This window comes from Silene latifolia, chromosome Y, assembly GCF_048544455.1.
Source record: "Silene latifolia isolate original U9 population chromosome Y, ASM4854445v1, whole genome shotgun sequence".
Taxonomy (NCBI): domain Eukaryota; kingdom Viridiplantae; phylum Streptophyta; class Magnoliopsida; order Caryophyllales; family Caryophyllaceae; genus Silene; species Silene latifolia.
In genome coordinates, this window is record NC_133538.1 from 88,433,994 (window position 1) to 88,506,082 (window position 72,089).

Consider the following 72,089-nt stretch of genomic DNA (forward strand, 5'->3'; position numbering starts at 1 on the left):
ATAGGATACAATTGACTACACCTTGTTTTGATTGTAAGTATAGAATGTTTAAAATGTTAGACCATATTTCCTCGGGTAGTAGTAGGTCCGAAAATTCGGGACGAAGTTTATTTTTAGGAGGGTAGAATGTGACACCTCATGTTTTGAGTTTATTTTGAGATATATTTCCATGTTTTGACTTTATTTTGTGATGCATTCTAATAAGTTGATATAGCTTGATAATAATAGATGGTTAATGTAATACCCCGTATTTTATATAATCAATTAAACGGATATCATTATATATTAATTATTATACATTTTATATTACTAATTATATCGGGTTAATTGTTGAGTCGATAATTACGTTAAGCTATCGCAAGTTAATTGAGACGGGTTTATAAGAATTCGAAATGTGAGCTAACCCATTTGCCCTCGACCCATTTAAGTTGGCCCAATAACATGTTCAGCCCAATTAACCCTAAACCCTAACCCTAATTATAACCTAAACACTACCAAACCCTCCCTCAACCCGCCTCCCTCTTTCAGCAGCCCAAAACTTCAACCCTCACGCTTAGAGAGAGAGAGAGAGTGGCCGTGGGTGTTGGCGGCGCAGCAGGGATGAGCTAGGGACTATTGTCGACGACCGTGGGTGGCCCTGGTGGCTGTTGTGGTGGCGGAAAAAGGTTAGAGTTAACCCCTTTCCTCTGTTTTCGAATTTCTAGCAGTTTTGTTGGTGGTTGCGTGTCTGATAGAGGCGTTTCTGGTGGTTGTTGACGGGGTATATGGGCAGGGTGGTTAGTGACGAGTGTAGTGGTGGTGGTTATGGTGGTTTTGGGTGGTGATAGTGATGGTAAAAGGCGGCAGCGACAGGGGGTAGCAAACGGGTCAAGATATGGGTTTTCAGGCGAGTTTAGATGGGTAGGTTTGGGGTGGCGCCACCGTGGACTTGGGGGGAGGTCGAAACGGTGGTTCCACTGTGTCTGGGTGCGTGGTTTGGCGGCGAGCATGACGGTGGTGGTTTGGCAGGGGATAGGTGAGAGTTGCGGTGGTTGTAGGTTGACAAAATGGGGCGTTTGGTGAGGCACGGTGGTGAACCAGGCCAAATGACAGCCCTAGTTCGACTCTTCGGCAGCAGTCGACCATGCTGGTGGTGGTTGTTAGTGGTGGGGTCGAAGTGGGGAGCTGGCCTGGTGGTTGTCGGGGTGGTTCAGGCGGCGCGTGAGGGGTGTGGGCGAGAGTGAAGGCGTGGGTTGTAAGAGTCGGGTTATTCGAATTGTTTTAGTTTTGAAACGGGTTTTCATAGTTTAATCGTTATAATTCGTTAATTGGTCGTATTCTTAATTAATTAATTTAATCCCCGAGTTATTTAAATAATTAAAGACGGGTTTTGAGTCGGGTTGTTGAGTTGTTCAAATGTTTGATTCGGGTTTTCTTAAATCGTTTAATCTTTTATTTATCATATTAGTTATTCAGTTTAATTCCCGAGTCAGTTAAATAATTCAGGTCGGGTTTTGGAGTCCGGATGGTTAAATGGAAAACTGCTATATCGGGGAAGTTTCCATTTAAGGAAACTTTTCATTTAGGGAGTTCTATTTTTAGTAACTTTCTATTTTGGGAACGGGAATAGTTAAGTGATTGTTTATCATCTAATTATCTTTCAGAGGGCGAACTGTTGTGGAATATTACTGGACACCCGACCATTTGACTGCAGTACTGAGGTAGGGAAATACACTTGACTTATTATCGTTGTTATTGAATTGTGTTGACTTGATTCATGGTTGTTGATTACGTTATGATTCATATACGGGAAGGTGATTGTCTGAATTGATCGTATTGAGTATGATATCACAACATCGGGTAACCGGCATGATTTTATGATTTCTCAGTTCAATGATATATATATATATATATATATATATATATATATATATATATATTGTGTTGCATTAATTTCTTTTGAGCATTCATATGCATTGGAGATGGAGGATGTTGTGGTGATGTGGTGTGGTGATGATGATGATGATGTTGTGATAAGGCCCAGGCGGGTTCTGCAGGACTTGCCCTGGTGTCCTCAGCTGTGAGCTGGCAGATCGGCTACGGTCGATATATATAGTCTACCGGGGATCGGTATGGTCAAGCGTTCGGGTTATGAGTTATGAGACTGGTTATGAGATATGAGTTGAGATGGAGATGGAGGTGACGGAGGAGCATGCATATCATATTTCTTTGTTGTTTCAGTGTTTTCCCTACTCAACCTCGTGGTTGACCCTGTGTATTCGTGAACACCTGTGATGACCCACATATTGGCGAGCAGACTTGACAGGTTTAAGAGATAGAACGGGAGCTTGGTGGGCGTGAGACACTGGATCAGAAGACTGAGTAGCTAGATCATCATCTAGAAGACTTTCACTTTTATTTATGTTAGTTCTTTGTAATTTGACGTAAAAGAGGTTTTGTAATAATTAAGTTAAAGTAATTATATAATTTTGCCTTGGAGTTTAATTTGTTATTCACTACCTCGGGAAACCGAGATGGTAACAGTCCGGTTTATTAGGGAATGTCTTGCTAAAGGCTCCTTCATAAACCGGGGTGTTACAGTTAATCATGCTGCAATGATCAAAAGTTGGAAGGGGTAATTGTTTATAGAGAATTTTATAGTATTCCTGGGCAAACTTCGGGACGAAGTTCATTTTAAGGAGGGAAGACTGTAATACCCGGTAATTTGATAAGTATTTATAAGAATAATTTACGTAATTCGAATAACTAATTAATGACATTTATAATAGTAATTGCAAATAAGACGTAATAATATAATAAAATAATAGATGAGTCCGTAATATTGACCGAGGGGTTAACTTACATGGGATAAAGGAGTTTGACTCGGGAATTTTAATAATCATAATAATATAATTTATAATAGTAATAACGGTTTTTCTAACCTATGCCCACTAGGCATAGGATAAGAAAACAAAAATGGAAAGAATTAATTGATGTTTTTATGGGAAATTGGAATATCCTATTACTTTTACTTTTCTTTACAATAAATACATTTATTTATTTCCATTTTTGTTTTCTTATCCTATGCCTAGTGGGCATAGGTTAGAAAAACCGTAGTAATAATAATAATAATAGTATATAACCTAGTTTTCTAATATCGCTCTATAAGACCTACCTTATTACTATAAAAAGATGACATGACCTAATAAGAAAGCTTATTTTCAAATAAAGACATAATATCACATAAAAGAAAGAGAGGGAGAATAAGGAAGAGGAAAACAACGGAATTTCTCGTCTTCTATCGTCTCAAGGTAATATTTTAAGCCCGTCTCATGTATACACTTTGCTTTGTTATAATTTGTTTACTAGACCACCATATGACGAACTAAGACTCTCATCCTGACCGTGGACCACCGAGGATTGACCAGGACCTACCGTTGACCACCAAGGACCATGGGTAAAGGGAGTTTCAGGCGGGTTTTTATGGGTGGTTGTTATTGGGTTGTTTTACATGTTAAGCATGGTTATAAGCCCATATTCAGTCATGACTGACCTGGGATTGGTTGGGGTGGTAGCTAGGGTGGCGTCGACCACCGTGGATGGTCAGGGATGGTAAGGGGTGGTGGCTCGTGCGGTGGTTGGCCGGATTACACGTTAGGGCATGAGTATTTGTTAAACATGGTGGAACCGTTTTATACGCGTTTGCCTTGACTTGTTGGACACGAACTGGGTTTGGTTAGGTTCATGGTGATTAGTCGTTGCTATTGGTGGTGTTAGGGTGTTCGGAGTTGGTGGATGGTGCGGGTGTTGCCGGAATTTCGCAAAAACATAGGAGGGTATGTTTGTTGTTGCTGGGGTGTTGTTAATGGGTCGGGTTTGTGCTGGTGTTTCGTGGCGTGTCAGGGGCTTGATGGTTGACTGTCTTGGTGGCTACTAGTGACGTAGGGTGGCTGTAGCTGTGTGAGTGTCGTGTGTGTTGTGTTGTTGATTATGAGTGTTGTTGTAAGGTGGTTACTTGGGCGTGAGTTAATGGCTGTGTGAGGTGGTTGTTGCTGGTGCAAGGTGTGGGGGTGGTGTAGTAGGTGGCGGTGGTGCAAGGAGGAGCTGGTGGCAGGGATGGATAGGCCGGGTATATGTGTGTTTATGGGTGTTGAAGGTGGTGACGGGATAACAGCTTGGGCAGGCCGTTATTGTTGCTGTTGCTGCCGGCTGTTGATGTGGCGGTTGCAGGTTGGTGTTGGTGGTAGAGGTGGTGATGGTGGGGTGTCACGGTGGGGTCTGGTGTTGGAGGCGTCCATTGTCTGTGACACGGCTATCGCAACCCTATCAAAGATAAAACATAACGGTCTCAACTAAAATATAGCAGAGGCAGTCGAGTATCGAATCCACAGGGAGGTAACGTAATTATAGCTGTCTATTTCTAATCCTATGGTAACAATTGGGGGTTTGGTTGAAATTGGTTCTAAACTACGAAGTCTGAAGGGAAGAGAAATAAGGCAAAGAATAAATAAAGCAATAAAATATGATTAAACTATCAAGAAGAGAGGGACATGTCGGGATTTCGGTTCACTACGGTAGTCCAATAACTCAGTTGTAAATGATTCAGACGAACTAATGTGAGACGGATGTTAAAAGGTCCTTTCGGTCCACTTTCTATCCTAAAATACCACTAACTTAACTTTCGTCCTCATTAGGGTAGTCTACTGTTTATAGCAGGCCTATTTAGTCCAATCTTTCGATCCAGGATTAATTTTAGCCAGATTAATGGGTGACATAGAAGCGTGCACTCAACTAGGTCGGGAATTACAGTTAAATTGCTATAGTGACAGAGTGTCGTGATTAATTCGTCTAATTCATCTACTAAATCGTCATCTTTCTACCGTAGATTCCCTAATCCCAACATGAAGGGAGTTTAGCTACTCATATCGGCGATTAAACTAACAGCAAACAAACTACCAGCAGTGAACATTATAAATAAACTAAAACTTGCAATAATGAAAATTAGGGCAAAGGGAAACAAGAACACAAATGAGAAATTAAAGTAAACAAATGATTATTATTAATAAAGAGAGAGAAAGGATTACAATCAGTGCGAATTCGGCGTAAAGAACAACTGAATCCGAGCAATAATAACCCAAAGTAAAGTAACAGTAGGGAAACGCAAAAGCAACGTACTAAGGTTTCAGTCAAAAGAGTTTGATAGATTCCAAGGTAAGATCTAATTAACCTAGTAATGTGCTTAAATAGAAAAAGGAAATAATGTTTAGCGAGATAAAACAAAACACGGACTGATTAAAAGCCCATAATGACGAAAACCACTCGATCGAGTGGATTAAACCACTCGATCGACCAACTTCTCAAAAAGGTTACTCGATCGACCAACAAAGTTACTCGATCGAGGACTTGGTCTTGGTGCGACTTACTCGATCGATCGGTAAACCTCTCGATCGAGTAACAGGGGTGTAGAAACCACTCGATCGACCAAAAAACAAACGATCGAGTAGTTTCGTCTTCATTTCAGCTCACGTCTTCACCCAAGTGTCTCTTAATGCGTGCCATGACGCTTCCAAGTGCAAGTGTCTCACTGGGACAATCCCGTCTCCTCTAAATGCATGCAAAAAGGACAAAAGGAGTGTGGTTCCACTACTTTCGCGATCATTCCTACAAAAAGGACAAAATACACCAAAGTAGCCAATTCGGTGCAAAATACCATAAAAACAAAGATAGAAATGCATAGAAATACGTGTTGAAATAGGCTAAAAAGACTATACATTAGGCACGTATCAAATCTCCCCAAACCAAACCTTTACTCGCCCTCGAGTAAATTCAAAACTAAACTAATGGAACGGAAATGATAACTCAGAGCTAGCTTAACTTGTCTACTTGAACCAGTTTAATGCAACGAATTCAACATTAAAGCCAAGCAACAAGACGCAAACGAATTATAAGTTGTTCATAAATAAAGCTGACCTATCGACCTTGCAAGACCAACAAAACTGGACTCTCACGTGGTCACTCTTCTCTCATGAAGCAAAGGGCAAATGTTATATGTAAAAGAGGGAAGAAAAGACAGTCACTCACCTAACTGCGACCTACATAGCATGCATGCAACAAAAATGAAAGACAATTCAAGTACTAATGCACAAATTCCAACCGATAATGTCCGTCACAGCCGAGGGTTTGCAAATAATATGGGAATAGTGAGGTTCAGGTGAGAAAAGGCAAAACAAGTTATAAAAAAGTTGAGGTAAAAGCGTCAAGCTAGTTCCTAACAAGACCATAATGAAACCATCCGGATCTCAACTGACTAAAAGACCAAGTACAAGCGCCCTTCACTTGGCACAAAACTCACTAGACTCAAAGCACAATCTCCTCAAAAAATATGGGATAGAACGGAGGAGTCAGACGGTCACAAACTTCCCTTTTAAAGACACCGTCTGAAATAATTAACTGAAACAACAACCCTTGTCGATTGTACGTCTTCAAACATCTTCTCAACTCTGACAAGAGGGCACAACTATTTTCACAATTTTTCTTTCTTTCTTTTTTTCGTTTCAGCTCTCTTTTTTCCTTTGTTTTTCATATTTTTTTCTTTTTTTTTTCTTTTCCTTTCTTTCACGTTTTCTTTCTTTTTTTTTTCTTTTCAATACCTTTTTTTTTCTTTCCTCCTTCCTTAATACAAACACCAACTCCAAACAAGAATTACGGACCAAACTGCAATGGAAAACATACCACAAAAGAACATACTAACTAGCTTGACTAGGCAGGCTTAGTTTGGAATGTAGCTAATGGGTCAAAAAGGCAAGTTTTGGCTAATGTGGAGCTAAATGGGTGAAAGATATAAAGAAAGGGGAAATTGCAAGACCCTCCCTGCATGTGACACCAACCACAACCCGAATATGTGCATTTGACGAGAAATTGAATGTCATAAATGTGCAAATGAGATGAACATGCTATGCAAGGAGTACTACTCTCAAAATTCCTAATGAACTGGTCATGAATGTCACCAGTTATGGCTCTAAAACTCAGAATTTTTAAGTAGTTTGCCAGTTTATAGGTCAAGTCTAAACAGTCAGCTTATATTTGAACAGAAATTCGGAAGTTATGCGTATGACAAGGCTAAAAACTATCAATAAGAGTGCAAGGCTCAAGTAAAATGACAAGTTATAGTGCAATTTCATCACGGGAATCTACCGTTCCGACTCAACCTATATGCAAAAGTAAACGTGAAATGTTTTTGAATTTTTGAAATTTTTCTAATTTTTTTGGATTTTTTTTTTTATTGAAGATAAACAACAATGCAAGCTGAAAAATTAAACGTGAATGCAAAACAAATGCAGATGCAGACTCAAAAGGATGCAATACCCTCCCCAAACCAAAACGGACAACGCCCTCGTTGTCCTCCAGCATACACGAGCAGAAAAATGGGGAACGGGAATATACAACCAACAAAATAAAAATAAAGGAGACGAAATAAAAAGAGTAAGAGACTCGCTGTGCCGCCTGCTCAGCCCGCAACCGCACCTCTCGTGCTACCGGTCTCTCCTCCACCTCGTCCTCTGAGTCAGAGGGGAGTGGAGGGTACCCACCCTCTGGGTATCGGTAGAAGGAGGGATGCGGCCACCCTGCTGGAACCGGTCGCCGTGCTCGGATATGGAACTCGTTGAGCGGGAATACAGCCAAGGCCATATCCCGTCTCATCTCAGTAAGGTACCTGCACATATCCAGAAGCAGGGCATCACGACGCCCTTGGTCCATGACCTCGGGCGCCCCTAAAACAGAGGGCAAACAAAATTGGCCGGCAAGGCCGAACCAGAAGGAGGCGGGGTAAATGGAGGTGCAAAGGGAGTCCGTGTGGGTCCGATCGAGTCCGAGCCGAGTCTGAACCTGAGGGGTAGATGACTCTCCGGCCTCCCGCTTCCTCTTCCTAGAAGAAGAAGGAGGGGTGAAGGTAAGGTAGTAAGTGGGTGGAGGTGGCCTCGCTCCCTCAGCAGCAGTCGGGAGCGGTAAAAGTGGAGGAAGGGTAGGGCACGGCAAGATAACAGACGTGGAACCACAAATCTTCCACGTCCTCGCGCCCTTCTTCGGGAACCAGGCGAAGTCAACCATGGCAGCCAAGTCAAGGTAAGCCTGCTTTTGAGGTGCAGTAAATCCAGGCTCAGCGGGGTAAAGATGGCGGGCAATCCTAGTCACTAACCCGCCGCAGACAACAGAGGTCTTGACCCTCGTCCCAATCCCGTTCCAATGCTGAGCTACGAAGTAAGCAATGTTTAGAACAAACGGGGTACCGGAGTCAATGTTAAGGTACCCCGCGAGAATCGCTAGCTCAGTGTTGGTCACGTTATTGGGCTCAAGTCGCCCAAAGATGGTCTCTCCTATCACTCGCAAAAAGTAACGGGGGGCAGGTAAGTGAACGTGAGCTCCCTTCCGCGTGGCGTAAGGAGTGTGAGAAAGTGCAGCCCAGAGTGGCTGAAGGAGATCCCGAGGTGGGTCGGTGGGACCGTCACTAACGAGGCCAAGAACCTCCCCAAACCTGGCCAAAGTCCAATGGTGCGACTCATTGCGGAGTCGGAAGTGAATGCAAGGACTAGAGGGGTTGGAATCGTAAGATTCGGTGTCAAAAGAGTAGGAGCTGAAAAACTCGTATGTAGGGATACGAATAGCAGCTTCCTGCATGGTAATCAGACCCGACATACCCGTCCCGTTCAACAAACTACAAACCTCCTCATAAATCCCTAAGGTCTCTAGGTCGGTCCGTGCAAGGAAACGGGTAGAGGAGAGAGGGCAACGAAACAAAGCGGATAACCGAGTCCGGTGATCCGCGGAAGCAAAACGTACCGTGGGCATCCCTGGTAAAGGGGTGAGAGCGGACTCTCCTGTAACAATGGCCCCTGAAGGGCGGGAAGTAAGGGCTAATCGGCTAGACGGCCGACTCGGCCTAGGCGGCAAGATACCAAAGCGTCGGGAACGAGGCGTGAATCCTCTGTCCAGCATAGACAAAGGCCTGGTAGGGGCAGAAACAGCAGCTGAAGCTGCAGTGGTGACTAAGGTGGAGCCAGTGGCAACGGCAGGGGTCGCGGACTCGCTCAAGGGTGGACTGGAGGTGGTACTAGTGGAAGGCAAAGAACTAGTATCCATCCTGCAACATGGTAAAGGGAGTGATAAGAAAGACGGCTGCTAACCGTGGTTAAAACAACACGTTAACCAACATGTGACAGCACATAAAGGCCCTATCAGTCGAAAGATAATCGACTCTCGGTAGATAAAATCCAACAATCCTCAACAAATTCGATGTACAGTACGTGAGTGATGATAAAGTGACAATGTAGTGACTGCTAACGGAGACTAAAAACAGCATGAAAACCGCATGATAGCATGTGAGTCCCCTAGCAGTCGAAAAATTTCGACTCACAGTGCTTGAATCCCAACAATGTACAGCATGTAAAGGCGATAGGAGACGGAAAAAGCAGTTAACTACAGCAACAAGTATGCAAGAGCTGAAGTTTAACAAGCAAGAAAGCATATAGACCGTGTGACAGTCGAAAATTCGACTTAGAAGCCCTAATCGCGGGAACTCGCGCAAATTTCGAACTAAACATGTGAAAACAGTGAGGAATTGAGATGTGATCATCAAGCAAGCTAAATAAGGGCACACAAACACAATTAAGTCGAAAAAATTCGACTAAACATGGATATTCAAACCCTAATTCGATTTTTACCTCAATATAATTAAAGTAATTGAAATTAAAATTCAAAAAAGGTAAAAGGAATGCTTACTTGGTGAGAACGATCCTACAATTGCAATTGAACTTCAAATAAACAAGCAACAATGGCGATTTAACAAGCTTAAAACCGCAAACCCTAAATCCCCTTAAATACCGAGAAAACGAGCACAAATAGGGGGAAAAACAAGGGGCTTTTGAAGATTATTATGCAAGGAAGGAATTGTAGGTGGCGGATTTGGTGATTTGGGCAAGAAAATGGGGATTTGGGGGAATGAAAAACGCAATTAGGGAGAGGGGTTAGACGGAATTAGGGATAGAAATGAATTAGAAAAGGAAACAAAGAGTTTAAGTTTAGAAAACTCTCGTGTCCTGTTCATACCACTCGATCGAGTGGTGTTAAATCGCTCGATCGAGGACTTTTGATGTCCCTGTTGCTCGATCGAGTACAATGCACTCGATCGACCGGTTCCTCTTTTAGCCTTTCTCGATCGAGTAAATAGACTACTCGATCGACCCTTTTTCCACTCGATCGAGTACAAAAAGTACTCGATCGAAGGCTTTCCTCTCGTAGGCTCTTGAATTTTGTCTTTTCTTCCTTGAATTGCGTGAAACTTCCCCAAACCTGCATAAAACAAGTGGAAAGATTTCCTAAAAATACCAAAAACGCAAAAACACAGTCTATGGTCTTACGTATACGCTAAAAATTGTCTAAAACTAATTGTCCTAATTAAAACGCAATAAAACAAATTCAAAGGGAATTTAAACAATTATCTATTACAATGTGTTACACGGGGCATTTCCCCGTTTAATTCTCATCAAATTTCAGTAGCCCCTTCGTGGGCTTCTGACTGGAGGACGTCACCTCAGCAATACTGACCGACCTCTTCAGTTTCCATGAGCTTGAATCACTATTTGCAACAGTAGGAGGAATGTAGTTCCAATCTATGTAAGTTCGAACTTTCTTCGTCCTTGCTCCTCTGTCATCTTCCTTGGCATCCTTACTTCCAGTTTGATTGACAACAGTTGCACAACGCCCTTTGACAACTCCTTTATTGCTTTCATCCGTACTGCAGCAAAGGAAAACAGACGAACTTTCCTCCTTCTTGCTCTCAATTTGAGGCGGAGGGTTAACAATAACAGCAATATTCTCCAAATTTTCATCTGGAGTGTCAATAATAGGAACAATAGAAGAGAGAGCATTGCAAGGCTGAGCTTGCATGGGAGCTCTCCGAAACTTGGACTGATGAAAAATTAGCTCCTCATCCCCTACCTGAAAGGTCAAAGTCTTCCCCTGACGTCTATAACTGCATGGGCAGTGGATAGAAATGGTCTCCCTAAAATAATAGGGGTGTGTGCATCTTCGGGGATGTCTAAGACAACGAAGTCAACGGGAATGAAGAACTTCCCGATCTGAACAGGTACGTCTTCTACTATACCTAATGGCCGTGATAGACTACGGTCGGCCATCTGGACAGTCATGTTGGTGCAACTCAGTTTTGTCAAACCAAGTCTCTTAGCCAGAGACAAAGGTAAGACACTTACGCTAGCGCCTAAATCGCATAACGCATTATCAATCAACTGCATACCGATATGACACGGAATCGAAAAACTACCCGGGTCTGATTGCTTAGGGGGTAACTTATTTTGAAATAGGGCTGACCCCACCTCAGTCAAAGCTACGGTCTCACTGTCATTAATGTCCTCTTACGTGCTAAAATTTCTTTCATAAAATTTAAATAAGAGGGTACCTTAGTCAGCAATTCAGTGAACGGTACGGAGACTCCCAAGCTCTTCAAAAGTTCGACAAATTTGCCAAACTGTTGATTAACTTTGGTATTCTGCAGCCGCCTCGGGAAGGGAACCGTGATTGGTATCTCGAGCCTCTTGTTTCTTGCTTCCAAAGTGTCTTCCGGTGAAAGTTCGGTATCCTTTGGACGCCTCTTACCTCTCGAACGAGGTCTTTCCGGTGATTTCTCGCTTAAACGAGCACTAGCAGGCTCTCGTATAAGCTTCCCGTCATCAATACTACTCGATCGAACAACTTCTTCAATCGATCGAGGAGTTTCTTCTTCAATGTCAGTCGATCGAGTAACATTTCCACTCGATCGACCAACTTCCTCTTCCTGTTCACTCGATCGAGTGGAAAAATCACTCGATCGAGGGTCTTCTTCTTCAGTTCTACTCGATCGAACACCAGATTTTAGTCGATCGAGTAGTTCTTTTGTCGTGAGCCCTTTTCTCTTAACAGAACACTGTTCACCATCAGTAATGGCTTCCCTAGGGTCTGATTTCTTCACTTCTGGTCCCTCATAAGAAAGACCGCTTCTCAATTCTATCAGGTTTACCGTCTCGTTTGGATTCTTCTCATTTTGAGTCGGTAATTGACCCGGCTTTCTCGGGGATTGATTTGCAGCAAGTTGGGAAACTTGAGTCTCAAGTGCCTTGAATGACGCGTCCTTTTGTTGTAATTGCTTTGAAATGGACTGCATCATAGACTTTAACTCGCTCATTTCACTGACCCCACTTGGAGATGATGCACCTTGATTAGGAGGGTTGAAAGAAGGAGGCTTCTGATAGCCCTGTTGATTCTTGTGTGGAGGAATGTACGGTTGCTGGGTTGGAGGAGCAGTGGGGTTGAGCACATTCTGATTGCTCCACCTCAAATTGGGGTGGACATTCGGCTCGTAGTAACTGTTGTTCTGCCTGTAATGTTGAAAGGCAGCGCATGACTCATAGGAATTGGGACAATGATCTGAAACATGTCCCTCTCCCCCACATCTTCTACAGACGAAAGGACCGTCTGTCACAGCATTAACCTGGTACATGCCCCCCTTGGAAACTCCTCCTAGCTCATACTTGTCAAACCTTGCAGTGAGGGCTTCAAGTGCAGCGATAGAAGAAGACTCAGCAGCTCTTCTTTTATTTCCTCTCGAGTTCCCATATTCAGCCTTATGGATGGCCAAATCATCTATGATCTTCCACCCCTTGGTTGCTCCCAAGTTTTCAGCAAACCGGCCATTGGCTGCAGCATCCAAAATGGCTCTCTGAACGTCATACGATCCATTATAGAAATGATTGCATAGACTCCACTTTTCGAAACCATGGTGCGGTACGGTTCACACTAGCTTCTTAAATCGAGTCCATGCCTCGTGAAAGTTCTCGTCAGGCCCTTGTTTGAAGCTCGTTATCTGAGCTCTAATGGCAATAGTCCTCGATGCAGAAAAGTACTTCTTATAGAACGCTAGAGCCAATGAATTCCAATCAGTTATGCCGTGAGCAGCTCGGTCCAAATCCCTATACCACTCCCTCGCAGCATCGTGGAGTGAGAAAATGAACAAGGTTTATTTTATCGATCACCACACGCCAAGTGGGGGTATGGAGCAACGAGAATCAATAAAAGTCTCCATGTGCTTCGCTGCATCCTCGTTTGCAGCCCCACCGAACTGATTCTTCTCAACCATATTAAGGTAAGAAGGTTTCGGCTCGAATTTCCGAGCTTCCCCAGTAGCTCGAACCCCTTGTAAAGATCCTCACCTTTGTGGGTTCGAATGACTGCAATGGTCGCTTCTTCGGCCATTTCGGGAAAGTCTGGGAAAATAACGGTTTCAACTGATGAATTAGAAACTGGAGAAGACGGTGGGTTGTCCTCGAACAGTTCGTTCTCGTAAAAGTTGGAACGAGAACTAGACTATTCCTCTAACTGTTGATCATGAAACAATCTCCTCTTTACGTGCAGAGATCTTTCAATCTCAGGATCGAATGGTAGTAGTGGACCACCTTGCGACCTGCGCATAAGAAGAAACTACAACAGAAAATAAGAATAGTCCAAGGAACGGGTGTCCCTTAGACTGAAAAGGACTAAAAATAAAGCAACAAATAATTTGAACAATTGCCTCCCCGGCAACGGCGCCAAAATTTGACACGGCTATCGCAACCTTATCAAAGATAAAACATAACGGTCTCAACTAAAATGTAGCAGAGGCAGTCGAGTATCGAATCCACAGGGAGGTAACGTAATTATAGCTGTCTATTTCTAATCCTATGGTAACAATTGGGGGTTTGGTTGAAATTGGTTCTAAACTACGAAGTCTGAAGGGAAGAGAAATAAGGCAAAGAATAAATAAAGCAATAAAATATGATTAAACTATCAAGAAGAGAGGGACATGTCGGGATTTCGGTTCACTACGGTAGTCCAATAACTCAGTTGTAAATGATTCAGACGAACTAATGTGAGACGGATGTTAAAAGGTCCTTTCGGTCCACTTTCTATCCTAAAATACCACTAACTTAACTTTCGTCCTCATTAGGGTAGTCTACTGTTTACAGTAGGCCTATTTAGTCTAATCTTTCGATCCAGGATTAATTTTAGCCAGATTAATGGGTGACATAGAAGCGTGCACTCAACTAGGTCGGGAATTACAGTTAAATTGCTATAGTGACAGAGTGTCGTGATTAATTCGTCTAATTCATCTACTAAATCGTCATCTTTCTACCGTAGATTCCCTAATCCCAACATGAAGGGAGTTTAGCTACTCATATCGGCGATTAAACTAACAGCAAACAAACTACCAGCAGTGAACATTATAAATAAACTAAAACTTGCAATAATGAAAATTAGGGCAAAGGGAAACAAGAACACAAATGAGAAATTAAAGCAAACAAATGATTATTATTAATAAAGAGAGAGAAAGGATTACAATCAGTGCGAATCCGGCGTAAAGAACAACTGAATCCGAGCAATAATAACCCAAAGTAAAGTAACAGTAGGGAAACGCAAAAGCAACGTACTAAGGTTTCAGTCAAAAGAGTTTGATAGATTCCAAGGTAAGATCTAATTAACCTAGTAATGTGCTTAAATAGCAAAAGGAAATAATGTTTAGCGAGATAAAACAAAACACGGACTGATTAAAAGCCCATAATGACGAAAACCACTCGATCGAGTGGATTAAACCACTCGATCGACCAACTTCTCAGCAAAGGTTACTCGATCGACCAACAGGTTACTCGATCGAGGACTTGGTCTTGGTGCAGCTTACTCGATCGACTGGTAAACCTCTCGATCGAGTAACAGGGGGTGTAGAAACCACTCGATCGACCAGCAAACAGCTCGATCGAGTAGTTTCGTCTTCATTTCAGCTCACGTCTTCACCCAAGTGTCTCGTAATGCGTGCCATGACGCTTCTAAGTGCAGTGTCTCACTCTGGGACAATCCCGTCTCCTCTAAATGCATGCAAAAAGGACAAAAAGGAGTGTGGTTCCACTACTTTCGCGATCATCCCTACAAAAAGGACAAAATACACCAAAGTAGCCAATCCGGGGCAAAATACCATAAAAACAGTATAGAAATGCATAGAAATACGTGCTGAAATAGGCTAAAAAGACTATACATTAGGCACGTATCAGTCTGGTCGAGTTGTGCGGTGCGGGTGTGTCTTGCATGTTGAAGGTTGGGAGTAGTTGGTCATTTGATTCGTAATTTGACTCGGGTTTTGTAACTTACAAAGCAGCTTTAAATATCGTAACCTTATAGATTATTATAATGAATAATTAAATAATTAAATCTAATTATTAGTAAAAAGAGAATAATGAACTAATTATCATATAATAATTACTATTTCTTTAGGTAATCTTTTGTGAGACGATTATACTGTTTGGACTCAGGTGCTTCATTTGTTTTTGAGCTGCTTATTGGATTTGCTGACGAGGTAGGAATTACCTACTCAACTCGTATTTTATTATTATGAGAATGTATATTGAATTGTGATGGATGACGAGATTAATGTTAATATTATGAATGAGTATTGGAGACGGAGTATATGTTTATGCTAAGTTATTAACGGAGCCGTATGACTGGATTGTTATTGTTGGTTATATATGGTGTGGTGCGATGGTTGGTCAGTTGAGCATAACTCGGAGGGTGTTACTGCCAGTTGTGCATAGCGAGTAATCGTTACTGCCAGATATGCATAGTAAGTAATTACTACTGCCAGAGATAGTTGTGTATAGTAAGTAATTACTACTACCAGGTGAGCATGGTACGAAAGTACTACTGCCAGTTGAGCATAGCACGGTGTTAATGGAGTTGTACTACTCCCAGTAATGTATGTGAGTTGTACGGATGAAGTGATGAGAATTTGAAGGATGACTATTTTCGTTGGATTATTTTTGTTGTTTAGTTTATTCCTACTCAACCTCGTGGTTGACCGTGTATTCGTGAACACCTGTGATGAACCATAATTGGGGAGCAGATTTGACAGGTACTAAAGATTAGCTGACTTGGGAGCTTATGGGAATACGTGAGGACTTGGCCAGTCTACCTAGATGTCTAGACCATTTAGTTAATTAATCACTTTATTATTTCCGCTGCGAGTTGTATTTTATTTTATATTAAGTTTTATTTTTGTTAAGTTGCAATAAACATGTAATCGCTAAATTTTATTTAAAGTATTTTGGTTTGTTGTACTTTGTTATTCACTACCTCGGGAAACCGAAATGGTAATGCTCTCATTTACTTAGGATGTCTAGCTAAGGCTCCTGAATAAATGGGGGTGTTACAGATATGATCACGTGCAAGAATGACCTGAAAGACATCTTGCATTGAGTGGAAGATTTAACGGACAAGAGAATTGGAAGCGCACGCTTGTGTCGGACAAGTGGAATATTGTTGGAGTAGTGTCCTCCACAATAGTGCGTCTACGTAATAAATCTCGTAAAAGGAATATCAGGGATATAATATATTATTTGTCAACTGATTAACGTAAATCGGTAACGCTCGGCTTACTAGAGTTTGACGTTACTTTCGTATGACGGCGGTCATCAGTTGATCCCTCTCGGTCATACCTATAGGATGATGTTCAAAATGGAATAATTAATTATTTGTATATGGATACAATTTAATTAATTTATTGTATAATATTGACTTGTAATTAGTCAAGTGATTTTGTTATTTGATGACGAGTTACGAACTCGGACCAAGAGTATTTATTATTTAATTATACGATAATTAATTAGTAAATAATACGATAATTTAGTAATTAATAGTTAATTAGCTAAAGTATTACGATATGTGTGTATAGTTGGAGGCTGAGGTAATTAGCTAATTAAACTTACAAGAGGTTGTAAAATTAGATAATAGAGTTTTATGAGACTCATTTTATATTGATAAAATGGTCTAAAAATACTTGAAAGTTGGGTGAAAATTATTTTTTAATTTATATTATTTAAGTGTTAAATATTTAAATTAATATTTAATTATATAAGATAATTAAAATATACGACTTATAAGCATTTGTGGGACAAATTTTGGAAATCGAAATGGACCCGGAAGTCCATTGAGTGCCGTCTAAAATGTATGATGATTGTCATCATGTGGGTTGGCAAATCCCACTAACATTTGTATGTCATTTCTTTACATTTTACACACTATATATACCTCATCTTACACACTTTTGCATGGTTGATTTTTATGAAAAATAAAGGCCATCAAGGCACTTCTTGGCCGCCTCAAATGAGAAGAAAATGACCAAAATTTTTCATCTTCTTCATCAAGTCATGTGATCAAAACTTGATCAAATATCATCAAATAAAATCATAAATAATAATATACATCAACTAATATTATTATTGTAATAATATTCTACATATTATACAAGAATATCCTAATATTACCTAGTTAGTAAATTAGGATATCTTTGAGCTAATCTTGGGTGCATCTTCGAGGAGATCACCTACTTTGGTGATTTGGGGTTTGGAGGATCATCTATCACAATTTTTAGCTCAAGAACAACAAAGGCAGGAGACCTTTCTTGTGCCCAATTTCCTATTAAGCAATTTCAGGAAAAAAATGCCTTTTTCATTTTTAAGCCATCTTTAAAGTTTGCATGTAACTAGATCATTAAGACTAAATTAACATGTAATTTAGTAACTAATTAGAGGTGTCTAATTAGGGGTCTAGTACCTTCACGTTTTTCATGTTTGGTATGAGAGTAATTATTCACCTCCCGAATCTATTACCCTCATGAAGGGGTAATATATTACCCACCCTTCCCCCTGGGTAATGATTAAGGGAGTAAAACATCTACCCAGTAATCATTACTCCTATATGCCAAACTTATTTTCAAGGAACTCATTACTCAAGTAATTAACTTCCCCAGTAATTATCACCCAGTTAAAATTTACCCCCTAACTATTCCATCCATTCCAGGCATGTAATACTACGGTTTTATATGTCTTAAATTACTCTATCGAGTGGGGCTTACCCTGTCGAGTAAGTAGCTTTTTACGCAAAATAGTAGACTGCCTGTAGGGTACTCGATCGAGTAAGTTTGACGGGTTTTGTTAATAATGCGGGATTGGTATATAAAGCTTTCGTCACTTTTCTTAAAACTCTTTTACACTCTAAAACCTTTCAAAGAGAAGATTAGAAGTTACGTTGATTGTTCTCGCCGCATTATTAGTAAATCCCAAGGCTAGGAGTGTCGGATTGCATTGTTCTTTACGCCGTTGTGATCCTTGTGTCGAGGGTAAACTTTTTATATAATTTTTATTATGTTTTGTTAAGATTGGTTAAACCCTAATTGGGTGATATTAGGGGTTTTGGGTGATTTATGTGAATGTGGTAGTAATTGCATGTATGTATGTTATAGGAGGAGGTTTCGTTGAGGAAAGATTCTGATTTAGCTGCTTGATCGACTGTTGGTGTTTGCTTTCCACGTAGGGTTTCCCTACTCAGTATTGGCTACATAATGTGTGGTGTTTGTAATGGTGATTGTTGGTTAATTATATTGTTGGTTTGATTTTGATTGTTGTTGGTTGTATATTGTTGATTGGTTATGTATCTGTCTGTGATCTTCAGGGTGTGTCCCTGGCTGAGTGGAGTCACTTGCGGGAGTGGCTTCACGCCCTTGATTCACCTTCTGTGGAACCCGCCACAGAAGGGATGTGCACATTAAAAAACTTGGGTTTATCGCTCGATGGAGATGAGCGGGGCTTATGTGGGAATAACTACGATCCCCCCACGGGCGGCGAGGAGTACTTGTTGTGATGGGTACTCTGGCAGGGCTACACAATTTAGTGTATAGTCAGTTGTGTGGAGATTGGAGATGGATACTGGAGATTGGCTTGAGCTACTTGAGTTGTTTGTGTTTCTGTTTCATTGTTGCTATTTTTTTTTATGTAATCAGTACTGACCCCGTTAATTGTTTTAAAAACTGTGGTGATCCAATCGGGGATGGTGAGCAGTTGTTGAGAAGGTATGATGGCTTATGTGACGGATAGCTGGGATGGAGTCACCACCGGTATTAGAGTCTCCCGCTGTGTTTTATTTAGTTGTTTGAGTACTTTGGTTTTTGGAGAGCAGTTGTATTCCTTTTGACAGTTTTTGGAACTTTGTTCTATCATCTAAACTTTATTATCATTTAAATACGTTTCGTTATTGTCTATTTGAGTATCATTGCCTCGGGTAACCGAGATGGTGACGTTCTCATACTTTAAGTGGTCCTGGTAAGGCACTTGGAGTATAGGGGTGTCACTAGGCAAGCCCTTATAGTAAAAACGGATTTATTCAAGTCTGATGTGCAGTTTTTATGTTCATATGTACAAATTTCGGTCTTCAGTTTGGTCCAATCTAAAACCGTTTAGTTTAGGTCGGACTAAATAAACCGAATTTAATATTTTTAAAGACTTGTTATTATACTAATCAAGTAAATTCTGACATTATAAGTTTCGATCTAATTACTTAACACATAAGGGGCATACTAAATAATGTCGACACATTACTAAATATCTTCGACAATTAGTATTGAACTTCCAACATTGCTCTTTTATAATTATTCACTTAACTTCTCACTAACCTCCTTCTACATGTAATTAACTTTGAAATTTAAAAAAAAAACGTAAGAGGATAAGCTATCACCTCCACTTGGAATTACTTCAATATCATATCTATAACTTAAGTTATGAACGGTTAAAGTTGAGCATTGCTAATATCCATTCGTTTTGACGTTGATTTCGTTTTATGTCGACTAGTTACATTGACATGATTAGTATTCGACGTTTGATTTTTTAAAAAATTAATTCGTTTTACGTCGATTAGTTTAGCGTTGTTTCACTTAATAATTCTTTGTTTTGATTTTAGAAAAACTTATTCTTTTTTCGTCGATTAGTTTAACGTTTTTTTATTCGTGGATCAAATATAAGGTTCTTCAATTGTTTGTTATTCGATATTAGTTGTTAGTTTCGATTTGTTCATTAAATTGTTTGTCGATAGTTTGATTAAAATGTTTGGGTTAGGAGGGACAAATTAGGAATCTCAATACAAGTTGTCCATGTTATTTAGTAATTTGTCGACGTCAAGTAGCAGCAGCTTGGTTGAATTAGTGGAGTGAAATAGTGAAAACTGAAAACCATAGTTTTAGTCTACTTTAGTCTAAGATCGAACTCAACCAAATATTTCGGATTTGTTCCGGTCCAAGTCTAAAAATTTTAGGTCCAATCTTCGGTCCATTTATTTTTGGTCTTCAATATGATCCTGTTTGATCCGGTCAGAACGATGCTCACCTTTAATGTCAGTTATTTTAGTTAGTAAAATTATAAGGAGTGGAACTCGCAACGTGAATTCAAACCCCATCAACTTCTTACTTATACGAATTCTTTTTACAGTAAAAGAAAAAGATACAGAGTAATTTGAGCACACGGGCGAACACCATGATAAATTAATCTGATTTTGTCATTTTATTATGTAAAATTATTATTTATATGTTAATTAAAAAAATCGTTATGATTAATTGGAGTACTCATTGGTTTATGTAAATCTTAAAATTACTATTATTATTATATCAATTTTGTCTTTTTACCCAAAAACTAATTAATTGTGAGTGGAGTAACTTATTGACTTATACCAAGTAGTATTTAACCCTCCCTTAGATATCTTTATGGGATTAGATATCTTTATAGGATACTCACATGTGACACATGAGATCCTTTTTCGTTTAATTGACTTGAATTTCATTCTTTTAGCACCTTTAATGTTGTTCAAATTGGAACACTTTGTTCTTCTTCTTCTTCTTACTTTTTTTTTTTAAATAAAAAATTTGGATTTTATAAACCTAAAGAAGCTCAACTATAAATTAAATTAATTGAAAATAAAAAAATGGATCTTATATTCAAGGATCAATTGTTGAAAACTACCTTTATAAATACATTGTTTTGCATATTACTACCTTTTATTCAATTTTTTGCGTAACACTCTCTTAAAAATATGTTTTGTTGTTAAACAATCTATCAAAATGCAATTTCAAGCAAACAAAGTCAAAATCCGACATTTAACACCGGAGGATGTGACTAAAATTTGTTTGCCTTAAACCTGACTGATTTGCGTCTTCTTCTTTTTATCCTCTTTTCATGTTTCCGTCCAAACTTCTTATTCATTACTTCCTCCATTCCATTCAATTCTATACGTTTGCTTTTTGGGCACTATTTATAAGTGAGAAGAATCTTTGATACAACTTCTAATATGTAGTATAAAAAATAGTCATGTGAGATCTTATTTAAATTGCTTTACCAAGTATATTGTGAATATCAAATTTTTAAATTTTTTATTAATATATAACTAAAGATATGAACAAAATAAAACGAGCATTGATATACATTTATAAAACAAATTAATAGAATTAAATGGAATGGAGGAAGTATAAGGCTCCGTTTGATAAGGCATTTCAGGTACCTGATTTGGTCAAAGTAGCTTATTTGACCAAAATTTCAGGTACCTTATTTTTTTGTAAGCGTTTGGCAAATAGCTTATTTAACCAAATAAGCTACCTAAAATGAAATGCTACCTAGAGTAGCATTTGAGATTTCAGGTACCTGATTTGGTTTGATTTTCCGTTTTTACCCTATAAATCTATACTATTAAATAATTATCATATCCTTTTACGTCATTTCATCAAAATCAGTTACCTTTTCAGTTAGTTTGCCAAACACTATTTTTATATAATCAGCTACCTAATTAGTTCATAATTTTCAGCTACCTTATCAGTTACCTTTTCAAATTTCAGTTAGCTTTTTAATTTTCAACTACCTTTTCAATTTTCAGCTACCTTTTCAGCTACCTTTTTTTTATCCTCTCTTCTTAATTATCCCTCGTTGTCTCTCTTATTAGTCAAATTTCATTTTCCCAAATCTTGTACAATAAATCATGGGCTATAATTATAAAGGGAGCAAATGGTTGTTGAGGCAGAGGCGGAGGCGAAGGCGACAATGTCTGTAGTTGTGGCAGACAAATTGGTTGGGATCAAGGCAAACAAATTTTAATCACTTCCATCGGTTGTCAATGCTGGATTTTGAATTTTTTTTTTTTCCTTGAAATTTCACTTTGGCAGTGTTTAACATAAAAACGTATCTTTAAGGGAGTGTTTCACAAAAAATTGAATTAAAGGTATGTAACAATCAAGTTTTCATCTATGTTTGTGGATTTTATCTTATGTGGAAGAAAGTATAGTGTGTGTGTATGTAATAATATTTTTAAATTGTTGTGTTATTTGTTGGGTTCTTTGGGTATAGGCGTGAACTTCGGGACTAAGTTCATTTTAAGGAGGGAAGACTGTAATACTACGCTCTTTTGGTCTTTGCGTACTCAGTCGAGTGGGTTGTACTCTACCGAGCAGGTGTCTTGTACGTTTTTGTAACACCCCCATACACCAAGGCGCCTTACCAAGACCACCCTAGCATATCAAGGTGCTACTATCTCGGTTGCCCGAGGTAAACTATATCAAATAGACCATCCAAGAACGTTTATTAAAAGATAATAAACTATTTACCAAAGATACACCTGAAAGTTTAACCAAAACTGTTTACAATAAAAACAACCAAAAAGACTAAAGTAGAACTGTCAGCGGAAGCTAGCTAAAGGACCGGTGATGACTCGACCCCCATCCAAACCCGCAAGCTATCCACAGCCATACCTGCTCAATCAACTGCTCACCATCCCCGAATGGATCACCATAGTTTTGAAAACAATAACGGGTCAGTCAACTACATAATCAAGATAAGGATTCACAACACAAACAATACAACCAATCCAATTATAAAGATCATTGTCTAAACTCCATTAGTAATCATTAATCGACTACACACCTAAGTGTGTAGCCCTGCCAGATTACCCATCCCAACAGGTAACTCTCACCACCAGTGGGGGACCGTAGCCGTTCCCACCTAATCCTTGTTCATCGCAACGAGTGCACCCAAATCATTAACTTGCACATCCCCCTTTGTAACGAGAGCCATAAGAGGCGAACATAGGGTTGGAATCATCTCCCAAAGATGGTCCCATCACAACAATACCAATCACAATATTACTCAACCAAACTTAATCCACACAACATATTAATCAGTCAATCACAAACAATCTCAAATTAACTACGCAATCGACTGATTAGGGAAACTCTACTTTATTCGTAAATCTGAATCAACAACAATAAGTGATGCGTGTCTAAAATATGATGTTTCACACTTTATTCTACACGCATTTCAAGAGCTCAAATGTGCAATATATGCCAATATTTCTCTATTTTCCTCTACTTTCGTGTTTTTGTACGTTATTGCAGAAATGTGAAGAATTCAGCGGGAAATCGAGCCAAATCCGTCCCCGAGTAATCTGCATTGCAAATGACGTAAAGGAATTGCTTAAGGAACGAGCTTGGTGCGCGATCCAAGGCCCAAAGACGAATCCACGAGAATAAAGCGAAACAACTAGCAGCTCAGCGATCGATCGACTAGACTCATCGATCGATCGACCAACTATCGGATCCGAAGCTACATTGCTGAGATCCATCGATCGACTTTCCCGCTTAGTCGATCGACCACAGTAAGTTTTGACGAGAATTAAAAGATCAAGGAACTCAAAGCCCATTGTGTTTAGGTTTTGGAATAAGATGTTACGTATATTTCCTATATAACGTAACCTAGATCATCAGTTTATTATCAAGTCTTTTATTCAGAATTTTACATCAAGTTTTAGCATTAAGTTTTCATTCAAGTTCTTTATCGAATAGTTAGGGTTTGGGATTATTGTGAGCATCGGAATTTCGGTTCTTATTAATCAATCTTTCCCCTGCAATTCGGTATTCTCCCTGTTTACTTTTAGTTCATTTATTTTGCTAATAGATTAGAATTGCAAGTAGATTCCCGAAACCATCTTCATTATTGCATGTTAATTGCTTCCTTTCCTGTTTTAAGCATGAATTCAGTAGCTAGTTTTATCGTTTATGTTATTGTTTCTACCCTTAGCATGAGTAGCTAAATCTATAGTCTTTGGGATGTAGGGGAATTGTATCATAGGCGGCATTAGATTGAACACGGATCGAACCGCGTGTCGATCGATCGATTGACATTGTTGGTCGATCGACTGACCTTGTAAGGTTATCCTTCGTTTTAATTGTTCTTAATCTTGTATTTAACAAATCGAATGCATGCGACCAGTTAGATACCTTTTTTGTGACTGACCCATTAGATCGAAAGATAGGGGAGGTTATTAGACCGTCAATTAAATCGACTAGACTGTGTTAAGATCGAAAGATAGGTATAGTTTAGACCATTAGTCATTTTTCGGGATGAGAGTTAGTATTAGTGACATTAGGGAACTATAGCGAGATCGAGAGATGCTATTTGTTAAGAGTGGACCGAGAGGACCTCTTTATTTCCCGCCTTACCCGTGTTTGATTCAGACCGACTTAGTTTGTTTGCCGAAGCTATAATGACCCGACCATCCTAGTACCCTTCTTTTATCTGTTTAAATCTTTCATTTAGTTTATTGCCTTTATTTACTATTAGCTATAGATCAATTCAAACCAACCCCCATAATTGTTACTTTTGACTGATCATAAATCAACTAGAGTTTACAACTGCCTCCTTGTGGTTCGACCCTGTTACCACTAGCCTAGGTTAGTCTTAATAGGAGATTATAAATTTTATCTTTGGTACTCACAACGACGGGTATCAAATTTTGGCGCCGTTGCCGGGGAGGCAATAGTCCTAACTTTAGTTGTTTTTATTTTTAGTCTTTCTTAGTTTAAGGGACATCCGTTCCTTAAACTTGTCTTATATTCTTTTGTAGTTTCTTCTTATGCGCAGGTCACAGGGTGGAGAATTAGTACCGTTGAACCCTGAGCTTGAGAGATCCTTGCGCGAGTTGAGGCGAACACAAAGAGTATTACCGACAGAGGAAGAGCTGAGTACTCTGTCAAGCTATCACGAGAACGATCTGTTCGAAGAAGACCCACAGTCTTCACCCGTTTCCACTTCTTCAGCCGAGACAGTTACTTCTCCGGAAATTCCAGTCATGGCCGAGGAAGCAAGTATAGCTAGTTTTTCTGAGCCGACAGCCGACAATTTATACAAGGGGTTCGAATTACCGGGAGATGCCAGGAAATTCGAACCAAAGCCTGCTTACATTACTATGGTCGAGAGAAATCAGTTTGGGGGAGCTGCAAATGAAGATGCAGCAAGGCATATGGAGACCTTTATTGACTACTGCTGCTCCATACCCCCACCAGCTGGCGTGACCCAGGATCAAATCAAAGAGACCATGTTCATCTTCTCTCTTCGTGATGCTGCAAGGGAGTGGTATAGAGATTTGGACCGGACCGCTCAAGAGATCACTGATTGGAATACATTGGCATTAGCGTTCTACAAGAAGTACTTCTCTGCTTCAAGGACGATCGCTATTAGAGCTCAAATCACGGGCTTTAAACAAGGGCCAGATGAGAATTTCCACGAGGCATGGGTCCGATTCAAGAAGTTAGTGCGAACCATACCGCACCATGGGTTTGAAAAGTGGAGTTTGTGCAATCATTTTTACAATGGGTTGTACGACGATCAGAGGGCCATTTTGGATGCTGCAGCCAATGGAAGATTCGCTGAAAATCTGGGAGCAACCAAGGGGTAGAAGATCATTGACGACCTAGCTACCCACAAGGCCGAATATGGGAATTCGAGAGGGAACCAGAGGAGAGCTGCTGAATCCTCTTCTGTTGCTGCACTTGAGGCTCTCACCGCGAGATTTGACAAGTATGAGCTAGGAGGAGCTTCTAAAGGTGGGATATACCAAGTCAATGCTGTGTCGGACGGTCCCTTCGTCTGTGAAAGGTGTGGAGTTGAGGGCCATGTCTCGAAAAATTGCCCCCACCCTTTGAATCTTGTGCTGCCTTTCAACACTATAGGCAGACAAACACCTACTACGAGCCACCGCATCCGAACTTGAGTTGGAGAAGCCAAAATGTCCAAAATCCAACCCAACATCCGCCACAAAGAAGCCCATATGTCCCGCCTCATCAAAAGCAACAAAGATGCCGAAAGCCTCCTTATGTGCCGCAGCAGCAACAATCACAAAACTCTGAGTTCTCCGAGCTTAAGAATCTGTTGCTAAAGGAGTCCCAAGAAAGAGAGGCCGGGATGAAGTTACTAGAGAGCCAAATTGCTCAACTGGCTAGTAAAAGTAACACTCGAGCTCCCGGACACTTACCCACTCAACCCGAACAAAAGGAGACCCTAAATGCCATCACTTTGAGGAGCGGGTCCACCCTTAATGGTCCTGCCATGATTGAGGATGCTGTTGAGAAAGATGAGCCGGAAACAAGTCAAGAGAAAGCTTCAACGAACAAATCAAAGAAAAAGACGTCTGCCAGGCATTTCAGTCGATCGACTGAAGTACCTAGTCGATCGACTGAAACACGGGTTCCAGGAGCTTCTGGAACTGTGCAACCCAGTCGATCGACTGAGGATGTTGGTCGATCAACCAAAATCACTGCTGATGTTGAAGAATTTCGTCCTTTAATGCCAAATAATCTACGAGACCACTTGTTTCGGGGAACCACCGTCCCGAAAAGTTTGGGGCGGACCGAATGCGATGGGTCGATCCCGGCTCCGAAGTTCGATCCAATGACGGTCAATGGTTCTCATTTGAGACGGTCTGAGGAGGGGTCTAGCTTCAACAAAGAAAAGGTGACAAACTTTCAGCCTAAGTCCAAGGATACCGGCACACGCGACTTAGAGGAGAGGGCTAAGGTACTCCTTACAGCCCCATATCCGGAGAGACTCGTGCCGACGAAGGAACAGGTATCTTTCAAAATTTGAGAAAGTTATTCGTAGCTTAAATGTTCGGTACCCTTCCTTGAGTTAGTTAACCAAGTGCCAAAGATACACTAAATTTATGAAACAGTTATTGTCAAAGAAAAAATCTCTTGAACATGTTCACACTATTGCGTTAACTAAAGAGTCTTGCTCCTACTTGTCTCACACTCGCGCCCCATAAATTAGAAGACCCGGCGAGTTTTTCAGTTCCTTGCAAAGATAGGTACCTTTTCTATCGAAAAGGCATTATGTGACTTAGGAGCTAGCATAAGTGTCATGCCCTTGAGTCTAGCTAGAAAGCTTAAGTTGACCAGGTTTGCAATAACCGAGATGACAGATTCGGATGGTCGACCGATCTGCGGTCGAGCCTATAGGAGTCCTAGAGGACATACCCGTCCAGATAGGGAAGTTTTTCTTCCCTGTTGACTTTGTTGTCCTTGACATGCCTGAGGATGACCATATTCCCATTATTTTGGGTAGGCCATTTCTGCACACTGCTGGTGCAGTTATTGATGTCGGTCTAGGAACCTTGACCTTCAAAGTTGGGAAACATTCTATCATTTTTGCCCAACCTGCTAAAAAGAAGGACGCCATGTGGCTCATTACTTGTAATACGGTCTCGAAAAGAGATCGTACTTTGTGCTTCCTGAATCAACTGTCCCTATTACTACTGCTGTGTTAACCCCTCCGCCCCGGATTGGGAGCAAGAAGGAGGAAGAATCTTCTATTTTAGATAATGCAGGAGCTGGTTTGGGGAAGGAAAAGTCGTTGGATGCTCCAGCTGCGACAAAGCCTATCATTCAAAGAGGAGGTCTTGGATGCCTAAGCTATGGGACTGATGAGGAAGTGGAAGATGAGCCAGCCAAGGTGAGATGGGCTGATCTAGATTCCGACGATTCCGAGGGAGTCCTTGATTGGGGAGGTGACGAAGCTGATCACCTGAGCTCTCCGACTGTTGAAACTAAGAAGGGTGCAACCGATAAGATGAGCACCATTGAGGCTACCTCTAGTAGCCAGAAGCCGACGAAGTGGGCCATACCGTGGTCCTTCTTGATCAACTACTAGTTGATCATGCTCGTTATAAACTTCATTCTTTTTGCTTTGTTAAGACATTTTTATTGCTTTTGTGTGCGCGAAACTTCGCTTTTATTCTTTTTGCTTACGATTTTTAAGCACTTTAGACTTTGCCATGGGTTTTGCGCAATTTTTGGGCGCGTATTATTGTGCTTTTGCAGGTATCTAGAGCTTGTTAGCTCAAATCATTGAGCAATTACGAAGAAATAAGACGCTGCAAAAGAAGATGTTTTCGATCGATCGACCGGCACCATTGGTCGATCGATCGAATTTGCGGTTTACAGGAGCTACTGTTCATGCCCATATGGTCGATCGACTTACCTTCTTGGTCGATCGACCACTGCTGCTACTATATTCGTTTACGACCTCTCCCTGTAACACCCCCATACTCCGAGTGCCTTACCAGGACCACTCAGGTATGAAGACATCACCATCTCGGTTGCCCGAGGTATGATAATCAAATAGACAAAACAGAAACAACATTTATTATAAGTAATTTAATGAATAAGTACAATCCTCGAAACCAAACTGAAAGTACAATACATTATGCCAAACTATCTCATTTCTCAACGAAATGTGAATAAATACTAAACTACGTAAATGGAAGACTCTATCGTCATGTCGTGGCCATCCCAGCTATCCCAAAGATCATCTCTATACTGTTCAATATCTCGCTCACCATCCCCGAATGGATCACCGCAGGTTTTACAAAACAACACCGGGGTCAGTACTAATCACACAATCAATATAGATAACAACAATAAGACAAACAGACAGCTGAACTGTCACACACACACACACACCACCAACTCCCATCGTCTCAATACTGACTGTCCACTGGACCACCGCCCGATGGGGGACCGCACCGTTCCCACCTAAGTCCCGCTCATCGTACGAGCGATAACCCTGTCCATTAATGTGCACATCCCCTTTCGTGGCGGGTTCCACGAAGGGCGAAACTAGGGCGTGAGATCACTCCCGCAAGTGACCCCACTCAGCCGAGAACGCATCTCGAGAACCATCAACAAACACAACCACAATCACAATCACAATCACAATCATCATATCAAACAACTAACTACAGCACATCACCAATATCCCATCATGGGACTAATACTGAGTAGGAAATCCTACCTGGAAAGCACAACACGCAGACGGTATCTACAGCTGTCTCAAAACGCCTCTTCTACGAATTCTCCTCCTAACATATAACACATAAAGACTACCAATTACTTACTATTCATAAAACCCCCAAGTCCTAAATTAGGGTTTGACCAAACCTAGCAAAACATTATATAAATTATATTAAAAGCTTACCCTCGACGCAAGGAATCCAACGACACGAACTACGCTACGAACCGACCGTCCCGAACTCCGGAATTGTTAAGGATGCGATTAGGAAGATGATCGATCGCTTTCTCTCTTAAACAGGTTTTAGGTTTTGGTAAAAGTGAATTAGAACAACGACGATTATGTTTAAATACCCTAATCGCATAATTAACAAAACCCGCGAAAAACTCCCCGTAAACCGGACACTCGATCGAGTACCCAAGGTACTCGATCGAGTACCCCCCTACTCGATCGAGTGCCCCAGCTACTCGATCGAGTGCCCAACAGGTCAGAAACTATTTTATTCCGCAACTTACCCTTACTCGACAGAGTAAGACCTACTCGATAGAGTACCCCAAGACTTATAAATACGGAGTATTACAGTCTTCCCTCCTTAAAAGAACTTCGTCCCCGAAGTTCAACCCATACATAAAAACAACCATACTGACTCGACCAAGACACAACAACTTAGCTAAGGACTCAAGAACTCGACCGAACATAGAACATGAACTCTTAACCCCCATTCTACCAACTATGTTTACTTCCACAACATGACTCACTATATCGTATCTACCAGATATATATCTCTCACGACACCCACTCCATACATAATCAACTACCATCCTCTAATGCTGCTAGCTCCATAATATCATCAACTATCAAACCCAATACCAAGACACTCATAGACCTCAAACGGAATGTTACATTCTACCACCCTTAAAAGGAACTTCGTCCTCGAAGTTTACTCACACTCATAACCTCATCATCCAACTGTCAACACTAGTGAAATATTCTCACACTCCTAAACATCACGCTACTACAAGCACGGCCATGGCCTTTTAACAACATCAACCACAATATATACAACTCTCCTTCGAATTATACTAAGACATGCACAATCATCAAATTTTCTTTTATCGCATCCTACTCCTCTTGAGATAAATGTTACGTCCTCGTAACTCACTAATACTATATCCTTAGTTATATCTTCTCATTATTTTCATCACCATCACATGTCATAGATAACCGCCTATAAACCCAACACTCACCATTCCTATATCCAAGGCTCCCATACATAAACATTTCTCATACCTCAACTCATTTGGCATACCACCTAACCTATACCATAAAACTCGTAGCAAAATCACCATACCAACTCTTCATTATTACTGCAAAACAACATACCTCTCTATGTAAGGCACTTATCTCCCAGAAGCATAACTCACGATTCACACTCGTTACGTACACGCACACTAGATCCTCAAGTTCTTTCTTCCATTACCGCAAAACTCATACACAACTTAACATGACACTAATTCCCAATACCCTACACTCACTGTCTCAACAAAAGATTATGAACCACCTGCATCTTTCGGGTCATTACCACACATGTTCTACGACTCACTTGCCATTACCATGTCTACTAAAACCTTAACTAGAACAAGATCATAATTATTGTAACAACCTCTCACAACCGTGTCCCATGAACAGAATGTCACTATACCATGACAACAACGAAAACATATACAACTCTCTTTATATTAAACTCTACCCTCCTTCTCCAACTGAAACTTGTAAGAAACATTAGCAAACAAAACAATAGTCTATTTGTCCAAACAAAACTCACAGCAACAACAACAAATAAAACAACAATCTATGTATGACTGGTATGTATTTTCGAAACTCGAATCATAATCATCCCGTCTACTCCACCACAACCGGTGACGGCATCACAATACCGCCACCAACAGCCACACCGTAGTGCGAAAATACCCGTATCACAGCACTATGTACCGTGCCCGGATCACCACCCGAGGCACCACAACCACACCGATAGATATCACAAATCGCATACAATTCCCATAAACACCGACTCGGATAACTTCTCGGACAAAGAAAAACTTACTCAAATCCACTTTATTAAGTCACCACGCAACATATTATATGGATACACAGATAAGCATCTCATGAACATCATCTCTACCATTTCACGGAATACACATGTGTTATTAATACACATAAAATTATAACTAGCCATGTCAATTAATCAAATTATTACCTTTTTGGATATCATTCAATTAAATTACCGTGTCCAACATATATATTACAGAACATTCATAAAACAACTTTATAATTATCACACCATACCACTTCTTGTGAGGTCAGAACCTCACACAAACATTTACACATATCATAGACCCGTAATCACAACCAACTAGTCAATCCTGACCACGTAAGTTACCACTCGATAAAGGTTACCTGTCGCCCGAGTTTAACTCATATGCCCCTCATAACATCTCCCCCAATTCGCACAACCATCACTTCCTGCCAAATATAACCATACCTTTACTATTCAACTATTAGCATCCGTCTCATCTAACCACATCTTATACCCTCTCACAATCATACACAACAATCAGGTCCCTACCAAATCGACCTCTTTAGAATTGCTACCTTTCTAATATACCATCACTCTTAACCACTAGTGATAACACCACAATGCCACCACCGCTCGTATATCAAACCTCTTACACTCATATCGAAATAACATGGTTTTTCTCCTATTTTTGGTTAACATTCCAAATAACGAACAAAGAAAAACCCATCCACAAAATTACCTCAACATTATCCCCAACACTATCTTATTTGTATTGTCATCCAACTCTCCACCAAATATCTCGTATCGTGCCAATACTCCACCAACTTCTTACTCCCTTAATTCCTCGAAACTCATTATCAATCATGTTGTCCTGAAACTCCTATATAACCTTCAGCTAACATCCTCGTGATACTATCACACATTTCGATGATTCCTTACCTTTATATCACATAACTCCGGTGAACATTTTCCTCAGCTTACTTTTATCCTTCTTTTCTCTTTACACTCAATAATACCAATTTAATAGCTCAACTCCTTATTACTTCTATCTAACCCTTTAGTGCACCAATTACCTTCTCATCGCTCCAAAACTCAAATCCCATTATTTTATATCGATATCATCTCCCTCTTTCTTACCACAAATATTCTCTTATTATGTCATCAATCACCCTTGCCACTAATCCATCCATAGAATCAACGTTCTTGTTCAACAATTGCATCTTCCTTCTTACATCTCTAGAAATCAAAATTCCTTTCATACCGCTAATTGCCCAAGGAAAACCCACAATAGTTTCATCTCTTATAAAGCCAAATCTCCACCCCGCGACATGTCTCCACAAGGTTCACTATATACCACTCTTCTCAACCCCTTTAAAACGAACTTTCATTATGTATATTCTTAACCCACACGGCTCTTAACTACCTCCCTCCATAATTCTTTACACCTCTCAAGTTGTCACTATCCCTATCCTTACTCTCAATCCTTTCATTCTCACGTTCCTTATACTCACATCATCCATTGCCCACATTCACTTACTTTTACGTTACTCAACACACACTCGTATCACTCATCTCATTTCATCTCATCTCAGAAAACATGCTCTATGTCTCAATTAAGCCATGACAATCTTCCTTTTCTTTTTCCACTATCTATTACAACCACGTATAACTCATGTCCTCCCACCGAACTCATACTCACCACAAAAGCCACTCACTACACCACAAGAGTGGGTAACTTACGCGTCAAGACCAACATACATGTAAAACAATGCATAAAGAAGTAAAATAACCACTTTGAATTAAACATAATATGCAACGAAGTCAAAAGATAAGCATATGACCCAAAACAGGGGTCACTAGATCGAGTACAGGCCACTCGATCGAGTAAGGGACTTACTCGATCGAGTAGGTCAAGATCAGAAGCACGTAAAACAAATCACCAGGGCTACTCGATCGAGTAACTAACGTACTCGATCGAGTGCCCCTTACTCGATCGAGTACCAAGGATACTCGATCGAGTACCCCAATTCTCAAAGATTGTCCAGTTTTAAAAAAACAGTCATAACTCACTCATTTCTTGGTCGATTGGGGCGTGTGACCTATCGTTAGAATCGTAAAAGAACAAGCTATCACCTCCAATTGGAATTACATTAAAATCATTTATGCATCTCAAGTTATAACAGTTTAAAGACAACTTTGTTGTAATCAGACGACATCACTATTTGATTTTAGTTCCAAACAACGTAAGCGACAACAAGGTAAACAAAACAACCCAAAACTCATAACACCAGTATTGCTAATCATATGTTACTATGTTCAAAGCCAAGCAACAACATTCATCATGCACATAGATTATTTAACTTGTCAATCACGCTTTACTCACATGCTCTTATTTTATAACTTCACGTACACAATAACATAATATACGACATGAAATCCCCTATTCACATGTTACTAACATAGCAAAAGTAGAAAATCCACTTCCATCACATAAACATGTCCTCCACATGAATTTCATATTCTCATGCAATTCCTTAACTCATCTTTTCAACCAATTCAAAACAACATTATAAACCAACCGTCTTGCAATTCATGTATTCAATCAATGACAATTATAATCATATCATCATTATCCTTCACTACACATCTCACATACTCCACATGTATACATCCATTGATTCATACAACACCTTACTATATAGATACACAACACACAAAGTATGCACATAGCGATCCCGACTCATATCCCATGTGACCGGTTCAAAATTGTAGGGCGACCCCTGCGACTTTAGGACGTCTCCCAAGCCTTTGCACTAGCTCCTACAACTTTTACCCCGGGTTCATTTTAATTGACTCCCTATGTTCATTAAGTTCATTGGTTACAGGTTTCAGGATCGTCGCTCTGATACCATTTGTAACACCCCCATACTCCGAGTGCCTTACCAGGACCACTCAGGTATGAAGACATCACCATCTCGGTTGCCCGAGGTATGATAATCAAATAGACAAAACAGAAACAACATTTATTATAAGTAATTTAATGAATAAGTACAATCCTCGAAACCAAACTGAAAGTACAATACATTATGCCAAACTATCTGTTCTCAACTGAAATGTGAATAAATACTAAACTACAGCGGAAGACTCTATCGTCATGTCGTGGCCATCCCAAATATCCCAAGATATCATCTCTATACTGTTCAATATCTGCTCACCATCCCCGAATGGATCACCGCAGTTTTACAAAAACAACACCGGTCGACTAATCACACAATCAATATAGATAACAACAATAAGACAAACAGACAAAATGGAATCACACACACACACACACCACCAACTCCCATCGTCTCAATCCGACCGTCCACTGGACCCGCCACCGCCATGGGGGACCGCAGCCGTTCCCACCTAAGCCCCGCTCATCGTACGAGCGATAACCCCGTCCATTAATGTGCACATCCCCTTTCGTGGCGGGTTCCACGAAGGGCGAAACTAGGGCGTGAGATCACTCCCGCAAGTGACCCCACTCAGCCGAGAACGCATCTCGAGAACCATCAACAAACACAACCACAATCACAATCACAATCACAATCATCATATCAAACAACTAACTACAAAGACATCACCAATATCCCATCATGGGACTAATACTTTGAGTAGGAAATCCTACCCGAAAGCACAACACGCAGACGGTATCTACAGCTGTCTCAAAACGCCTCTTCTACGAATTCTCCTCCTAACATATAACACATAAAGACTACCAATTACTTACTATTCATAAAACCCCCAAATCCTAAATTAGGGTTTGACCAAACCTAGCAAAACATTATATAAATTATATTAAAAGCTTACCCTCGACGCAAGGAATCCAACGACACGAACTACGATACGAACCGACCGTCGAACTCCGGAATTGTTAAGGATGCGATTAGGAAGATGACGATCGCTTTCTCTCTTAAACAGGTTTTAGGTTTTGGTAAAAGTGAATTAGAACAACGACGATTATGTTTAAATACCCTAATCGCATAATTAACAAAACCCGCGAAAAACTCCCCGTAAACCGGACACTCGATCGAGTACCCAAGGTACTCGATCGAGTACCCCCTCTCTACTCGATCGAGTGCCCCACTACTCGATCGAGTGCCCAACAGGTCAGAAACTATTTTATTCCGCAACTTACCCTTACTCGACAGAGTAAGACCTACTCGATAAAGTACCCCAAGACTTATAAATACGGAGTATTACACTCCCCTGCTGTGTTTGGTCGATATGCGGACCTAAGGGAGTCTTCTACTCCACTCTATTTTCCGTCGAATTATCTATTTCTTCTATTTGTCTCATTTGTGCACAACTTTTACGTTTCAAAATTGTTTCCTTCGGTCTTATGCGTGGTTTTCAATTGCCTTTTCAGGTCTTTATCGGTAGCACTGCTAGCTACTGAAACCTCCTAGCTAACGCTGGTTTGGGGAGGTTTCCTTTTTGCTGCGCTTAAAGTCTTGTGAGTTCCATATCTTTCCTTTGTGTCTTGCTTATTTACTTTATCGCAAATTCCCATTTCTCCTTTCTTTCATTACATGATTTTGCACAATGGGGACATTGTGCGATTTGGTTTGGGGAAGGGTTTTGCGTCGCACTTCATTCACTTGCTTGCATTCACGTTTACTTTTTGTTTTGCATTGTTTATTTCATTTCTTTCATATATACAAAATTTCAAAAAATTGAAAAATTTCAAAAAATTCCCATAATATGCACGTTTATTTTAGCATATAGGTCGAGTCGGAACGGTAGTATTTCAAGGATGATATCGCATTTGCACTGCTCGCTGCCCGAGCCTTGCTTAATTAACATGTTATTAGTAGAATCATATATGCATAGTCTACGAGTTTTCGTTAAGTTATCTTGCTGAACTTGAGACTTGACTTTAATAATTGGCAACCTACATCATATTTCTGAGTTATTAGAGCCTATAACTGGTGACATTCATGACCAGTTTATTTAGGAATGTGAGTAGTACTCCTTATGAGACATGTTTCCTTAATTTGCATAATTATGAGTTTGATCTACTTAATACCTATATGCATTCGGTCTGTGGTTTGTTGACACATGTGGTAGAGGTTTCCTTTTCTCGTTTTACCCATAAGCTTCACACTGCCAAAAATATCCTTTTTGTCCTATTTACTACATCTTACACATAGCCTGCCTTTGTCAAGCTAGTAGCCTAGTTTTTGGGATTGTTACTCGTTTTTGGTAGCATTGGCTCTTATGAGATTTCGTTGGGAGAATGAAAAAAAAAGTAAAGAAAGAAACAAAAAAAAAAAAAAAAAGATGGAAGAAAAATGATTCGGAAAAAGAAAAGAAAAATGTCATGTATCTTGTTCAAAGCAACGATCGATCGCTCCTTTTGGTCGATCGATCAAGATCCGAGGAAGAAATTAATTCGCATACTTTAATCCTTATCTTTTGGCGATTTTTTGCTCCCATGTTTTATTCTTATTTTATGGGGAGTTAGTTGATTACTTTTACATCTGGAGATTGTGAGATTTGTGCTTGCTATAGCACCGTGTTGTTTGCCTATGAGCAAGAAGTTGGATGTTGTCCTTTGGTTCCGTTTCGGTACTAGCTTGATCACCTGTACCCCCACTTTACCATAAAATGTTTTGCCTCTTCTTACCCATACCTCACATATCCCATATATACCTCGGCATGTGTCATTGGTCATCTGTTTGGTTGGAATGCATATGTACGGTTATAGAGATCATTTTCATACTTTATTGCTGGCATGTCCTCATAGGTCGTAGTAGGTGAGAGTCACTACAAGATTAATTCTTTCTATCTTACAAATATATCACCTGTGCTTAATTGAGTGATTTGAGCGACCCGCGAGAGCCCAATTTGATAAGTCTTTACGATTGGCGATTCAAAGCATGTCTTTGACGACTACATAACTCGCTTGCATGATTCACATTGCTAATTGATTGTTGGTTGTGCATTAAATTGGTTTGGGTTTAACAGTTTGCATTTCGCTCTGAGATCGAACTCGTTCCATTAGGTCATTAGATCGAGTCTAGTTCTTGCTTGGGGACAAGCAAGGTTTGGTTTGGGGAGATTTGATGCGTGTCTAAAATATGATGTTTCACACTTTATTCTACACGCATTTCAAGAGCTCAAATGTGCAATATATGCCAATATTTCTCTATTTTCCTCTACTTTCGTGTTTTTGTACGTTATTGCGAAATGTGAAGAATTCAATGGAAATCGAGCCAAATCCGTCCCCGAGTAATCTGCATTGCAAATGACGTAAAGGAAATGCTTAAGGAACGAGCTTGGTGCGCGATCCAAGGCCCAAAGACGAATCCACGAGAATAAAGCGGTTAACTAGCAGCTCAAGCGATCGATCGACTAGACTCATCGATCGATCGACCAACTTCGGGATCCGAAGCTATCATTGCTTGAGATCCATCGATCGACTTTCCCGCTTAGTCGATCGACCACCATTGCTTTCGATTTAGAATTAAAAGATCAAGGAACTCAAAGCCCATTGTGTTTAGGTTTTGGAATAAGATGTTACGTATATTTCCTATATAACGTAACCTAGATTATCAGTTTATTATCAAGTCTTTTATTCAGAATTTTACATCAAGTTTTAGCATTAAGTTTTCATTCAAGTTCTTTATCGAATAGTTAGGGTTTGGGATTATTGTGAGCATCGGAATTTCGGTTCTTATTAATCAATCTTTCCCCTGCAATTCGGTATTCTCCCTGTTTACTTTCAGTTCATTTATTTTGCTAATAGATTAGAATTGCTAGTAGATTCCCGAAACCATCTTCATTATTGCATGTTAATTGCTTCCTTTCCTGTTTTAAGCATGAATTCAGTAGCTAGTTTTATCGTTTATGTTATTGTTTCTACCCTTAGCATGAGTAGCTAAATCTATAGTGCTGGGATGTAGGGGAATTGTAGCATAGGCGGCATTAGATTGAACACGGACTGAACACGCGTGTCAGTCGATCGATTGACATTGTTGGTCGATCGACTGACCTTGTAAGGTTATCCTTCGTTTTAATTGTTCTTAATCTTATATTTAACAAATCGAATGCATGCGACCAGTTAGATACCTTATTTGTGACTGACCCATTAGATCGAAAGATAGGGGAGGTTATTAGACCGTCAATTAAATCGACTAGACTGTGCTAAGATCGAAAGATAGGTATAGTTTAGACCATTAGTCACTTTTCGGGATGAGAGTTAGTATTAGTGACATTAGGGAACTATAGCGAGATCGAGAGATGCTATTTGTTAAGAGTGGACCGAGAGGACCTCTTTATTTCCCGCCTTACCTGTGTTTGATTCAGACCGACTTAGTTTGCTGCTGCCGAAGCTATAATGACCCGACCATCCTAGTACCCTTCTTTTATCTGTTTAAATCTTTCATTTAGTTTATTGCCTTTATTTACTATTAGCTATAGATCAATTCAAACCAACCCCCATAATTGTTACTTTTGACTGATCATAATTCAACTAGAGTTTACAACTGCCTCCTTGTGGTTCGACCCTGTTACCACTAGCCTAGGTTAGTCTTAATAGGAGATTATAAATTTTATCTTTGGTACTCACAACGACGGGTATCAATAAGGATGCTAGAATTTTTCTTCTACAAACTCGTCACCTAGCAAGAATCACAACAATACAATATCACAAACTATACTAGTCAACCTTTACCCCCATCCTAATCAATTAGGTCAAACCCTAAAAGACAACCACAACCTGATTAACAAAGCACTAGAGACTTGCAAACGAAACCAGTACGAATAGATGAAAGTGTAGACTCACAATCGATCAATTAGCCTTGGGAGTGATTAGGGTGATTAGAGAAGTGACTAACGTAGTTTACATTTTTATAAAATGAATTAGTAACTCTTAATAGGAAATATATATAATCTCTAATAACTTTAATCAAACCGCATAAATGAATCCCGTAAGACAGGGTACTCTAGGGGACTCGGCCAAGTACGACCTACTCGGCCGAATATCTCACAACTCGGCCGAGTGTTCCCAAACCAGTAGCCTATTTAAAAGCACTCGTTAGCCTACTCGACCGAGTATGGGCTACTCGACCAAGTAAGCTAAGACTAGAAAACCGTAGTATTACAGTCTTCCCTCCTTAAAATGAACTTCGTCTCCGAAGTTCATACCATACCCAAAACAACATGCAAAACCAAACTACTTAAATCAAAAGACACCAAAAAACCCAAATATTGCTCACACAACCCGAAACACAAGCATACCGACCTCAAAACTACTCCAAGATACATGCGATCATCTCCTACTCCCTTTAAAAGACAGCGATTACGACCCCGTAACCAAACATACCTGCTCAAAAAGGTGTGGGTAGCATTCCCTCATAGCCTCCTCCGGCTCCCAAGTGGCTTCCTCCTTATTTCGATTAGACCATAGCACCTTAAGCAAGATGGTTTCACCATTCCTTTTCTTGCGTACCTTATGATCCAATATCTTTTTTGGTACCTCCACATAAGTTAGAGCTTCATCCAACTCGATATTCTCAACTTCAAGCACATGGGACGAATCACTCACATATTTTCGAAGTTGTGACACATGGACCACATTGTGCACCCGATCAAGAGATGGTGGTAAAGTTAGCCAATAAGCTACTTCACCTACCCGAGCCAAAATCTCATAAGGACCTATGAATTTCTGACTCAACTTCCCTCTCTTGCCAAACTTCATAACGCCCCGCATATGTGACACTTTCAAGAGAACCTTGTCACCCACTGCAAAGTCTATGTCTCTGTGATGTAGATCTGCATAACTTTTTTTTCCAATCTTGAGCTAATTTTATCTTCTGTCGAAGCAAGTGCACTTGCTCAACCATATCTTGTACCATCTGTGGTCACAAAACAACAGCTTTAGCGGTAGCATCCCAACACACCGGGCTCCTACACTTCCTCCCATACAACGCCTCAAAAGGTGCCATCCCAATGCTAGAGTGATAGCTCTAGTTGTATGAAAACTTTATCAAATCCAGTTTATCCTCTTAACTCCCACAAAACTCCATAGAACAAGCTCGCAACATAACCTCTAAAGTCTTGATAGTCCTTTCCGTTTGACCATCTATCACAGGATGAAACGCCGTACTCATTTTTAAAGTAGTCCCCATCAATTCCTGCAAATCTTGCCAAAACCGTGATATAAACCTCGCATCTTGATCCGACATGATATCCTTCGGTACTCCGTGTAACCGTACCACATGCTTTCTGTACCAAAGAGCAACCTGAATCTTACTCCAAGTATCCTTCATTAGAATAAAATGAGCCGACTTTGTAAAACGGTCGACGATAACCCAAATCACGTTGTTACCCTGCTGAGTCCTTGGTATCCTCACGATAAAATCCATAGATTTCGATTCCCATTTCTATTCCGGTACCTCAAGTAACTGAATCTTACCTTGTGTTTCCATTGCTCTCTCTTTACCTTCTGGAAAGCCAAACACCTAGCCACAAACTTTGCAACATCTTTCTTCATACTGGGCCACCACAACGTCTTCTTCAAGATCTTATAGAGCTTGTCACTACCCAGATGTACCGAATAAGGAGTACAATGAGCCTCCGTCATGACTCATGATCAACTTCTTCAAGTCAATGTCACTAGGTACACACCACCTCTCATCAAAGCGAACGCTCCCATCTCTATGGAAAGAGAATCTTGAAACTGTGCCATCTTTTGCCCTTGTCTTCCATTCCTGAATCTTGGTATCAAGTTCCTATTTCCTCTTTATGTCATCATATAGTCCAGGCTCGATAGTTAAATTACCGATGGCCTATCTCTTGCAAATCATATGAATCCCCATCTTAGTCATCTCATCCTTCAGTTTCATCAGTGACATGACCGTGCATAGCGAATGCACACTCTTTCTACTAAAAGCATCTGCAACCACATTGGCCTTTTCCTCGTGATTGACGATCTCCATATCATAGTCCCCAATCAGCTCCATCCACCATCTCTGACGCATGTTCAACTCCATCTGAGTGTAAATGTACTTCAAACTCTTAGGATATGAAAACACCTTAAAGGTTGCCCCATACAGGTAGTGCCTCCAAATCTTTAGAGCAAATACAACCGCACCCAACTCCAAGTCAAGAGTAGGATAGTTTTCCTCATCCGGCTTCAACTGCCTCAAAGCATAGGCATTAACCTTCCCATTCTACATCAAAACCCAACCCAACCCATTCTTCAAAACATCGGTATAAACCTCAAAGTTCACACTTCCCTCAAGTAAGGCTAGAACGGGAGCTGTAGTCAAACGCTCCTTTAATGTTTGGAATGCCGTATCACAACTCTCATCCCAATGAAATCTGGTCTCTTTCCTCATCAAAGCTCTCATAAGTATAATGATTTTAGATAAATCCTTCACGAACCTCCTGTAGTAGCCAGCTAAACCCAAGAAACTCCGGATCGCAGCAACGTTCTTCAGTGCTTCCCAGTTTGACACCACATCGATCTTATTAAGAACACCAATACACCTTCTTTTGAAATCACATGACCCGGAAAAGCCACTCTTTCCAACCATAACTCACACTTGGATAACTTGGCATATAACTGATTATCTCGCAACGTTTGCAGTACCAACCTTAGATGCTCCTCATGTTCTTCCTTGGTCTTAGAATAGACCAAGATGTTATCAATGAAAACCACCACAAACCTATCCAGAGACAGACTGAAAATCCTGTTCATAAGATCCATGAACACTGTCGGTGCATTAGTCAAACCGAAAGGCATCACCACATACTCATAGTGACCATACCGCGACCGGAACACTGTCTTATAAATATCCTCATCTGCAATGCTCAGCTGGTGATAAGCCGATCTCAGAACAATCTTGGAGAACACCCCAGATCCACTCAACTGGTAAAAAAGATCATCAATCATCGGCAAAGGATACATGTTCTTCACGGTAACATGGTTTAGCTCTCTGTAATCGATGCACAACCTCATACTACCGTCCTTCTTAATAATAAAAAGAACTGGTGCACCCAGAGGCGATACACGAGGTCGTATATATCCCTTATCCAACAATGCATTCAGCTGCTTCTTTAATTCCTCCAACTCTTTTGGTCCCATATATTATGGAGCCTTATATATAAGTTATGTCCCCGATTTATGTTCAACACTGAAGTCAATATCCCTCCTAGGAGGTAAGCCTGGTATCTCCTTTGGAAAGAAATCCCCGAACTCACTAACCACTGGTATCTCTGTTGATGATGGCTCCTTTATCCGAGTATCCCTCGCATGGCAAAGGATCAAAGGACACCTCTTCCTCAAACATTACTTTAAAGGCATCACTGCAACCAACTTCATCTTGGGCTTTACAACAAACCCCTTATATGATACCTTGACTCCCTTAGGACCCTTTAAAGACACTCTCTTTTGACGACAGTCTATCTTGGCCCCATGTTTACCCAACCAATCCAACCCGAAGATAATCTCAAACCCACCCATAGGAAACTCAAGCAGATTAACCGGTAAATCCACTTGCCCAACTACCATAGACAGTCCCTTATACAACTAGTTACAAGACACTGACTCTCCCGATGGTATAAACACGTTATCTTTCTCTAATCATACTACTCCAAACCCATTGATAAGGCATGACCTCTATACACAAACGAATGAGTTGACCCTAAATCAAACAAAAGAAAAGACGGCGTATTATTAACAAGAAAATTACCGGTGACCACATGAGCATCCTCCTCGGCCTCCTGCTTGCACATCATAAAGAGTTTACCGCTGTTTTTCTGACCTCCACCCTAGACCCTGGTCGCTGAAGTAGTAGGCTGAACTGCCGAGTTCTGAGTCACACTGTTGGTCGGACGGCGATAAGACCCTCCATTATTGCGGGTGTAGCTGCTATTGTTGTTTCCTTGGCCTCCTTGGTTGTTCCATGACCTAGGTGGCCTATTACCTGCCAAACTCAGGCTCAGGGTTTGCAAGTAATTCCGCGAATATGATCTCAGAAAGCCTCCTGCTCCCCTTGCAGCGCTCGTACACTGAAACCGTTTGTGACCCGTCCTACCACAGTTGAAGCATTGAATAGTGGAGTTCTCACTTGTACTCCGGCCACCTCTTCCCCATGCACGAGATCCCTCGCCATAGCTAGTCCCTCGTGAAAAAGTTCTCGCTTGGTTGTGCTTACCCTTCTTGTGGCTTAACTGGTTGCCACCCTCACTCTCAACCTTTCTCTTCTCTGGTCCCTTTTCTTTGGCCTCCGTGGCCATATCCACCAATCTCTCAGCGTGCCCCACTCTTCTGTAAACATCTTTCAGATCTGAGATTACCCCAGCCGGTAGCTTTTTCATGATCTTCAGTGCTAACTCTTTCTCAAATCGAAGAGCCAAACTCCGTTGATTCAGCACATGTTCTCCCCATAGCGTGATAGCTCAATAACCCTTTGGTAGTACTCAGTGACGGTCATGTTGTCGGCCATAGAAAAGCAATCAAACTCAGCCCTCAACTTTGCACGGATGTGCTCCGGAACGATGTGGTCCCTTATTTCTCTTTCGAACCCTGTCTATGGAATTGCAGATTGGCCCAGATTCTGATAGTATGCCCGAGCTCCTTCCTTCTTGTTGTGCCACCAAACTCCAACCTCATCCCTTAGGTAGAACGCAGCCTGTTCTTCCATCATCTATACTAAACACTGAACCACCTCCAACACATCTCCATCTCCCGGTGCCAGTTTTGAAGCAGCTTAGGCTCACCAATGCCCTCATAAGTAATAGGGTTAAAGTGAGAAATGGTGGTGGTCAGACGGGATGCATCCACCGGTTTCCCTTCCTCTTTCCCCATATTTTTTAGCGCCTCTATGAGCTCTTATTGTTGCTCAATCATCCTAGCAACCTCTTCAAGGCTCATCTCCAAGACAAACTTAAGCACATAGCCTATGGCTCAAAACAATTATTATATCCGCGAAAGAGGTAATGAGGTACTCGGTCGAGTACGAGCTACTCGGTCGAGTATGCTGACTACTCGGCCGATACTCCGATTCTAGTAGCTGATCATAAATACACATAAAGCATATTAAGTCGATTACCTTACGTACTCGGTCAAGTATGCCCCACTCGGTCGAGTGGTCATATTCTAGTAGCTGAGAAGAGAAAGGTTGAGAGTAAGAGTGGCAACCAGTCAAGCCACAAGAAGGGTAACCATGACAAAGCTAGAACTTCTTCAGGAGGGTCTAGCTATTGAGGGGGATCTCATGCATGGAAAAGAGGCGGTCAGAGTACTAGTGAGTGTACGAGCGCTGCAAGGGAAGAATGAGGCTTTTCGAGATCATATAAGGGGAATTACTCGCAAACTCCAAGCCAGAGTTTGGCAAGTAATAGGACAGCTGGGTCATGGAACAACCAAGGAGGGTAAAGCAAAAACAATGGCGGCTACAAGCGCAATAATGGAGGGTCTTATCCGCATCCGACCAATAGTGTGACTCAAAACTCGGCGGCTAAGCCTACTACTAGCGACCATGGTCTAGGTAAACTCTTTATGATGGGCAAGCAGGAGGCCGAGGAGGATGCTCATGTGGTCACTGATACTTTTCTTATTAAGAATAAGCCTTCTTTTGTTCTATTTGATTCACGGGCAACCCATTTGTTTGTGTCTAGGGGTCATGCCTTAACTATGGGTTTGGGGAAGTATGAGTTAGTGAAATATAACTTGTTTATACCATCGGGAGAGTCAGTGTCTTGTAACAACTTGTATAAGGGTTGTCAATGGTAGTTGGGCAAGTGGATTTACCGGTTAATCGGCTTGAGTTTCCTATGGATGGGTTTGCGGTCATCGTCGGGATGGATTGTTTGGGTAAGCATGGGGCCAAGATAGACTATCGTCAAAATAAAGTGTCTTTGAAGGGATATAACATAGTCAAGGTGCCATATAGGGGGTTTGTTGTAAAGCCTAAGATGAGGTTTACTACAGTGATGACTTTGAAGTCATGTTGGAGGAAGAGGTTTCCGTTGATCCTTTGCCATGTGACGGATACACGGTTAGAGGAGCCATCATCAGCAGAGATACTAGTGGTTAGTGAGTTCGGCGATGTCTTTCCGGAAGAGATACCAGGGTTACCTCCTAAGAGGGACATTGACTTCAGTGTTGAACTTAAACCAGGGACAAGACCTATATCTAAGCCTCCGTGCTATGAGTATGTGGTGATGCCTTTCGGGTTGACAAATGCACTGACAGTGCTGCTGGATCTTAAGAACATGATATTTAGTCCGTTTTTGGAAAGGTTTGTGGTGGTTTTAATTGATAACATCTTGTTCTAGTCTAAGACTAAGGAAGAACACGAGGAGCGTCTGAAGGTAGTACTGCAAACCTTGCGAGATAATTAGTTATATGCTAAGTTAACCAAGTGTGAGTTCTGGTTGGAAAGAGTGGCTTTTCTTGATCATATGATTTCAAAAGAGGGTGTATAGGTGGATCCTAGTAATATCGAGGCATTATCAAACTGGGAAGCACCGAAGAACGTTTCTAAGATCTGGAGTTTCTTGGTTTTAGCTTGCTACTACATGAGGTTCGTGAAGGATTTCTCTAAGATCGCTAGACCTATGGTAGTTTTGATGAGGAAAGAGACAAGATTTCGTTGGGATGAGAGTTGTGAGATGGCGTTCCAATCATTGAAGGAGCGTATGACTATAGCTACCGTTCTAGCATTACCTATTGGTAGTGAGAGCGTTGAAGTTTATACCGATGCTTCGAAGAATGGGTTGGGTTATGTTTTGATGCAGAATGAGAAGGTCATTGCCTATTCTTCGAGGAAATTGAAGCCATATGAGGAATACTATCCTACTCATGACTTGAAGTGGGGTGCGAATGTATTTGCTCTAAAGATTTTCAGGCACTACCTGTATGGGGAAACCTTTAAGGTGTTTTCAGATCATAATAGCTTGAAGTACATATACACTCCGAAGGAGTTGAACATGCGTTAGAGACGGTGGATGGAGCTGATTGGAGACTATGATATGGAGATCGTCTATCACGAGGGAAAGGCCAATGTGGTTGCAGATGCTTTGAGTTGAAAGAGTGTGCATTCGCTATGCACGACCATGTCACTGATGAAACTGAGGGATGAGATGACTAAGATGGGAATTCATATCATTCACAAGGGAGATGCCATCGGTAATTTGGCTATCGAGCCTGAACTATATGATGATATAAAGAAGAAACAGGAACTTGATCCCAAGATTCAGGAATGGAAGATAAGGGTAGGAGATGGCACATTTTCGATATTTTGTATCCATACAGATGGGAGTGTTCGCTTTGATGGGAGGTGGTATATACCTAGTGATGTTGACTTAAAGAAGTTAATCATGATAGAGGCTCATTGCATGCCTTATTCGGTACATCTGGGTTGTGACAACCTCTATAAGGACTTGAGGAAGACGTTTTGATGGCCCGGTATAAAGAAAGATGTTGCAGAGTTTGTGGCTAGCTGTTTGACTTGCCATAGGGTAAAGGGAGAGCAACGGAGACCACAAGTTAAGATTCAGTCACTTGAGGTACCAGAATGGAAATGGGAATCGATTTCTATGGATTTCATCGTGGGGTTACCGAGGACTTAGTTGGGTAAAAAAATAATTTGGGTTATCGTCAACCGTTTGACAAAGTCATCTTATTTTATTCCAATGAAGGATACTTGGAGTAAGATTCAGTTTGCCCTTGGGTAGAGAAAGCTTGTGGTACAATTACACAGGGTACCTTAAAGATGAGTACGACGTTTCATCCTGCGACAGATGGTCAAACAGAAAGGACTATCAAGACTTTAGAGGATATGTTGCGAGCTTATCCTATGGAGTTTCGTGGAATTTGGTAGGAAGTGTAGGAGTCCGGTGTGTTGGGATAATAGCGCTGAAGCTGTGGTTTTGGGACCACATATGGTACAACATATGGTTGAGCAAGTGCACTTGATTCGACAGAAGATGAAAGCAGCTCAAGATCGAATAAAGAGTTATGCAGATCTACATCGTAGAGACATAGAGTTTGCAGTGGGTGACAAGGTTCTCTTGAAAGTGTCACCTATGCGGGGCGTTATGAGGTTTCGCAAGAGAGGGAAGTTGAGTTAGAAATTCATAGGTCCTTATAATATTTTGGCTCGGGTAGGTAAAGTAGCTTTCGGCTAGTTTTACCACCATATCTTGATCGGGTGCATATATAATGTGTTCCATATGTCACACCTTCGAAAATATGTGAATGATACGTCACATGTGCTTGAAGTTGAGAATATTGAGTTGGATGAAGCTCTAAGTTATGCGAAGGTACCAAAAGAGATATTGGATCGTAAGGTACGCAAGACAGGGAATGGTGAACCCGTCTTGCTTAAGGTGCTATGGTCTAAGCACAATATGGAGGAAGCCACTTAGGAGCCGGAAAAGGCTATGAGGGAATGCTACTCACACCTTTTTGAGCAGGTATGTTTGGTTACGGGGTCATAACCGTTGTCTTTTAAGGGGGGGTATGAGATGATCGCATTTGTGTTGGGGTAGTTTTGAGGTCGGTATGATTGTGTTTCGAGTTGTGTGAGCAATAGTAGGTTATAGTTGGGTTTGTTAGTGTCTTTTATGTTAAGTAGTTTGGTTTTGCATGTTGTTTTGGGTATGATATGAACTTCGGGGGCGAAGTTCGTTTTAAGGAGGGAAGAGTGTAATACTACGGTGTTATAGTCTTAGCTTACTTGGCCGAGTAGCCCATACTCAGTTGAGTAGGCTATCAAGTGTTTTTAAACAGGCCACTGGTTTGGAACACTCAGCCGAGTTGTGAGATACTCGGCCAAGTAGGTCGTACTCAGCCGAGTACCCCTGCTACACGACCGAGTACCTGGTCTGCCGAGATTAATTTCCGCGGTTTGATTAAGGTGATTAGAGATTATATATATTTCGTATTAACAGTTACTAATTCATTTTAAAAAAACCTAAACTACTTTCATAACTTCTCAAATCACCCTCATCACCCCCAAGGCTAATTGATCGATCGTGAGTCTACACTTTCGTCTTTTCATACCGGTTTCATTGGTAAATCTCTAGTGCTTTGTTAATCAGTTTGTGGTTGTCTTTTTGGGTTTGTCCTAATTGATTCGGATGGGGGTAAAGGTTGACTAGTATAGTTTGTGATATTGTATTGTTGTGATTCTTGCTAGGTGACGAGTTCGTAGAAGAAAATTTCTAGCATCCTTATTGTTGTTGACTCAGATTTGCGAATAAGGTAGGGTTTTCCTACTCAGTCAATTGCATAATTAATTTGAGATTGTTGTGATTGATTGATTAATATGCTACGTTAGATTGAGTTTGGTTGAGTAATATTGTGATTGGTATTGTTGTGATGGGACCATGTTCGGGAGATGGTTCCAACCCCATGTTCGCCTCTTGTGGCTCCCGTCACAAGGGGGATGTGCACATTAATGTTGGGAGTGCACGTTGTGATGAGCCGGGCTTAGGTGGGAACGGCTGCGATCCCCTACTAGCGGTGTGGGTTACCTATTGTGAGGGGTAACCTGGCATGGCTACACACTTAGGTGTGTAGTCGGTTATTGATTACTGATGGAGTAGGGAGAATGATACTACAATTGGATTGGTTGTATAGTTTGTGTTATAAATCCTTATCTTGATTATGCAGTTGAGTGACCCCGTTATTGTTTTCAAAACTGTGGTGATCCATTCGGGGATGGTGAGCAGTTGAATGAGCAGGTATGGCTTTGGATAGCTTGTGGGTTTGGATGGAGGTCGAGTCATCACCGATCGCTTAGCTAGCTTCCGCTGACATTCATACATTAGTCTTTTTGGTTTCTTTATTGTAAACAGTTTTGGTTAAACTATCGGTTGTATCTTTTGTGAACAGTTTGTTATCTTTTATTAAACATTCTTGAATGGTCTATTTAATATACTTTACCTCGGGCAACCGAGATGATAGCACCTTGATATGCTAGGGTGGTCTTGGTAAGGCACCTTGGTGTATGGGGGTGTCACAAAGCCAAACTCACTAACCACTACTATCTCTGTTGATGATGGCACCTTTACCCAAGTATCCCTCACATGGCAAAGGATCCACGGAAACCTCTTCCTCCAACATAACTTCAAAGTCATCACTACAGTCAACTTCATCTCGGGCTTTACAACAAACCCCCTATACGACACCTTGACTCCCTTAGGACCCTTTAAAGACACTTTCTTTTGACGACGGTCTATCATGGCCCCATACTTATCCAACCAATCCATTCCGACTATGACCTCAAACCCATCCATAGGAAACTCAAGCAGATTAACCCGTAAATCCACTTGCCCAACTACCATAGACACTCCCTTATACAACTTGTTACAAGACACTGACTCTCCCGATGGTATAAACACGTTATCTTTCACCAACTTATAGTCCCCCAAACACATAGATAAGGCATGACCCCTAAACACAAACGAATGGGTTACCCCTGAATCAAACAAATCAAAAGATGGCATATTATTAACAAAAAAAGAAACGGTGACCACATGAGCATCCTCCTCGGCCTCCTGCTTGCCCATCATAAAGAGTTTACAGCTATTTTTCTGACCTCCACTCTGGACCATGGTCGCTGAAGTAGTAGGCTTAGCCACCGAGTTCTGATTGACACTGTTGGTCGAACGCCGATAAGACCCTTCATTATTGCGGTTGTAGCCTCCATTGTTGTTGCCTTGGCCACCTTGGTTTTTCCATGACCCAGCTGGCCTATTACTTCCCAATCTTTGGCTTAGATTTTGCGAATAATTCCCCTGATATGATCTCGGAAAGCCTCCTCCTCCCCTTGCAGCGCTCGTACACTCAAACTGTTTGTGACCCGTCCCACCACAGTTGAAGTGACATGGTTGTCGCAACCCTTTCAAAAATAAAGCCAACCGGCTCTAACTAATATAGCAGAGGTAAGTCGGGTATCGTACTCCACGGGGAGTCAGTCACTATCTACTTGTTATTCAGTCTACCTAAGGACAAAAAATGGAGGGTTTTGGTTTGTTTGGACTAAACTCATGAACTAAAATAAAAGGCAATAAAAGAAATAGTAATTAAAATAGCAAGGATGAAATAAAGATGTAATCAAATAGAAAGAAATATGCCAGGATGTCGGTTTACCATGATGTTACGCAAATCGGCTAAAGGTAAGGTCAGTCGATCTGATGTGAGAAGGGTAGTTGAAAGGTCCTTCCGGTCCGCTATCCGCCCTAGATTCTTCCTAAATAGCTTCCGCTCTGATTAGGGTAGTCTATTGCTCATAACAGATCTATTCATTCCAATCTTCTGATCTAGGTCTGAATTTAACCAGTTTAATTACTTCAGTTGCATGCACTCAACCTAATAATTACTATTATATTGCTATAAAATAATTCAAACAACAAAAATCTCCTAAACTACTTATTGCATCATTGTTTTACTATCATGGCTCACCTAATCCTAGCACTAAGGGAATTAGCTACGCATAACGATAAATAAAACAACAACGATTGAATAAACTATGCTAAACATGATATCAAGAAGAATAAGGAGAAATTGCATAAACTTAATAACAATATTAATAAATAACAGAAATTAAAAAACAATAATTAAAGTGTGCAAAAGAGATAATACTTGAATAAAAGAGAGAAAGATTACACAAAACGAGATCCGGAAAATGAAAGGCAAAGCAACGTTGATAAGAATAATTGAGTTGAGAGACTAATGACAGATTAAAGGTTGATAATTTGATAACCTAAACGTAATAACCTCTTTCCTTTATATAGGAAAGATATTTATTTCTAAACACGTAACTTAGGATAAATAATATAGTAAGTTCATGCGAGAAAAATCCCGCTTTCAGATAGCGAAGTGTTCGATCGAGCACTTTGATTCTTCTCGATCGACCACTTCCAGCCAAAAACCTCTCGATCGAGTACACAAACTACTCGATCGAGGAACACCATTATGCCACCTCTCGATCGAACAAAGCAGGGGTTCGATCGAGGTCTTCTCACCACCACAAAGCTTTCGATCGAGCAACGTAGCCATCAAAACTACTCGACCGAGTCAACTGCCACTGAAATAAGCCAAAGGACGTATGATTTAGTTTTCCAAGGTGACTTCACCTATCCCAAGACAGTAAGAATTTGCGCTCTAAATCTCCCATCTCCTAAATGTGAGCTAAAGGGACAGCAAAAGGCTCAATTCTGCTTCTTCCGGGTCCATTCCTGCAATTAAAGCCAAACGGACCAAAGTAGAATATTCGGGGCATTTCGTAGCCTAAAACTATGGGAATCGCATAGAAATGCGTGCAAATAAGGTTCAAAAAGACTATATAAAATGCACGCATCAAATATCCCAAACCAAACCTTTGCTTATCCCCAAGCAAATTATATGCAACTAACTAATGGAACGGAATAAAAATCAGAGCTATCTACAAATCGTCTACTTAAAACCATTTTAATGCAACTAAACCAATACTTATAGCAAAACTGTCAAATGCAAACGAGTTATAGGATGTTAATAATAAAGCTCAACCATCGACCTTGCAAGACCTTTGATAATGGACTCTCACAGGTCTCTCTTCTCGCATGAAGCAAAGGGTAAGCAAGTATATCTAAGAGAGAAAGAATAAGAAGTCGCTCACCTAACTATGACCCACATAAACATACATGCAATATAGTATGAAAGACAATTCTAGCTACCGTACACATACATTCCAACCAAACAAGGTGCTATCACAGCCGAGGGCTTACAAAATTATGGAAAACTGAGGTAATGGGTAAGAAGGGGCAAAACATTTTGGGAATGTGAGGGTAATAACCAAGCTAGCATCCTAAACAAAACCAAATGACAACATTCACTTCTAATCCATCAAAATTAAGCACAATGCCCTTTGATTGGCATAAAAACTCACTAACCAAAAATCAACTCCTCATAAGATATAGAGTAATAATATATCAGCAAAAACCGACATCGATAAAACTTTTTCCAATTTCTTTTTCTCTTTCTATTTCTTGGTTTTTTTTCTGATTTTTTTTCTTTTTTCAACTTCTTTTTTCTCATCAATTTTCCTTCTCCATAATACCAACTCCCGACTTCCAATACAAACCAAATTCGGCACAATAAACATTATACCGCAAAAATAATCACTAACTAGCTTGACAAGGCAGACTATATTTGGGATGTCGTTGAGGGTCAAAAGGCAAATGTGGAGTTAATGGGTAAAAATGGAAGAAACGGGAATATTATCACCTCCCTGCATGTGACACCAACCACTAACCCGAATGTATGCAGGCAATAAGCAATTGAATTTCATACTTGTGCAAATTAATGTTACATGTTATGCAAGGAGTAACTACTCACAATCCTACATGAAACTGGTCATGAATGACACCGGTTTTAAGGCTCTAAAACTTAGAAAATATGAGTAGGTTTCCAAAATTTCAGGTCAAGTCTATTCGTTCAGCTAAATTTAACATTAACTCGTAGATTATGTAAAATGACTAGGCTTAAAGGATATTAGTTTATGCAAGGCTTAAGAAAATGGACAAAATGTAGTGCAATTTCATCATTGAAATCTACCGTTTCGACTCAATCTAAATGCAAAAATAAACGTGAAATTTTTTCGAATTTTTCGAATTTTTGAAATTAAGATTAACAATGCATGCGAAAATTAAACGTGCTAACTGAAATGCAATAAAAACAATATGCATACACAGATATGGATGCATATACCCTCCCCAAAAAAAAAATCGTACAATGCCCTTACTGTACCTAAAATAGGGAAAGGAAATACAAACTGAACAGAAGAGTGTAGCCTCGGAAAACTTACAAGACAACACGAAGTAGGGACCTCCCCAAACCAGCCAACAACAAGGGAGGTTGCTAATAGCCACGTGACAATGTCACTGGACGCGGATCAAAACAAGCGAACTCGATCGAGATAACAAAGTACTCGATCGAGTAAAATGGGACTGTGGAAGTGATCGATCGAGAAGGGTAGGCGCTCGATCGAGGAGGTCAAGCACTCGATCAAGTAGAATAGTGCTCGATCAAGAGCTCTTTAATGCGTAAACTCCTAGGCGTCATTTGAGGCATCTGCAAACACGCAAAAAGCGACCACAAATACGACCAAAAACTAAGTCTAAATTATTCCACAGTCTATAGTCGTGAAGACCAATTATTAAACACGCAACAAAACCGAAATGTTTGAAAATCAATTGAAAAAGTTTTAAACTCCGGGTTGCCTCCCGGACAGCGCTAGTTTCAGATAGGTCCCATCTCGACCTTCTCTTCTCATCTTCCAAAGTAGCTAAATTGCACACAACAAGGCCTCTGACTGAATGAAGTCCCCTCGGCGTCCATGAGCTAGACTTTAGGCTTCCACACCATCGCATCAACCGAAGAACAACAGCTTCTCGCAGCGTCATGGCCTCCACCTTTTCCTTCCTCGTGCGCTTTCTTCTTATACGGCATAGCCTCTTCCAAACCTTCACCCGGGTCATCAATTCTTACCGTTCCAGTCTCCAAATTCAACGTACCATGCCTGCCTCTTGGGTCTTTCAACCTGTCAAGACCTTTAGAATAAGTAACTGAGAAATATTCCTCCAACTTGCTTCCAAACTGTGGCGGAGGTGTCAGATCAACAACAATATGTGACGCAACAGAAGGATTAGAAGGAACCCCATCGGGTTCTAGAGAAGGGATAGCATTGCAGGGCATGACTTGCATAAGTGCCTTGCATAAACTAGACTGGGCAAAAACCAAGTCCTCCCGTCCTACCGGAAAGGTAAGTGTCCTAGCCCTGACATTTATAATTGCACCAGCAGTGTGCAAAAATGGTCTCCCTAAAATAATGGGGGTACGGGTGTCCTGGGGTATGTTTAAGTCAACAAAGTCGGCGGGAATAAAGAACCTCCCGATCCTAACAGGTACATCTTCTAAAAATCCTAAACGTCGTGATAAAGAACGGTCGACCATCTGAACGGTCATGCTAGTGCACTGAAACTTTGTCAAACCAAATCTCTTAGCAAGCGATAAAGGTAAGACACTGACATTAGCACCTAAGTCACATAAAGCATTGTCGATCAAGTAAGTCCCTATATGACATGGTATAGAAAAACTACCCAGGTCAGCCAATTTCGGTGGAGTCTTATTCTGAAGAAGTGCAGAGCACTCCTCAGTCAGAGCCACCGTTTCAACTTCATCTACATTCCTCTGACGTAAAAGAATTTCTTTCATAAATTTTGAGTAAGAGGGTACCTGGGTGAGTAGCTCGGCAAACGGAATTTTAACTTTAAGACTTTTCGAAAGAACGACAAATCTGCCGAATTATTGTTCCGCCTTTGTCCTCCGTAGCCGCCCTGGAAATGGAACTTGGGGCTTATAGGCATTATCCTTATTAGCATATTTATCGTCCAAATTAGATTTAGATGACAAATTAACACTTTCAGCATCAATTGTGCTCGATCGAGTAACATCACCACTCGATCGAGTGATTTTCTCAGCATTTTTGCTCGATCGAGCAATTCGGGATGCTTAATCGAGATGCCTGTTTTCCTCTGTGCTCGATCGATCACATATTTCTCCACGATCAAGCATTTCTTCAGCAAATTTGCTTGATCGACCATCAGAAACTGGTCGATCGAGTAGTTCTCGTGAATCCGTTACTTTTTCGTCAAACGACGTCTTCCCCTGAACAGTTGCTTCGACCTCTGAGTTTGAAATTTTAGGATTCTCAATAGGCAACTCAGGTCCTTCACAGGGAGGACCGCTCCCGGTATGAACAGAATATTACCGTCTCAGGTTACCTAAAAGTTCACTCGGCAATTACTTCAGCCAAATAAGTCCCAAGTCTCTCGATAACGACATCTTTAGCTTGCATAATCTCTTACGCTTGCAGCACAAGTGTCTTCACTATATATGTCAGTTCAGCAATCTCTTCATTCTTTTTAGCAGGGGGAGGAGTTTGTTGTTGCGGCGGCCAAACAAATGGAGGCTTTTGATAGCCTCGTTGCTGAAATGGATGTGGCGGCACATATGTCGGTTGTTACGCAGGTGGGGTAAAGGTTAGGTAAGCCCCACTGTGGTTGCCATGGGAATGACTACCTTGTCTATGCTGCCTAAAATTTGACACGGCTGTCGCAACTCTATCAAAAATAAAACCAACCGGCTCTAACTAATATAGCAGAGGTAAGTCGGGTATCGTACTCCACAGGGAGGCGGTCACTATGTACTTGTTATTCAGTCAGCCTAAACGCATAGACTTCGTCGTTCTCCGCCAGACAAATAACAGCATTGTGCCCCGCAGCACCACATCTCTCACTGTAGACCACCTGTTGTGCCATAGTATGGAACTGAGGTGGACCACCCCAAGATTGTCTACTCTCCAGCTTGTGAAATATGGCATTAAGAGTTTCAAATTGTGCTATAATTCTGGAGACGTTAGACATCTTGGTAGAAGAATCAAAGGTACTCAAGCCTTCCTTTGACGCTTTTCTTCAAGAATCCTGACTAGTTAGGACCTGTAGGACCTATTAAGACATCACTAGAAAAAAAGATAAGATCTGCCTCAAGGAATAAGTTCCTTAAGGCTAAAGACAGACAAAAATAGAACAAGTAAGTAAATAGTTGCCTCCCCGGCAACGGCGCCAAAATTTGACACGGCTGTCGCAACCTTATCAAAAATAAAGCAAACCGGCTCTAACTAACATAACAGAGGTAAGTCGGGTATCGTACTCCACAGGGAGGCAGTCACTATCTACTTATTATTCAGTCTGTCTAAGGTCACAAAATGGGGGGTTTTGATTTGTTTGGACTAAACTAATAATGAACTCAAATAAAAGGCAATAAAAGAAACAATAGTTAAAATAGCAAGGATGAAATAAAGATGTAGTCAAATAGAGAGAAATATGCCAGGATGTCGGTTCACCCTGATGTTACGCAAATCGGCTAAAGGTAAGGTCGGTCGGTCTGATGTGAGAAGGGTAGTGGAAAGGTCCTTCCGGTCCGCTATCCGCCCTAGATTCTTCTTAAATAGCTTCCGCTCTGATTAGGGTAGTCTATTGCTGCTCATAACAGGTATATTCATTTCAATCTTCCGATCTAGGTCTGAATTTAACCAGTTTAATTACTTCAGTTGCATACACTCAACCTAATAATTACCATTATATTGCTATAAAATAATTCTCACAACAAAAACTTCCTAAACTAATTATCGCATCATTGTTTTACTATCATGGCTCCCCTATTCCTAGCACTAAGGGAATTAGCTACGCATAACGATAAATAAAACAACAACAATTGAATAAACTATGCTAAACATGATATCAAGAGGAGTAACGAGAAATTGCATAAACTTAATAATAATATTTATAAACAACAGAACTTAAAGAACAATAATTAAAGTGTGCAAAAGAGAAATAATACTTGAATAAAACAGAGAAAGAAAGATTACACAAAACGAGATCTGAAAATTGAAAGGCAAAGCAGCGTTGATAAGAGTAATTGAGTTCAGAAACTAATGACAGATTAAAGGTTGATAATTTGATAACCTAAACCTAATTACCTCTTTCCTTTATATAGGAAAGATATTTATTTCTAAACACGTAACTAGGACAAATAAGATAGTAAGTTCACGTGAGAAAAATCCCGCGTTCAGATAGTAAAGTGTTCGATCGAGCACTTTGATTCTTCACGATCGACCACTTCCAGCCAAAAACCTCTCGATCGAGTACACAAACTACTCGATCGAGGAACACCATTATGCCACCTCTCGATCCAACACAGCAGGGGTTCGATCGAGGTCTTCTCACCACCACAAAGCTTTCGATCGAGCAACGTAGCCATCAAAACTACTAGACCGAGGCAACTGCCACTGAAATAGGCCAAAGGACGTATGATTTAGCTTTCCAAGGTGACTTCACGCATCCCAAGACAGTAAGAATTTTCGCTCCAAATCTCCCATCTTCTAAATGCGAGCTAAAAGGATAGCAAAAGGCTCAATTATGCTTCTTCCGGGTCCATTCCTGCAATTAAAGCCAAATGGACCAAAGTAGAATATTCGGGGCATTTCGTAGCCTAAAACTACAGGAATCACATAGAGATGCGTGCAAATAAGGCTCAAATAGACTATATAAAATGCACGCATCATGAAGCATTGAAGAGTGGAGTTATAACTAGTATTCCGGCCACCTCATCCCCATGCACGAGATCCCTAGCCATAGCTAAACCCTCCTGAAAAAGTTCTCGCTTTGTTGTGCTTACCCTTCTTGTGGCTTAACTGGTTCCCACCCTCACTCTCAACCTTTCTCTTCTCTGGTCCCTTTTCTTTGGCCTCCTTGGCCATATCCACCAACCTCTCAGCGTGCCCCGCTCTTTCATAAACATCTTTCAGATATGAGATTACCCCAACCGGTAGCTTTTCCATGATCTTTAGTGCTAACCCTCTCTTAAAACGAATAGCCAAACTCCATTGACTCTGCTGCATGTTCTCTGCATAGCGTGACAGCTCAATAAACCTATGGGAGTACTCAGTGACGGTCATGTTGTCGGCCATAGAAAAGGAATCAAACTCAACTCTCAACTTTACATGGATGTGCTCCGAAACGAAGTGGTCCCTCATTGCTCTCTTGAACCCTGCCTATGAAATTGCAAGCTAGCCCAGATTCCGATAGTATACCCGACCTCCATCCCTCTCATTGTGCCACCAAACCCCAGCCTCATCCCTTAGGTAGAACTCAGCCTGTTCTACCATCATCTATGCCAGACACTGAATAACCTCCAACACACTCTCCATCTCCCGGTGCCAGTTGTCAAGCAGCTTAGGCTCACCAGTACCCTCATAAGTAGTAGGGTTAAAGCGAGAAATGGTGGTGGCTTATACGGGATGTATCCACCAGTTTCCTTCCCCTTTCCCCACATTTTTTAGCACCTCCATGAGCACTTCTTGCTACTCAATCATCCTAGCAACCTCTTCGAGGCTCATATCTGAGGCCTGAAGGTATGCATCTGATCTCTTTGGCGGCATTTTGAGCTGATATAACTAAGACAAACGTAAGCACATCGCCCACGGCTCAAAACAAGTATCACATCCGCTAAAGAGGTACTCGGCCGAGTACTCCGACCACAGGAAAAGAACCTCCCCCAATAGTTATACCTCGATATATTTTATCACAACTTACTGACTCTCCCCGAAGATATTTCTACATCATATTTTATCACATCAAAATTACTTAATTTTAAGGTACGATCATGCTCACCAGAAATAAAGGATTTGGTAACTCTACCTGTTTTCTACAAATTTTTTTGCCACGATTCCCTCGTAATTTGCCACAATTTTGTTGTATTTTGCCATAATTTTATTTTATTTATTTATTTTTAAAACGCCTCGTATCACGCCATCCATGGCTCAATCATTTTTTTTTAACAACTGCTAAGCTACTAATTCTTTGCAATTGAATCTAAATTCAAAACATTCTTATAGAATAAAGATCATCCATTGATTCAGGGTAGCACATTCCTCATATCACTAGACATGCTTTCTACTCAAATAATTCGCATAAAGTCCAGTCAAGTTCACAACATATTCAGCATATTCATTTAATTCATATTCTTTTAAATCATGCATTTATCATGTGATAAGGAAAATTCATAAATAATCATGTCATAATTCATATTCTCATAATTCCCAATACACATCATCTTCAATACACAGCCTCACGCCTCCTTTTTCCTACATCCATCTCAAAATTTCTTACCTTTTTATTCAAATCCTCCAAGTAGGGTTAGTTAGTTCATAATCCAAAGCATATAGTCCGTTAAAGTAAAGCATCCACGCTAACTAGCCCACTCTCTTAACCTTTACCGAGGTGACCGGTTCAAAACTGAAAGGGTCAGATTAAGGACGTCTCCCTAACCTAATAAGAGGGCTCCTAAACAGTTTTTACCCCGAGATTTATTTTATTAGACACATCCTAAGTTCATTAAGTTCATTTGTTTTAGCCTTAGGATCGTTCGCTCTAATACCACTTTGTAACACCCCCGTTTATTAGAAGCCTTAAGCGAGACATTTCCAAATAAAAGATGGTGTTACCATCTCAGTTGCCTGAGATAGTAGTATAAAAGATAAAACAATCAAAAGTTACTTTAAATAAACCAAGTTAATTGAATAAACTATGATAAAGGCCTTATTACATGTAACCAACTGTTTAAAGAATAATAATACGAAACTCGCAGCGGAGTAAAAATATGTATAGTTTATGAAATATTAAATGTCTGAATAACTAGGTGATCTCTAGACACAGCTGTAGTCATCGCCCCAGTCCCATCCAGCATTCAGCACACTCCATGGACTAACCTGCTAGTCAACATTTTCTATGAAGCAAACGTTAACATACATCAACAAACACACACACACACACACAAGTCAACCTAAATGAACATATAAATAAATAGGACTAACATGTGGAAGACACTACTAATACTTGCATAATTAATAAGTATAACAAACAGAAATAATAAAAGAGGAATGACTTCACGTCCCCCAAGGCTCAAGGCCCAATTAGTTAATCTGTCTGTCTCACTCGTGTCATAAGTGGTCTGTTGCCAAGGCTCTCACAGCCCAAGCTCAACCACACTATGCGGGCATGCCACGCTAGGTCCAGGGCCAACTCCTTACACCATTCCCTGCCTATCCTATATGTCCAAGGTCCACGGCTCTTCCTGAAAGATTTATTACCTCTTATTAGACACTTCTAATAACTATATATATTAGTTTAGTCATAAACTAATCTAGATCTTATGCATACATAACAAAATGATACAAAGTAAGAAGAAATCGATCAATATTACATTGAGGGCCGAAATGTAAACAAAAGTTTACATGAAATTGGTGGGGAGTCGTGAAACAAGCTGGGCTCCCACACCCTTAGCAACAGCAAAGCTAAGTCTAGTAAAAATTTAAGCGGCCACCCGAGCCCCCGCATCCTGAGATACCGAGAATTTCTGGATCCGATTGAGCAAGGCAACAGCATCCGAACCCAACTCCCCAAGTGATGAGAAAGAGAAGGGAAGGAAACCATAACCCGCTGCCATGCACAAATCCCCGTATTATTATTATTATTATTATTATTATTATTATTATTATTATTATTATTATTATTATTATTTATTTATTTATTTTACCTTCCATAAATATTTTATTATAATATTATTATATCTTACAACTTATAAACTTTCCTAAAACGATACTACCTTACTACTATATATACAATAGAAAACCACAAGTTTTATTCACTTTCACAAAACATAATATATATATATATATATATATATATATATATATATATATATATATATATATATATATATATATATATATATATATAAATATATATATATATATAGAGAGAGAGAGAGAGAGGGAGACTAGAGAGATAAGGAGCTTGTTCATCTTTTTTCATCTTAAGGTTAATTGGTGACGCTTTTGTGAGACGGGTTTTGTTGTTTGGATTCATGTGCTTTGCTATTTGGATTTTTGTTGAGCCGCTTTGCTATACAGGTAGGATAGCTACTCAATCACTTTAATGTTTACTTGAATGGTATTATCTAATTTTACTAGTTGAATTATTTGGAATTTTGATGGATGATATATGATTGTTGGTTGGTTGCATTGAGATATATTCTTTAATGACTACCTCAACTTATGACTGAGATGATTTGATTATTGAGTACCTCAGCTCGTGACTGAGATGCTTATATTGATTTGGTTTCCCCAGCCTCATATCTGGGATGGTAAGTATATTGTTTGTATATCATTTCATGAGCGCTTGCATTGGTTTCCCCAAGCTGGTTCTGCAGGACTTGTCTCTGGGATGTTATTGAGATTACCCCGGCCAGGGATTGGCGGGATGAACGGGAGCGTTGGAGGATTGATCATGAGCATGCATTGCATTTGCATTTGATATTGTCTTGTATTCATTTATTGTTGTTGTTTAGCTATTCCTACTCAACCTCGTGGTTGACAGTGTATTCGTGAACACCTGTGGTGAACCATAATGGGGAGCAGATTTGACATGTACTAAAGATTAGTTGACTTGGGAGCTATGAGATGCGTGAGGACTTGGCCATTCTACCTAGAAGTCTAGACCACGTAGATTATGAGATCACCTTATTTATTTCCGCTGCGAGTTGTAATTATTTAATATTAAGTTTTAGTTGATTAATTTGTAATACATATGTATTCATTAAAGTTTTAATTTAAAGCACTTTGGTGAGTTGGACTTTGTTATTCACTACTTTGGGAAATCGAGATGGTAACATTCTTAATTATTTAGGAATGTCTAGCTAAAGGCTCCTGAATAAATGAGGGTGTTACAAAGTGGTAACAGAGCAAACGATCTTAAGGCCTAAACCAATGAATTTAATGAATTTAGGATGAGTCTAATAAAATGAACCCGAGGTAGAAACTGTTTAGGAGCCCTCTTCTAGGTTAGGGAGACGTCCTTGACCTGGCCCTTTTCAGTTTTGAGCCGGTCACCTCGAGAAAGGTTAAGGAGAGAGAAGGGTAGTTAGCGTGGATGTTTTAACTTAAGGATCTAATTGTGCCCTGAAGATGTGAGAAATACTAATTTTATCGCAATTTGAGAACAAAAAGGTATGAAATTTTGAGACGAATAAAAAGGGAAGGCGTGTGGTCTATGAGACGGCGGTCACATTGAATTGAATTTGTTTTAATTCATTGTATAATTGCGCATAGATATTTTCTTGGCATATCTTGAATGACATAAATTGGAGAAACATGAACCGTGAAATATTGCATCTTTATATGTATTGGTTGTATATATATGAATTTCATGCTTAGAAATTTCATATCTAGAGATATGCGGAATGTGCTACCCTAAACCGATTTGTGATATTTATGCTATAGAATTGTTATAAAAGTTTAAATTTAATTGTCAAAGATTAAGTAGTATGATAAATGTTTAAAAGAGAGGCAGGTAGGCATGAATGGAGTGACACGAAAAAAAAAACGAAAATTACAGCAAAATTGTGGTAAGTTATAAAGAAATCGTGGCAAATTATAAAGAAATCGTGGCAAACTGTAAAAAAATCGTGGCAAAATAATTTGTACGCAATCATTTAAACTCTAGTAAGCATGCTCGTACCTTAGAATTGAAATGATTTGATGTGATAAAATTTGATGTAGAAATATCTTCGGGGGAGTCATTAACTTTTGGGAAGATACATCAGGGTGTGAATATTTTAATCGGAAAATTTTTTTCTCTATGGATTTAATTGAACTTCTTTCAGAGATTTAGAGATCATCTTAGGGATGAATTGATTGGGAAAAAAATAAAGGATTTATTGACTGCTATCAAAATGAAGTGTCTTTGAGGGAACTTAAGGGAATAAATGTGTCTTATAAGGGAAGTGTGGTGAAATCTAAGGTGAGATTTACGACAATAATTACCTTAAAAAAAAATTTTGTGAGAATGTTTATCAGATGTGAATGATATCTTTAATATTTTTATGGGTTATATAAGAAAGATATATAGTCTGAGGTTATTGGGAAACATAGGTGTATAAGAGAAGTGAGATTGATGATTGATGCGATAACAAGGTAAGTAATGTGATTTAAAGGGTGATATTGACAATAAATTTAGTGAAGTATTAGTGTAGTTTTCTGGTTGATTGTGACAGGAATAAGGTGTAGATAAGGATAAGAAATTTAAAAAAAAAAAGTTAAATGTTCATGAGAAGGATATGTTATAATAGGATAGAAGTGAATTTTATTTAATGAACTTAATTTGTTTTATGTTAGTGTATGAAATTTTAGATGACTGGGATGCTTAGAAATTTGGGTTACTAAGAGGTAACTTTAGGGTGTATGTTAGTTATGAGTTACCAGGATGAGGTAAAATTTTAGATTTTGGGAAGAATTAATGATGGGTATGGTAACTAAAGATGAAATGTCGACGGGTGATTGAATTTAATGGTGGTAAATTGAGAATTAGAGTACATGAATTTAAATAATGTGTTGGATAAGGGAGCAAATAACTGAAACATGTTTCGGAGAAAAACTATTGTTATGAATTGTTGGATTTAGTTAAGCATCAAAGATAAAATAGCTGAGCCTTGAGGATTAAATAGTAAGAGTAATGATTTGGGTTGTTAAGTAATTTTAAGATGAGTAAGATGAATAAGGATTGATGCGAACTTAAGGATTGTTGACAATGAGTATGATTTATGCATATGGTGTATTGAGATTGATAAGATAATAATATTAAAATTTGAAAGATTGATATTTATTACACAAGAAATTGTTATGGACTCTTGTTGGCAGAACGATGAGTGGAATGTTAGGACGAATATTTTGTAAATATAAATAAGTTGATAGTCATGGAAAGAAGTCTGGAGGATCTTGGTGAGTGTTGTGTAGTCTTTGAGGTTACGCGGACGTAACCTTAATTTTAAGTAGGGTAGGATGTCATATTTCGTTCGTATCACTTCTTTTTATTTGTTATTTGGTTGTCATAAGAAATGTTGGTAAGCGTGATGTGATCTGTTGTAGCATTAAAGTGGACTTAAGGATTTAGTTGTTCTAAATGTTGGTGGTGCACCAGATAGCGTGTGAGTATCTGGGGGAGAGAATTGGATAAGAGCACATAGCCTGTTAATGTTTGGGATTATATGGTGTCAAGATAGAGGTGGAACTTCAGGACGAAGTTATTTTTAAGTGAGGTAGAATGTAATACTACTGAAGTTAATGGTATATATGTTGGGTAATATGTGTAAGGGGCGTCATAATGTGAGTTAGCAGTGATAACATTTTGATTAGCATGCAGGGTCTAGGTGGAATGGGTTTTGAGTGGTTGTTAGTATGCGCGAACTTCGAGGACGAAGTTCATTTTAAGGAGGGAAGACTGTAATACCCCTCATATTTTATGGTTATATGACCTTTGTGTATGTGTCTAAAGTACAAGGTAGACTATGAAAGGTTAATAGGAAGCTTGCACAAATGTGCCAATTACGGAAATATGATCACTTGTTTTAGGGGTAATTTGAAACGGGAATATCTAGAGTTTTACAGCTTCTATGAGAGTGATTCAAATTGGAGGTGAAAGCTTATTGTCTTAGCTTTCCAACGCATGGTCACAAGCTTGATTCCGATCAGTAACGGAGAAATGACAGTTGTTTGAAAATCAGTGCGTAAAGCTGAACTCGCTGAGTGATGTTACGCGCTAATTAGTTTCATAATTTCGCACCTTACTATAATATTCATAATAATATAATATTATATCCCATTATTATTATTATTATTATTATTATTATTATTATTATTATTATTATTATTATTATTATTATTTTATTTATTTATTTATTTTACCTGCCATAAATATTTTATTATAATATTATTATATCTTACAACTTATAAACTTTCCTAAAACGATACTACCTTACTACTATATATGCAATAACAAACCACAAGTTTTATTCACTTTCACAAAACACATAAAATATATATAGAGAGAGAAGGAGACTAGAGAGATAAGGAGCTTGTTCATCTTTTTTCATCTTAAGGTTAATTGGTGACGCTTTTGTGAGACGGGTTTTGTTGCTTGGATTCATGTGCTTTGCTATTTGGATTTTGTTGAGCCGCTTTGCTATACAGGTAGGATAGCTACTCAATTACTTTAATGTTTACTTGAATGGTATTATATAATTTTACTGGTTGAATTATTTGGAATTGTGATGGATGATATATGATTGTTGGTTGGTTGCATTGAGATATATTCTTTAATGACTACCTCAACTTGTGACTGAGATGATTTGATTATTGACTACCTCAGATCGTGACTGAGATGCTTATATTGATTTGGTTTCCCCAGCCTCATATCTGGGATGGTAAGTATATTGTTTGAATATCATATCATGAGCACTTGCATTGGTTTCCCAGTGGGTTCTGCAGGACTTGTCTCGGGATGTTATTGAGATTACCCCGGCCAGGGATTGGCGGGATGAACGGGAGCGTCGGAGGATTGATCATGAGTATGCATTGCAGTTGCATTTGATATTGTCTTGTATTCATTTATTGTTGTTGTTTAGGTATTCCTACTTAACCTCGTGGTTGACAGTGTATTCGTGAACACCTGTGGTGAACCATAATGGGGAGCAGATTTGACAGGTACTAAAGATTAGCTGACTTAGGAGCTATGGGATGCGTGAGGACTTGGCCAATCTACCTAGAAGTCTAGACCACGTAGATTATGAGATCACTTTATTTATTTCCGCTGCGAGTTGCAATTATTTTATATTAAGTTTTAGTTGATTAATTTGTAATACATATGTATTCATTAAAGTTTTAATTTAAAGTACTTTGGTGAGTTGGACTTTGTTATTCACTACCTTGGGAAACCGAGATGGTAACAGTCTTATTTATTTAGGAATGTCTAGATAAAGGCTCCTGAATAAATGAGGATGTTACAAGAACCCTTTAAAATGACTTAATATTATTTGGTTACTACTTCTAGTAATGATATAATATTTGAGTTTTATGTGAGTTTTACTTCTTAAGTTTTTCAAGAATTATTAGAGAGAATATGGCAAATTCTCAATATGTAATTTTTATGAATGAATGAATGAATGAGAAAAATAAGAGGAGAAAAACTCTTTTTATTACTAAGGGTGACCGATTTTTTTTTGATATGGGAAGAGTGCCCAATGCTTTTTCTATTTTCTCTTCTCAAGAGACTAGGTATGCATGCCTATGATTAGTAGGTCATCATTATGACTTCCACTAATTAAAAGAACAAGGCACAATTATCTCCTTATCCTCCCATTTACACGGCACACTTAGGTTAAAAAGGATCCATTTTAAGTTTGTCAAATGTCAATTTGTGTAGTGTGACATATTGGACATGTTACTAGACATGTTGTTAAATAATACATTTTTAACATATTAAAGGTCATTATATTAACAAAAATAAATCACATACAAAAATTAACTAGTAATTCATGATTACAAGTACTTAAAATGGGTCATAGAATTATAAATTACAACAACTTGTTTTTATAATAAACCATTCATTCTTATTTTAATTGTTTCATAAACAATAAATAAACCTAAGTAATAAAACAATTTAAATTACTTAGACCGAATCTTATTTAATCGAATTACAATAAGATACGAATTCTTACTCACAAAATCATTTGTCAATTTTTAAGGAATTAATTAACTTGTATCAGCATATAATTAATTAATTAATCAATTAAGAATGTTTCCCTAGAGGTATGACCTTAAGGGATCAACTGATCACCACCGTCACACGACAGTAATGTCAAACTCTAGTCAGCCAATCATTACCGATTAATGTGGATTGGTTGACAATAAAATATTACTTTCCCTCATATATTCTTAATATGAGATTTAAACATGTGATCGCATTATTGTCGAGGACACATACTCCAACACTTCCACATCGCCGTGCCTGGCCTATACAGTCACATCTCTTCTCGCAACCACGTTGCCAATATCGTACCAATATCAATGCCAATTTGAGCCAACAATATTATGTCACAGTATGAATGTCAAAGCACAATGCCAAGTTCCTTTTATAATAAATGATGAAACCATGCGAGATGAAATTATATGATATGATATAATCACGTTGCCAAACTAAAAAATTGCATGCCAATGAGCTTATAACAATAACGAATAACCACCAACAACACAACCAAACACATAAGGAACCCCGCAAACAAGTGTTGAGTAGCTAGCCTACCTTTTAGCAAATCCAAGCAAAGCAACTCAAAAATCTTCTTTAATAATACCGTCACCTAAACAAGTCAAATCCTCTAATCACTACTAATTCTATAATTAACCATAATGTAAATTATGTATAAACCGTCACCCAAACCCTGGCTAAGATGGTATAAAGAACCCGACAATAACACCACCACACCATGGCCGACCACCACCGTGGTGGTCATACTACGGTCCACAACCCCATATGAATCACGGCCTAGGTCTATATGGCCTAGGTCAGTCCAATTGCGATGCAAAAGATGAATTAAGAAAAGTTTAGGTGGTTTAATATGATTATACAACAATTTGATTCCGTCTTAAAGGCAATTAGCACAATAAACCAAAACCCCCAATTCTAACAACCTATGGCAAAGTCTTAACATAAAAAGATGTAAACTTGCTATAAAATTTACAACAAATTAAAGTAAGTAATTTAGATTTACTTACAAATTATCAAGGAGAAATATTAGCAAAACCCGTCTCAGATCCACGAAAATCGTGCCCCTTCTCTCACTCTCTCTCGAAATTAGGGTTTGTGAGTGTGTGTGTATAGAATGTGTGAAAAAGTGTATAGAAGTTGATGTGAGGAGGTATATATAGTTATTAGGTAAGTCTAGGTCAATTAGGAAAGATTATAAAACAAGTGAAATCTCGCGGAACCGATAGTAAGTCGATTGACAGGTTACTTTAGTCGATCGACTAAACCGTCCAACGCAACTCAACTTTGCGTAGCTAATTTCAAATGACTGTCATTTCTTCTTTCCTTATCGGAATAAAGCTTGTGACCATGCTTTGGAAAGCGAAGACAATAAGCTTTCACCTCCAAGTCGAATCACCCCCAACGGAGCTCTACAACTCCAGATATAACAGTTTAAAGTTGACTCTTATACGAGCAATCATACTTCTAACTTACTACTTTGATGACTCACTACTTAGATGCACATAGGATCTTATAACCTTAAAATGACAAGTATTACAGTGAGGAGCCATTGGTACCTTGGAAGAATTTCAAGGGTATCCCCAGGGATACATTTGTACATGAATCCGAAGTAAGATGAGGTCTCAATTTGAATCTTTCAAGATGACTGAGGGGATGACAATAGAAGATTATCATAATAAGTTCATGGAGTTGTCAGAATAGGTAGCCGACTTGAATTATGGTGATGATATGTTAGCTGTGAGATTTGAGAAAAGGGTTGTCGATAGGAATTTAAAAGAGACTTGCAACTGGAGTACCAACTAATATGGAGGAGGTATACTAGAGAGCGGGACATGCTGGGAGGATTTCTGAGATGTTGAGTGAGGATAAGAAGGAAAAGGTAGAAAAGAAGAAGTCTGAGGCATCAAATGAGGGAGGTGGAGGAAATAAAAAGCAAAATTTTAATCCGTTTAAGGCATATACCACTGGAGAATCCGCATCTAGAGGGAGCTTCAGCCGTGGAGGTGGGCGGTCCGGTTCTGGCGCTCTAGTTTCGATCCAATGCTACGGTTGTGGTAAGATGGGTCACAAGGTGAATTCGTGTCGATCTGCACCAAGTATGGGAAGTCGTGGTAGAAGCTATGGAAGTGTGAATCAAGGAGGTTTCCATACACCTGCACCTAATTATGGAAGCAACCAGTATTCATGAGCTTTGAGCAATCAAAGGAGTTTCAACAAATACAACAATCAGAACCGTTTCAACAATACTCAGAGCAATGGGAATGGATCTTATAAGAGGGAGAATAATGGAGGGAACCAGCAGAGTGCAGTAAAGGCTGTGGCGGCATCAGCTGGGATGGCTCAAGGAGGATTGAAGTCTAGTGGGAAATTATATATGATGGGAAAAGAAGCTGCCGAGGGAGATGCTCATGTGGTTTCGGGTACTTTTATGACCAATTTTAAACCATCTTATGTTTTATTCGATTCGCGAGCAACCCATTCATTTATATCATGTAATCATGCTAAAACATTAGAATTAAATGACACAGTGTTAATAAAAGATAAAGTAGAGATACCTTCGGGGAGTCAGCACCTTGCACTAAAATATATCAAAACATTAAAATTCAAATCGGGATGGTTTTATTTCCAATGGACCTAATAGAATTTCCTATGGGTGGTTTTGAGATCATCTTAGGGATGGATTGGTTGAGTAAAAATAGAGCCTTTATTGATTACCACCAAAAGAAAGTGTCTTTAAAGGGACCAAAAGAGGTAAGGGGGTCCTATAAAGGATTTGTAATGAAGCCTAAAGTAAAACTTATACCAACAATTACCATGAAGTCATGTTTAAGAAATGGAGGACAGTTAATTTTGTGTCACGTGAGGGACATGTGTGAGGAAGTGAAGGGCGCATGAGAGATTGTAGTGGTGGGTGAGTTTCGAGATGTCTTTCCAGATGATATTCTAGGGATTACCACCTAACAAGTATGTAGACTTTAGTATTGAGTTGAAACTTGAGATTGGGCCTATTTCTAAAGCACCTTATAGGATGATACCTAAGGAGTTGGAAGAGCTAAAGAAACAGTTGGAAGAGTTGTTAGATAAGGGCTTTGTGAGGTCAAGTGTATCACCCTAGGCGCACCTATTCTATTTGTCAAAAAGAAAGGATGGGAGTACGAGGTTGTGTATAGATTATAGGGAGCTGAATAATATGACGATTAAGAATAGATACCCTTTCCCTCTAATTGATGATTTTTTTGACCAGATGAGTAGAGTAGAAGTCTTTTCTAAAATTGATTTGAGATCAGGGTACCCTAAGTTGAGGATTAAGGAGGAGGATATTCCTAAGATTGCCTTTAGGACGAGGTATGGGCATTATGAGTTTGTGGTCATGCCTTTTGGGTTAACTAACACACTTGCAGTATTTATGGATTTGATGAGTAGAGTGTTTAGTCTCTACCTTGATTAGTTTGTTGTCGTCTTAATTGATGACATTTTAGTGTATTCTAAGACAAATGAGGAACACTGAGGATTGTGTTCCAAACCTTAAGGGATAATAATTATTTATATGCTAATAAGTTGAGCAAGTGTGAATTTTGGTTGGAGAAAGTTGTGTTTCTGGGACATGTTGTGTCTAAGGAGGGAGTAGATGTGGATCCTATTAAGATTGATGCAGTGTCTAAGTGGGAGAAGCCGAAAAATGTAGCTGACATTAGGAGCTTTCTGGGTTGGGCTGGTTACTATAGGAGATTTGTATAAGATTTCTCTAAGGTAGCTAAACCCTTGACTGCTTTGATGAGAAAGCAGAACAGGTTTAAGTGGGATGAGAGTTGTGAGAGTGATAATTTTGAGGTGTATACCGATGCTTAGAAGAATGGGTTAGGTTGTGTGTTTATCCAAAGGGGAAAGGTAATAAATTATACATCAGGCCACTGAAACCATATGAAGAAAATTACCCTACTCATGATCTGGAGCTAAGAGTTGTTTTTTTTTGCCTTAAAGTTGTGGGGACATTATTTGTGTGGAGCTCCTTTTAAGGTATTTTCCGATAACAAGAGTCTTAAATATATTTATACCTAGAAGGAGCTGAATATGAGATAAAAGAGATGGATCGAATTGATTGGGGATTATGATATGGAGATCGTTTATCATGAAGGAAAGGAACATATGGTGGAAGATGCACTAAGTAGAAAGTCAATACACCCTTTGTGCATAGCTATGTCACGTGTGAAATTGCAGGAGGAGATGGAGAAAATAGGCATTTATATAATCAAGAAGGGCGATTCAGTAGGGGATTTGACTGTGGAGTCGGAGTTGTATACAATAATCAGGGAAAAGCAAGATGGGGACGCGAGGGTTTCCAGTGGCGGACGGTCGTGGCTAGTGGGGCGGTGTCATGGTTCTCCGTGCATTTCGATGGGAGTTTGAGGTTTGATGGGAGGTGGTGTGTGCCAGATAATGAAGAGCTTAAAGCGAAAATTTTGCCCGAGGCGCATAATACATCATATTCTATGCACCCTGGAGGGGATAAGTTATATAAAGATTTAAAGAAGACTTTCTTGTGGCCAAGGATGAAGAAGGAAGTTGCTGAATTTGTCTCATGATGTTTTACTTGTCAGAGGGTGAAAGGTGAGCTTAAGAGGTCGCAAGGTAAGGTGCAGTCGTTGAAAGTGCCGAAATGGAAGTGGGAAAGCATTTCCATAGATTTTATTGTTGGGTTGCCTAGAACTCAGAAGGGCAATAATATGATTTGGGTGATTGTGGACCGTGTGACTAAGTCAGCTTACTTCATTCCAATGAAAGATACTTGGAGTAAGACGGAGTTGGCTAAGACTTATAGGATGAATGTGCTGATACTTCATGGTGTGCGAAAAGACATCATTTCATCCAGCTACTGATGGGCAGACGGAGAGAAGTATTCAAACACTGGAGGATATGATGAGAGCTTGTGTGATGGAGTTTGGTGGATCATGGGAGGAGAAGTTGGATTTAATAGAATTTTCATATAATAATAGCTACCATTAGTATTGGCATGACACCTTATGAGGCACTATATGAGAGGAAGTGTAGGAGTCCTTTGTGTTGGGATGATAAATCTGATGAAGTTATGTTGGGACCTAAGATGATTTTGGAAATGGTGGAGCAAGTTCAAGTAATTCGCCAGAAGATGAGAGCTGCGCAAGTAAAGTAAAAAAGCTATGCTGATTTGAAAAGAAGTGACATTGAGTTTGTTGTAAGGGATACGGTGTTGTTGAAAGTGTCTCCCATGAAGGGAGTGATGCGTTTTGGGAAGAGAGAAGCTCAGTTAGAAGTTTAATGGGCCTTATGAGATTCTAACAGAGTAGGAGAGGTAGCATACCGTCTTGCACTACCTCTAGCTTTGGACAGAGTCCACAATGTGTTCCATGTTTATCAGTTGAGGAAGTATGTGAGTATGAGTGATTCCACTCATAGGTTAGAGCCTGAAAATGTCAAAATAGACCAACAGTTCTCCTATGTGGAGCTGCCTAAAGAGATTTTGGATAGGAAGGTGAAGAAGACTAGAAATGGTGAAACTGTTTTGGTTAAAGTTCTGTGGTTTAACCACAATGTTGAGGAAGCTACTTGGGAAGCTAAAACTGCTATAAAAGAGAAGTATCTCCATCTGTTTATCTAGGTATGTTGGTTACGGGGACGTAAACCTTCCTTTTAGGGAGGGGGGGAGGGGGTAGAATATAATTCCATAATATTTT

At 39.8% G+C, this 72,089-nt stretch overlaps 2 protein-coding genes across 2 annotated transcripts; one reads left to right on the plus strand and one right to left on the minus strand.

Moving 5' to 3' along the window:
* Nucleotides 1-9,387: 9,387 nt before the first annotated feature.
* Nucleotides 9,388-40,741, minus strand: LOC141628488 (uncharacterized). Its single transcript, XM_074441626.1, has 3 exons — nucleotides 40,574-40,741; nucleotides 39,482-39,850; nucleotides 9,388-9,453 (listed from the first exon to the last, which is right to left on the minus strand). The coding sequence occupies exons 1-3, from the start codon at nucleotides 40,739-40,741 to the stop codon at nucleotides 9,388-9,390; spliced, it is 603 nt and encodes a 200-aa protein (XP_074297727.1).
* Nucleotides 40,742-71,389: 30,648 nt separating this feature from the next.
* LOC141628489 (uncharacterized) lies at nucleotides 71,390-72,013 on the plus strand. Its single transcript, XM_074441627.1, has 2 exons — nucleotides 71,390-71,509; nucleotides 71,774-72,013. Exons 1-2 carry the CDS (start codon nucleotides 71,390-71,392, stop codon nucleotides 72,011-72,013), a joined length of 360 nt encoding a protein of 119 aa, XP_074297728.1.
* Nucleotides 72,014-72,089: the final 76 nt, after the last annotated feature.

Coding starts and splice junctions, on each gene's coding strand:
- LOC141628488 (XM_074441626.1), bottom strand. CDS start 40,741: ATGACGGAGGCTCATTGTACTCCTTATTCGGTACATCTGGGTAGTGAC. Junction 39,851..40,573: donor GAGAGCAATGGAAACACAAG/GTAAGATTCAGT, acceptor GGCGTTATGAAG/TTTGGCAAGAGAGGGAAGTT. Junction 9,454..39,481: donor ACCCACACCTTTTTGAGCAG/GTATGTTTGGTT, acceptor TTGTTGCTGTAG/TTAACTGCTTTTTCCGTCTC.
- LOC141628489 (XM_074441627.1), top strand. CDS start 71,390: ATGACACCTTATGAGGCACTATATGAGAGGAAGTGTAGGAGTCCTTTG. Junction 71,510..71,773: donor AAATGGTGGAGCAAGTTCAA/GTAATTCGCCAG, acceptor CATGTTTATCAG/TTGAGGAAGTATGTGAGTAT.